The sequence below is a fragment of the Anomalospiza imberbis genome, chromosome 3 (genome assembly GCF_031753505.1).
Source record: "Anomalospiza imberbis isolate Cuckoo-Finch-1a 21T00152 chromosome 3, ASM3175350v1, whole genome shotgun sequence".
Lineage (NCBI taxonomy): Eukaryota > Metazoa > Chordata > Aves > Passeriformes > Viduidae > Anomalospiza > Anomalospiza imberbis.
Window position 1 is genome coordinate 110,242,791 of NC_089683.1, and position 66,704 is coordinate 110,309,494.

The 66,704-nt window shown below is 41.2% G+C and overlaps 1 protein-coding gene across 3 annotated transcripts; it reads right to left on the reverse strand.

Moving 5' to 3' along the window:
* Nucleotides 1-5,157: 5,157 nt before the first annotated feature.
* Nucleotides 5,158-48,249, reverse strand: AFTPH (aftiphilin). Of its 3 annotated transcripts, XM_068186382.1 has the most exons (10): nucleotides 48,028-48,248; nucleotides 37,343-39,128; nucleotides 26,956-27,107; nucleotides 26,337-26,463; nucleotides 25,968-26,024; nucleotides 24,271-24,393; nucleotides 17,796-17,856; nucleotides 16,048-16,131; nucleotides 12,138-12,261; nucleotides 5,158-6,377 (listed from the first exon to the last, which is right to left on the reverse strand). In XM_068186382.1, exons 2-10 carry the CDS (start codon nucleotides 39,116-39,118, stop codon nucleotides 6,233-6,235), a joined length of 2,649 nt encoding a protein of 882 aa, XP_068042483.1. In that variant the 5' UTR covers nucleotides 39,119-39,128; nucleotides 48,028-48,248; the 3' UTR covers nucleotides 5,158-6,232. The 3 variants fall into 3 exon arrangements, 2 of the variants coding, with proteins under 2 accessions (XP_068042483.1, XP_068042484.1); XM_068186383.1 differs by lacking the exon at nucleotides 16,048-16,131; XR_010997877.1 differs by lacking the exons at nucleotides 16,048-16,131; nucleotides 17,796-17,856 and having other exon boundaries at nucleotides 6,217-6,377; nucleotides 48,028-48,249.
* Between the last annotated feature and the right edge of the window lie 18,455 nt (nucleotides 48,250-66,704).

Genomic DNA, 66,704 nt, shown 5'->3' on the forward strand with positions numbered 1-66,704 from the left:
TGGAGTCTGTAACAGACAAACTCCCCAGTGTGGTACAAGGTGCTGCATCCATGCCACCAGATGTGCTTTGGGTGGGATGGGCTTTTCCCCCCAAGGTACAAATCCAAGGGCTCACCCCGGTGCAGAGCCAGGCCAGCTCAGCGTGGCTCACGAGGGTGGAGCTGAACACCACCGAGGTCTCTGGGGTTTGTACTGCAGCAAGGTTTGGGGTGCCCACAGCACCATGTGAGAGACCACAGCTCCCTGAGCTACCCCTGACAGCTGCTTTTCCTACGAGGCCGGGCAACACTGTAAGGCCTGAGCCAAAGAATCTTCTTTTCTCCCCTTGTGCAATGCCTCCTGAAGACCAGCTCAGGCAAAGCAACACTTTCTGCTGTTTGTAAGATGAATGGAGTCTTGAAAACTACACCTGGCCTCAGTAAACTGCTCTCACTGCAATTCTGTGCTGAGGGAATCGAACAGCCAGTGTTTAATCACTTAAAGCGTCTAAAAACAACTGAGACACATTTCATTGGAAAAGCAAAGCCAAAAGCACACACATGGCTGCTGAGCTGAACCTGCCCCTTGGCTTCCCCTCCCTCTCCATGTAACTTCATTGCTTTAAATATGGAAAGCAAGGCTCACACCATGGCAGCAATCCCAGCAGGGAACCTACTCGGATTTTGGGGGTTTGCTTGCTGGACCTGGTGTGAACCATGCAAACACCAGGACCTGCCCATGCACCAGCACTAACAAACCCTGATGAGCAAGGATCACTCACAACAGCTCCACTGACAGCAGGTGTAGCAAATGCCACCTGGGCACACAACCAGTGAGGGCACAGGTGGCAGCCCAGCAGAATCCCTCAGGGAATACAGCCCAATCTGATGCCTCAGATCAGTATATTGCACACATGGGGTACATATTCTAGACATACAAAACTATGCCAAAAGGATCATTAAGCATATGGAAAACCATGCCAGAAGACTCATTAAGGATGTTTAGGCAAACATTAAAAATATGTACAATACCCTAGTTTGACCCTCCTTTGAATTATTTTGTTTTCCACAGGACCCCAGTGTCTTTTAGTTCAAGGAGAAATATTTTTTTTGCCCCTTCATATTCTAGAAGTAGTCCCAAGCCTTACTTGAGGCACACAATCCAATTACTGTATGGTGTACAGCACTAGGAACCTCAGCAGATATGTGCCAGGTCAGCAGGGTCCTGACAGAATCAGTGGACCTGCAGAGGAAGACCCAGAGACCCTAGACTAGGAAAAATACTTTTCCTTGGTGAGCATATCCAGACATGAGACAGTCAGAATTCCCCTCTGCCTTTGAGATGTGCATGAGACCTGTGCCAGCTGAGTCCTCCTCAGATATTGCTGACAAAGAGTTGATCTTCGCAACCCGTCTGTAACACAGGGTTAACAACATATATTACATTTTTAAGTACAGGCTGACGTGGTGGAAACAAGAGCTCCATCAGTTTTGGATGCATCACATGTACACCTGACCCCCAGTGCCACAGAGCCATGACTGAGTATCAAACAAGCAAAGCTCCTAACTGCTTAAGCTACATCCCAGAGAAATTAGCATTTCTGCACATCCCAGTCAGGCAACTCATGCTGGGTACCAAAAGACAGAAGTGCACAAGTGACCTGCAAAAAAAAAGCTGGCATGGCCAGCTGCTTCCAGCCAGGAGAGCATCACACTCCACTGTGCCTTCTCTGCAATTTCCACACTGGGCCACCCCTTCCCTTCAGCCACAGGAAGCAGGGGCCCTTCAGAGAAGAGTTTCACTGCACTGCACTGATTCAGAGAATAAATCTGCACAGGGCACGAGGCAAGGATCAGGTGAAGACAGGAGGATATGTAAGCAACAACTGTCACATTGCAGACACATGACAGGACCGAAGCTGCAGATCCAAATCCATGGCAGAGCTTTGCTTTGGAGGATTTGATTTTATACCTACAGTGAGGAACTATAATGTACCTCCTTATCTAAAAATAATTTTTGAAAAAGGTCTTCTAACATCTGCACTTGTATCAATGCTACGACAGGCACCAGCAGCTGCATTTAAAGCCTCAGTCTGCAGTCCAGCTCTCTACCAGAAATAACTGACAGCAATAGGGGGGCTGTGGTGATGCAGCTCCCACGCACCCCATGGCTGCGACACATTTCCTCTGCAGAACAGGAACTCAGACCCTTGCAGCTCCAAGGCTCAGTTCCAGATTTTGGAGGAAAGCAGCCAGTGGGCACAGTGTGTGCACCTGTAATCCAGCCCAGGCTTTCCCTTCTCTCCAAATGCTCCTGCTCCTCATGCTTGTATCCCACTTTCTCCACCATCTGCTCTTCCTACAGCTATCCCAGCTGCCTATACTCTGAGTACTGCTTCACCTTCCTATTCCCCCTACTCAGAGCTTCTGCTGAGCTCTTGCTTTGTGTTTTCTTCCAGCTCCTCCTCCAATTGTTTTTAGCCCTCTGAATTTAAATGTGTTTCTTCCCATCTCCTCTGACATTCCAGGCTCTCTGGAGGGAGCAGACCAGGCTGCTTGCTGCCTTTAGTGGCTGTGCTCTTTGGCAGAGGCCAGAAGACAAAAAACTTCTCTGATTTTGTAGCAGACACTCCTAGCAGGTAGTATGTGCAATTATTAGATGACCTATGCTTTTATAAATTATATTCAAGTTTATTTTGCAACTATCCTGTATTTTCAAAATGCTCTGAAATTTAGAAGATAAATATGTAGAGTTGCAGAACTGGCACAAAAAGTAAATGGTTGGACCAAGGGTGATTCATCTTACATGCACTGAGCTACATCTCTCTCACATCCTAAAAGCCCACCAGATATTCAGCTCAAGTGCAGCAGTCCAACAACCAAACTTTCCACATGATGATTTCAATTACCAGGCAAAATTCTGTACAACAACTCAATGTGATGAAGAGTTAACTTCAATACACACTCACTGCATTTGAGGACATGTACACACATTTATTTGCGAGCTTTACTTCTGGCATCTCCAAATGAATTTGCTGAGCTAATGATATTCTGAGAAGGTGTCAACGTTGCAGGTGCTGTGGGCAGTCCAGCACTGCCAGCACCTGCAGCAGGTGGTGGTGCTCTGGGTAAGGCAGAGCTGAACCCCCAAGTCTCACAGCACAGTCTTTCAGATAACACAAGCAGAGCCCAGCCCTTCCTAGCAGTCATTCAGGAGCCTGCAGCTCGCTTCACAGTGGGATCTTTGGACTTTGCTTCATGGCCATGTGCCAACTCAGGGAATTGCATCTGAGCCAGGTGTCCTCGGCTGCTTGGGCTGGATGGGCACACAGGCACTCTCTCCTCAGTGACACCAGTGCTGGGGTGAAAGTGATGCACCCTGACGTGTGTGGTGACAAAGCACAGCATCACAAATGTGCACAAAGCATCAACTGCCATCCCGCCCATGAGGCCACTGGCAAGATTAAACTAGACACCGCGTGTTGTGTCAATGGGAACAGCATGGAAGGACAACCCCGCTGCAGCTGAATCTCTTAGCCAAAACTTCCTGCCTAGGAACAGAGCTGCCTGTGCAAGACAGAGGAGAGAGGCAAGAGGATGCTGTCTGTCCATCCCACCATCAACAACAAAAAAGGAGGCTTAAGCTAGGAGACAAAAAGCAGTCCTACATTTTAAGGCAGGCAGCATCTACCCCAAAAGGCTGAGTTTGGATATAAGCTTTACATCTTTCAGCAGTGTGAAGGTCTGTGGGATGCAGAAAGAACATAAAAACCCCATGAACACATTCAGGACAGTACCAGGTTTCACAAAATTTCAAATTGGCACATCAGTCACAACAGAAATCTCCTTTTTCCCCTCCCCCATCCACGGCAGGCCACCAGAACTGCACTCAGAGACTGGAAGACAAATGGGCAGCTGCCTCTGGAGGCAATTGTGAGGAGACTAAAGATCAACTTGCAGCTGGCACTTCCACCCCCACCTCTCCTTAATACTTCAGTCCACTCGCTGCCAGACAAGGATCATGAGTCAGCTCCTAAACATATTCTCCTTGAAACAATAGCTATAGCTCTGTGCTGCAGCTATCCCACTGCTCCAGCTCCAAGGGACAGGCCACAGTCACGGAAACAAAGGCACCAATTTTAACCTACAGCAGCCAGCACCAGAACTGAAGGGTACAATAAGCGTGCACTAAAGAACACTCTGCTAAACCTGGGAGATTAGCAAAGCTAATTCTGACATGTAACGGGCATGAAGTCAGTGCTGTAATGAAAATCTGCAGAAACAGCAAACAGAAGTGGGTTTGGGGCTACGTGGTAAAGCAGATGGCTTTTGCTTAAACCTTTTCTGCTACAACAGGGTGCAGTTTGATACCACATCATTGTACTAATTAGAGGGCAAAGGAGGCAATTTAGCCTTTACAGATTAACTTCACCATAGCCATAGGAGCTGCTCTTTCAATTCTGAGCAGCCAACACTCACTGAAACTCCTGCACTCACAAAGATGGAACACCAGCACTGGTCCCTCAAGGAGAGTAAAAAACTTCCTTTTGCAAGGAGAACCTTTCAGCTTACCCAGCCGATGACATCAAAACCCAGGTTTTTCTGACCCAAGTGCTGTCAGACAATAAAGAATTCAAACAGCAGATAAAAAACACACTAGAGATTTCTCAGAACAAGATGTCAGGTGATAAACTGGTGGTGACTACTGAGCACTTAAAGAGCTGTGCACATAATAAAGACATGGAAGAGTCTATGTCCATGCACCATCAAGAAACAGCAGTGCAAGCTAACATGAGAGGAGAAATCACTGACTGCTGTGTTTCTGGTTTTCTGTAGCTAAGAAATCAGCAAACCCAGTTGTCCTTTCTTGCCTCACTGTAGCTGGTGTTTCTTACAGCTGAGTATTGCCAATTGCTTTGAAGAAGTCTCAAACCCTAAATATCACGAGCCACATTGCCCTACGAAGCCAGAAGGGACATTGGAGACAGAAGGGAAAGACTGACTCCCAACATGATAACGAGACAGGAGAATTGAAGGAAAATCCCCAGGACCCTGCCAGGTGTGGTTTGTGGGACTGAGCAACACAAATGAAGTCCTACAGCGCATCCATTTTACCACTAACAGAGAAGTGAGCAATGCACACATTCTGTAAGAAAAGATAACAGCCTGTATACATATGTATCTTTTAAATTATTTTATTTTGTGTAAGCTAAAAGGAAATTTACACACTTAAATCTCAAAAGACCTTGGGCATGCATATTGACCTTTTTAGAGGTTCTTCGACATAGCTCTCTTTTTTCCATAGGAATTTCCCCAGACATTTACAACCCATAGTTTTTTACTGTATATACAGCCTAAAACCATAGCAATCTATGATTATGTCATTTTACACTGTGCAAAATCAAACAGGAATAGTGGTACAACAGAACATAAAAATTGTTAACAGGTAAATTTCATTGTAAGACATTCATATTGTTTTGGTCCTTCTTTTCCAAATCAAACTGATTAAGAGCAGACAACCTTCTAATGACCAAAAAAAAAAAAAAAATCAAGTGTTTAGACAGTAATCCATAACTGGAACAAGAAATTACTGACAGCATACCTTTCAAAAGGCTATACAGTGACAGAGCCATACTACTGAAGTTCAAGAACATAAAAACTGATCAGCCAACCAATCAAACAGGGGGAGGGGATGGGGGAAAAGAAAATGAAAAACACATCTTAAGCTTGTTAAAACACAAAAGAAATTATTGGGTTTTAAAGAAACAATAACTGAAAAACCCACAAAAGGGACAACATTACCTTTTGATTTTTTTTTTCCAGCAAGAAGTATTTTAATATATGCAGGAAAGAAAAAGTTGCTCAATGCAATCTGAAAGTCTTAAGGGGAAACTTCACAGATTGTGAAGATTGAAGTTGTCATTATGTGTTTATAGGATTTTTTTTTAACTTTTAAAAGTTTTTTAAGAAGGACACCACCAGTGTATTTCACAAAGACATAAATGTATACAGCCCAGCACAACAAAAAGAATAGATCTTCAAAAAGATTTACCCCCAATTATTTACATTTTTCTCTAATATAAATTTAGGACTCCAGTATGTAAATAAATATACATTACTATGTATACCTTTCTAGTGCTGCTTACCAACAAATCATCTGAACTTGATATTTTTTTAATTAAAGCAAGATTGCTTTTTACGACCCACAGAGGGAAGAAAAAAAAATCAATAGAAAACGTCCAATTCACATCACTTTAGTCTACCTTTTCTTGGCAGCTTGTTGAAGGTGTTAATGTGGCTGGGAACATCAACACCTTGGCATGCATGAAAGTTAAGTCAGGAAGGCTAGAAATCACCTTGGCAGCCTCTTCACTAAGATGTTCTTCCTTTTTAGGCTTCCTGTTGGGAAGAAGAGAACAAAGTGCATTAATCCAGTACCTGATAGCCCTGGGATCACTGAAACAATCACTGATTGAAGCAATGTTCTGTCAGCTTGTCTCCCACTGACAGGCACTTCTGTAAGCTACTTGAAGGTAGTCTAATGTTATAATACCTACCTGCCTACCAATAATGTGTTAACAGAGAGAGTCAGCAAAATGTTCCTGTGTATATTGTTGCAATAAGGGGGAAAAGTCCTATTCAAATGATAATTTTTACAGATTTTTCTTCTTTTTTTTAGCAGCTTCAAGAGTCAAGACACTCACTTGAAGAGACAACCATGCCCATATTCTAGAGATAAAACAGTTGGAGCATCAGTTCTAAACTACCTAAATCTGATACAATTCTTCAAAAATAAAATGGAAAAGATCTTAAAAGGACATTAAGAAACACCTAAGTTACTTCTCAACCATTTTAAAATAAAAAAGCACTTATGCTGTGTTTTCAACACAACTGTTCTCAGACTGCCCATCATGCTGCTCTACATTGTGATCCCAAAACCTTCTTTCCCCTCAGGATTCAGCAGCAGCAGAAGGTGCCTCACAAATAAGTGTATCTACTTGCTTTAAAGTGAAGGAGTATGAGTAGCCATGATGCACACAGCAGGTTGGGAATCACTAGGGTTTACTTTGCCTTTTGCATTATTCACAAGAATTACTGAGCACAAATGAATAAAGAAGTCTGAATCCCGTGTCGCTTGGTTCTCACTATTACACAAAAAATTCACACTTCCCAGGTAAAATGAAGCCTGGCTCAGACTGCTACAGACCCCCCCTCCTTTGCCCAAACATCCACACTTTACTCATATCTGGCTTATCTTTGAAGAACATAGCCTACTACTAGAAATACTCAGGTTTCCATCAAACATTATTCCAGTTTCAAAAAGGCACCTGCTAAATCCTGTAATGATGTAAGAAACTGCAACTGAATAAGCCCCCTCACCTTTGGGGGAGAAAAAAAAAAGTTGAGATAAAATGCTTGAACCAAAGAAACTGCTTTCCCTAGAACACTTCAGAAATCTCCTTTCTGTACCTGGTCTTATTTATAAACTTTAAACCAAGCCCATGAGAGGGCGATGTCCACTCCAATCATGAAGCAGCAGGTACTTTTTGTCAGCCTCCATGAGGATTGTTTCCTCAGCTGAGCAGAGACCAGTGGAAAGCAAGGGGCTACATGTTTGCTTCAACAGAAGCCTCAGAATTCCTTAGCTAGAAGAAAAAAAGAGCTGGACTCAAATGCATCCTTGACATCTGGTGATTGTGGTGACCATCACCACTGATCATTGTGCTGACACTGAACTCTCACTTTTGTTTGCTACTTGAAATCCCCACTCAGTGAAAGTTCTCTAGATGAGGCAGCCTAAATACTAAATCTGACTTACCTTCACAGAAGAGCAATATTTTTTTTCTCTGCTGCAGTGGAATTTCACGAGCTACTGACTAGGCAGATTACCAAATTCTGGAGGATAAACAAAGCTGTGTGCTGGTTTTACTGAAGGAAGAAGCAGAGAGCCAATATGTGCTTCCTCTAACAACTTCACAGTCAGCTCTGTTTGCACTCAAAGGACTATCTCTGAGCTGCTGAAATGTGGTTCTCACCCACCACTGTGCTATCAGTATCTGGTGCCACTATTAATAATCATTTACCACAAGCCTCTTAAAGGTACCAGCTCCTGATGGCCAAGGACTTAGAGCTAACAAAGAAGTGTTTGGCAGAAGAAGCCAAGGGAAGAGGGCTGCCTTGGAGATGTTCCTGTAATTGTTCATCAGGCTAGATGGAGCTCACACACTCCTTGCTATTTATATTCCTCTTCCTCCTCTGCTCAAGTACAGCGTGCTAAGAAATGGCACTGCTGGCTCCCAGAGGCAGTGCTGCCTTTCACTCCATGGTCACATGCAGCACCTTTGTCACAGGACAGTGCCATCACTCCTGCTGTGCCAGCTGCTCTCTCTGCAGAACAGGCACGCCAGTGAGGTGCCAACCTCACCCAGTTACCAACTGCTCCCCTTCTGGCTGGAATATCCCCCTTTGCAATAATTTATCTACTCCACTGCAAAGTAAAAGGTATCTCTAAAGTACGAAAAGCTAACACACTAATACAGCAACCACTGCTTAACTGTGACCAAGACAGAGCTATAGATAGAATCACTTGGTAATGAGACTCAAACCCTTTTTTGAAATCATCTCAGTGCAGAAAGGGGTGAGGTGGCCAAACTTCTCCATTCTTCAATGGAGATAGGCAGATTCCTCTGCAATACAATAAAACTGGACACTGCAAGTACCCTTTCTGGGTAACAATTAACACTTCTGGTAGCAAATATCACCAGGGCAACCCTTAAGAGCTACTCATTAACTCTCTAATTTTAAAACATAAAATAGCATCATTACTGCAGACAGGTTTTACCTTTAAAACTTAGCAAACTGACTACTAACTGTGAAGTCCTTTAACAGAGGCAAGAGAAGTAACTATGCATTAACTTCAGGCACCACTTTTGCTGAAGATGTTCCCGTTGCCAAGAGCTTCTTTTGCCCAGCCCTGATCAGTGGAGAGGAGTCTTGCAGACCTTCTCCTGCTCATGCACCCCTCATTTCTAGGTGCCATGGCTTAAAGAACAGACACCTGAGTGAGTGGACTGTCAGTGGCAGCTGTCCTGTTTCTGTCTGCTTTGGAATCAGAACTTTTGATTACAAAACCATGAAAGGACCCATCCCTAGATCAAAACAAGGTCTCTGCCTCATTCAATCCTCTACAGCACACTTTGTCCCCATCCATCTCTTCTCTTACACTAGGTTACATTCCCTCCCAAGAAGGACAGGAGGGCTACCCCTAACCAAGCATTTGTACCAGCCCCTCTATCTGTAGGCACTAAATTTCCTTTTCAAAGGCATGTTAACACTAAGCCACAAGAAATGAACCAGACTTAGAGGCAGGAAAGCTGTTGGAAGAAAATCTGGCAAGAAAGAGGGAATGCCTTGTCTATCCATCACTTGCATGTCACTGCTCTGTTTTGCATTCCAACCCCTTCCTGCAGCATTTAAGTCTTTCAGGGCTTCAGTCACCTCTCATGTTTGCAAAAGGTTTTTAAGATAGCACCAGCAAGGCCGGGTTTTATCAGCAACAATGAGCTGATTAGAGAAATGCACTTTAAAAATACTCTGTAATTAAGAGTTAGCCTGTTCCATCCAACACCATCCCTAAGGAGTATTTCCAGTTTAAATGAGGGTTTTGGCCATTTCTTGGAAAGGTATAAGTGCTCTGCTTTCCTTCAAAAAGACAGCAGATAAACTTTTGATCTCTGCCAATTCTATGGAACTAGGCAAGGCTGGAGACTCTGTGGAATGCTGCACTGGATCCCTGACCTTCAACACTAACTGCTGCTGTCAAGGTTTCAGGCTCAAGCTGAGAGGGAAGTTTCCCTCCTCTCCCAATACCTTCCTGCTGAGAAACTGACTTTCTGGTTCAAGAGATGGCTTTGCAACTAAAGACAGGGCTACTTTAGACAAAGTAGCTTTACACAGGGCATCTTTAGACAAAGATGACTCTTCACATGGCATCACAGCTGAACAGTGGTATTTTCACTCTAAACTTTACCCTAAAGATTCTGAGTTCAGCCAAGTTACAGACATGGGATAGCCTCAGCAAAATTGAAGTTGCCATCTAAGTGATCCTAATCCACTGGTTTTGTCTTCCTCAGTCAGTTATTATGGATAGTTAACATTTCCAGGCTGGTGCATGAACCTCATTCTCATTGACCTGGCTGTACCCAGCCACTCCTATTTTAAAGTCTCCAGTTCATTACAAAAGAATTAAAAAAACTGAAAAGAAAAACAAATTTATTACAAAAAGCTAACACTGTGCCACACTAGTTGGCATACTGCTGAGGCTATACCTTCTTATTTCTCAGAAGGCTTCTAGCCTGAAAAAACAAATTGCTTTTCTTCTGGGGAGCATGAAATCAAGAAGAAAAAGCACTTGATTTTTTTTTTTAATTCAGAGTTGATAAGAACATACAAAATGTATAAAACCGTGAAAACAGATAATCCTTGTGCGTGTCTGAACTTATTCTCCAAGTCTGAGATCCCAGCCCATCACAGATCTAGAACCAATTCCTGCTGGTATGCAATGCTCTCCAGAACAGGGGAAGAGCTCTGACATCTGGATAAAGAGCTTTAAGAGCACAAGTAAGAGCTTTCAAGTGCATTGTGGAAGTACTGGGAAAAAAACCAAACCCCACATATCAAAAAACCAGTACAGAAAAATGAGGGCTCAACACTCATTTAAGCAAAGTTCCTTCGTAAACAAAAAGCAAAGGCATCTTAAAGCAAGGTACAAATCTAAGAGTGCAGCTACAATGAAGATATATTTAGAGTTTGCATGTCCTGCTGTGGTTACTTTTAAATTAAGCTTAGAACGTAATAGAAAAGTATTTCAACTGCAACTATGTTTTCTAATTCCTGAAAGCCAAACTTCCACTACAGTCTCTCCAGGGAGAGTATGTGCACTCCATGGATAGAAAAAGAGGCAATCCAAAAGACCCAAAAATCAGCATCGAAGTGGGGAGTTCCCTCTACTGGTTCTCCCTTGAAATTTCACGGCTCCTTGATTTCATGTTCACTTTCAAAATGATCACCGCAGGAAAACGGGGAAGATAGTTTTCTCAGTAAAAGAGCATGTTTGAAAAGAACTCTTGAAAATTACAAATGAGTCATTTTAAGCAAGCCAGCTCCATCCCACCATTACTGTGCCTCCTCCTAAGGGCTGTTGCATGAAAACACATCTAGCTTAAGAGTGCTGAATAAACCCTAAAGCTCACTTGGGAGTGAAGATATGGTATCACCTACTTGTTGCACATTGAGGCACACACTTCCAAAAAACCTATGTTTTACTTGGTAAAGATTCCTCAGCATTTCTTTTAAAGGGCACAGATATTAATTCTATGTTAAGACAGTTTAGAATCCTGCTGCTAAGATGTACATAAAAAAATAAACCCAAAGAATACAAGCTTATAAATGGATAGATGATTCTGGACCCAATCAAAGCCAGACTTCAAGAAAGCCATTGATATCTAAAACCTTTCTATACATACTACCTATAAAAAAAGCACAAAACTACTTCATGTGGGCTCCACTGAGGCAGAAATAACATCCTTAACCAACCACACACTCAATCCTTTAACCTGCAACAGCAAAATTAAGCTGATGTTTGCTCATTGAAGTTTTGACAGGTGTTTTTATTTTTTTTTTATTTTAATTTTAATTTTATTTGTATTTTATTTGTGAAGGGACAAATATAGTCATAATTATTATTATTAGTCTGTTATCCTTTTACTTGTGGAACATTCTGTATTTATAAATTACAGAGAGTCCAAGGAGAGTCTTCTCTCTCCCTAGGTCACTGAGCTGATTCAGTTTACCCTGCCACTCTCAGGAATCAGCTCTGGTGTTCAGAAAGTTGCTTCCTCCAGTTCAGTCTTTGGCTCTACCTTTTCAACATAAGTCCTGGTGATCTTTTTCCTTCAGCTCATAAACTCTTATCTAGCTCATTTTAGACTTTTGAGATAATTTGAAATAAGAACTACAGTACAATGAACTTCAGATTTAAAATTTTTGATCATTTTGATCATTCAGGAACTTCCACCCTTAAACTGCACACACATTCACACCTCACATTTCACACCACCCTTAGAAACAGAAGAATAATGTGCAGTGAAGAGCATTTACCTTGTGGACGTGCTTGCCTTCTCCACTGTGGACATGAGCCTTGCAAAAGCATCAGTCACTCTGCTGCTTGTGTTGGAAGTTTCCAGTTTTGAGGTTGTCAATTCATACAACTCAGGATCCACACCTTATAGTATAAAATAATAATCAGTGATGGTTGGAGGCAAGTAGAGTCATAATTAGTCACAGACCAACTTGCTAGAGACTGTTTTCTGTAAACATCTGAATCATTTATAATTTCAAGGTTCATGAAAAGAACACGACAGAACATGTTTGCGTTTCTGAAGCATCATCCTCTCTCCCCATCCCTTTTCAGCAGCTTTTTTAGCTGTAGTACAAAACACACGCCTTGGATCAAGTCTGGCATACAAGGTCTCAGCCTGTGAGTAAACAAAACCAGTCTGATTGACTTTTCAGAGTGAAACCTCTATAAAAATGTCAGCTGTGTCCAAATGGATTGTTTCAATTGTTTCAACTCAACTGCCTGTATTAAAAGAACACTGCATGTTAACAGGGACCAATTCTTCACCTAGAGATTACAAACAACACTGGCATGCAATAGAGTGCATTTAGTAGCTGGCTTTTCACTAGGGGTTGTGTTGAAATTTGAAGCCAGGAAAAGAAGCTTTTATGAAACACAGAAGTGGAATGGCATTAAAAAAAAGTTACATACTAATATGCACAGGACCACCAAAACTTTTAGTCTGCGTTCCCTTTTCAACTTTCAAGTATTTCTAACACATTAAGAATCTAAATGTTTCAGCCTTGAATTCCTAGCTTCAGGTATGCTGAATTTTGACGTGACTTTTGTTGCAAATGGATTTCAAATTTTGGCAGCAGAGGTCATTCTGAAAACACTGCAAACAGTGGAGACCTGTATGCAAAAAATATACATGTATGAATTAAAGTCTATCTGTTTAGCATCAAGTGTCACATCTCTGTAGGAAGTAGCTCTAGGATTTTTAAATATTACATACTATTTCTTAAAAAACATTTCTAGGAATTAGAATTACCAAAATAAATCAAAAGGAAAGACTGTAACAAGTTTTGTTGCATTTGAATTTGCTGATACTTCCCTAGTTGCAGTTTCAGATATTTTATGCTTCACAGGTTTCACAAAGTGCGCAATGTGCCATTCACAAGGCGTTTTTCAAAGACAGCACAGAATTTTTGTTCATAAAGCACTGTGTTTATCCACAGACACCTCTGTGCTAAACAGGTGTCACACTTGTGCCTGTTGGTGTGGACAACACAAAAACATTTCATCCTACTGCAGAACAAACACTGCAAATACTGGGACCTGGTGGTCCTGTGTAGCTCCCTGATACAAAACCAGCATTTATTAATGTTTGCTGATGATTGTATCCAGCTCACTTCCCAGGATCAAGATGCTTTTAGAAGTATTCCTGAAACACCAAAAGATTACTAAAAATAAATGCCAGTGCTTATTGTCCTGCCTTTACCACCAGTATCTGCAGCTTTGCATGAGCTCTCCACAAGCAGTGTCTTGACCATTTATCCTTTTGGGACAAGTTAATTCTTCTTTTATTGCGAGGGAAACTAAGCTGACCAAAATGTGAAATAAAGAAAATCATCTGGTTAAGTTGCAGGATGTGGAAGATTTGTATTTTTTTTTTTTTTTTAGGTCTGGATTTTCACCGTTGATTTGATCCAGTTCCATGCAAAATATCAAAATACATATTGTCCTGAGACCGGTATACCAAGACTTCTAGAAATGTCAGATGTTTACAGAACTTAGAAATAGGAGAAAGCCCAAATATTCCATAAAATATCCACTTTCAATCAGGGAGAGGAAGCCTTGAAGAAATACACTTTGACTTGCAGAAGCCTGCGAAATCCCATTAAGGTACAAATTGGAAAGCTAATTGAAGGAAGGAGCCCTCTGACATGCAACTCTGCAACCAACATTAAATGCAACCTTGTAAGTTACATCATTTAGATATTCCCATTTACAGTCCTGTCTTGGGATGTCACTGCTCAATTTACTGCTCTTTAGGCACCTCTTAGCTGCATTTATGTTACACTATTAACAGGAAAAATAAAACAATACACTAAATCTGTGGGAAAATACTAGAAATTAGTAACTCCCTATTCATAATGTGGAATGAAAATTTTTGTTAAAAAGTTATTTTGAGTACTGATGAAATCAGACTGAGAAGAATTCAGTGTCAATCTATAGCAAGTAAAACTAAGTCTCCAAAGAAAGAATAAACTTCTACTGATAAAAGTATCTTCTTTAAGTAAAAAAAAAATCTAGCAATTTGTCTTTCAATTATTTTATGTATTTTTTAAGAGTTGCATATTCTCCATTTTATTCAGATGAGAGAGTATTTAAGGAAACTGCAAAACCTTAATGAGATATTGAAGGAAAGTTAGCCAACCAAACCCCACACAAAGCTCCTAAACACACACACAAACACACGAGCTGCAAGCCATGAAACAAATGACTTTCCCAGAAACAAGTCAGTAAGAAATAAAAACCAAAGCCAAACCAAAAGAAATAAAGAAAAAAAAAAAAAAAAGCACTATAGGGCATACCATAGAAGGTGATACCTGTAACTTGATGAAACAACAACATAAAAAATAAAATGCAATAAAAGACTAACAGAATATTCCTCAGTAACCCCTTTCAGTGTGCACACCTTCTGCACAAGCAATAATGCACATACCCAACTACACAAGCAATAATACATGTGCTGGGCACTGGTGACTTGTGTCAGTGGACTTAGCACACACTTAACTAAAGAATCTGTAGGACTCAAGCACCTTGACTTTGCTAGCTGTCACTTCCATGACAAATCTGCCCTCTTTCATCTGATAATGGTATTTCTCAAGGGTGGAATAAAAAAATCATTTAGATTGCCATGCCAAAAATTGCTTTCAGTGATTACATTTTAAAACTAAAAAAGCGTGTTTCTAAAAACAAAAAATACCATAATAATTATAATAATTTATTTGAAATGTGGGAGGACCCCAAGCATCTTATGAATGGGTTTTAAAAATTAAAATCACTAAGAGGAAAAATATCTTTCCTGTGAAGAAATTGATTATCATGGCTTCAGGCATTGTATTGAAGGAGTCCTTGCATTATCAATTTAACCTATGCACTGGAACAAATCCCCAAAGTGTTCCCTGAAATTCCTGCAGGATTTATTCAAAGGGTAGGTTTTCACAAGCTCATGCAAAATACTCAGAACATGTAAAAACCATGTGAAAAATAAATTCAATTTCTTTCACACATTATTCAATGAGAGAGTGGGGTTTTAATCTCCTTCTTAAGGGAGTAAATTGCAGATAGTGCTTTGGTTTCAAAATTAACATTCATGAACTTCTAATATCCCACAAACATGCAACTAGCCTTCTTTTCTATTATAAAGGCTGTTAAAACACCTTTTTCACTGTATTATTAGTAGTAGCTCATGACTTCCTGGGCTGTCATGTATCAAGGTTGATAAATTTATATTCACACATGGCTTCCAAACATCATCCCAATCCTGTAATTTGGACACACTCAGAGAAGAGAGCAAGCCTCTTCTTTTAGGAATTGCCACATCTACACCATTTTTCAATTTTTTTTAAGTGCTCAGAAGAGTTAACTTCTGGAATATCTCATTTGAAACAAGTGTTTTAACATCTTATTTGCAAGAGCATGGAAGCCATTCATTCCTTCAGCAGGTGACAAATACAGAGCTGACAGTACCTTTTAAATACTTCGTACTCGATACAAAACATCAGAAAACAGAACACAGATTAAAGGAAAAACGCAGTAGAGAGACATTTTAGAGAAAGGCAATGTAAAACTTCTCCTTGTTTGTAGGAAAGTCAAGTGATGTGCTCATGCTTTTAGTAAGTCGTTATATTCTTACAGTTGTGGTTTGAACACTCTGCTGACCTGGGATTGTGGTGGTGCTGCTAGAGCTACTGTCATCCACGGGCCCAAAGAAATCAAGGTTCAGAAGAGTGGAACCTCCACTAGCTTGAAATTCAGTGACCGTGTTGGTAGGCAGCCATATAGAAGGTAAGCCAAGGGAGGGGTTTATGTGTAAAAAGGGGTAAGACACACACTTGAACATGCAAGTTATAATTAGTACTCAGTACGCAATTTAAAAATCGACATGAAAACAATGCTTACAGTATTAGTTTGTACCTTCTAAAATGTTAACAACTTAATTCAGTGCACATTTCCTCATGTACAATGCAGCAAGGAAATCAACACTAGTAACTTTAAAATAGAAATATTTATTTCAATCTAAAAATGAAAGAGAGAACCAGCACGACCCAGAGAGAGAGATGTGACCAGTTAAAGGGAAACAATATATAGGTCAATTGATAGTTAAAATATAATGGGATTTTTTCTCCCCTCACTGAAATTGAAAGCCATTCTTTCATCAGGAAAACTTAGCAGATCCTCAAATAGCAAAGAACAAAAAGAAAAAAAAAATCATCATTTTATTCAGCAGCTTTAAGCTATTAATTATCATTATCTTAAAGCAGTGTGACCACTGGGTAACAAATGCCACTCTTATGTCCAGTTCCTCACTGGCAAATTATACTGTTCCCCTTTAGTACTAAAACAGAAATCAAACCAAGATACATTTTAAAGTTGTTTGTTAAAAAGAAAGCATGATGATTGACTGAAGTAGTAAGACACCAGACAACAGCAAAAGGGTCCATCCAGGCTTTCCTTCAGCACCATAATATTGCTATCCAAACTCTTACACCCCACACGTTCTGCAACAACACAGTGTGGCAACACCAGTGCAGTAAGAGATGCACTTGATCTGAGCCTGCCTCTGAACTTGTGTGTCATCAATCAGTTGCTGTCAGCAGGCTCCTTGTAAAGGAGTTTCTTGATAGGTTTCTAGTCTGTCAAGCAAACAAGTTTCCAGAACTTGTTTTATTTCCTTTGCATGCACTTATATTTCTGACACTGCAGGCTGTGGCACAACTCACTTTGCTATTAAAATAGACATAGGTGAAGGGTCTTCTAGGTGATAACTATATACATTTACAGATACAATTAAGTTCATAGCTACCTCTTTAATACATTAGCTATAATTAGCTCTTTAGTGTAAGCAAAAGTTATAATGAATGAAGTCACATTTTTGAAATATAAAATTATCTTTAAATCTGAAAACTTTCAGCTCAGGAAGTGTATACTTTGCAAACAGTTTGTGGTTAAAATATTGTGCTTTGAAGTAGCCACTTTACAGAAGTTTGTCATTCAGAGGATGTCTAAAGAGATAGCTGACTGGTGAAAAATACTTTTAGGAAGTAAAACTCATCGACCTAAAATGCTCATTTGTTCAGAGTTTCATTATAATCTGCAGTTATGCATAATGAAGTGTTTAATGAAGTGTTAATATTGCCACTGTGTCACTAGCATATGGCAGGAATCTAAAATAATACTTAACGTTGTAGTTTTCCAACTATGTAATATTTCTCATAGGGGAACTGTTAATCAGAAAGAAAGCCTGAATTTCCAAAGTTAGGAGTAAGAAATAAGTATTATATATATATTTATATATATGTGTGTGTGTGTATATATTTAAAAAAATAATCAGCAGATAGATGTTTGTCTGAACTTTGTAGCTTTCTTATCTCTAGCTCTGGTGCTAGAGGCTCTACGGAGAGACGTACCATCTAAAGGGTTAGTAAGGCCACTGCTACTCCAGTCAAACTGGACAGGTGGTAGAGATTCCTAGAGTTGAAAAGTCAGAAATCAGATTTTATAGTCAGTTCAGGTTACAACAATGCAAAGCAGTTCAAACAACAGATTCTTTAGCATCTAAACACTAAAAAAGACAACTAAATGATCCAGCCCCAACTTTTGGGAGGTGTGTCTTTTTATAATATGCACTAGAGATTCAAATTAGATTTGTTCTACCACAGGAAGTCCATTAAATTCTGATCAGCACAGATTAGGCAACTTCTAACTCAAACAGGATTTGCAAATTAACTAGAATATGAATTGAATAACAAACCTTAAGGCATCATGGAAGATGAGGCACTTAGCATAAAAAGTTATGTATACACAATTACAGGGCAAATTCAGAACAGTGAAAGCTGTCTCTGCATCCATTCTTTGTCTTGATCATATATATTATTTATCATCAAACAACCAATCATTCTTTTGGTTCGTTTTGCTCTTGAGAAACACAATTCCTCACACTTGAGGGACAAACTATCAACACCCTCTCCACTCCACCCCCTTTAAAAACAGAAGTTCTGTGACTTGTCCTTTCACAGTTAACTCACCCTGATCTATATACAAACCATTGGCAGCAATGCTTGAACAAGAGGAGTATGGAAACACTGACTCCTGGGAGCCCATCCTTGCCTTTTGATTTCCTCTTGTTAAGCTTTTTGGACACAAGCAAGCAGCGGGGACCGTGCTCTAAGGAAAGGTTTGTTCAGGTGCAGTGTGACTTGCAAGCACTGTCTTCCTGTACTCTCAGGACACAAACTGATGGGACAGTAGCAGAAATGTCTGAAAGAAGCTGAACCTTTCTACTTCTATGCATTACACTCTGCTCTCTGCCCAGTGAAGTCAACTGTTGTGAGGCACTGGGAAAGGACGTACCCTCGACTTCTAAAGAAACAATCCCAGTATGGAAGAAAAGCAATGGATGCTCTCAGCAGTATTTTTTAAAATGCATCAGTACTTGTTAAGCTTTCAGTGGCTGAGCCATACCTTCTCTTTGCTTTTGTAGAAAATCAGCCTTCATTTTTTAATTTTAAAACTTCTAACCATCTGACACTGAAGAAAAATGCAGATTCACTAATTGAGACTGTAGCAACCTGAGGTAGCTTTGTAGCACAATAAAGCCCACTGTAAAAGGCATTTCCTCAGTGCTAGATGTTTGCAGGAAGCAAAACAAAGGGAGCTGGAGATTTCTGTATTTACTTATATGAAAGATTTTTCTAAGCAAGACATTTACTATCTAATACTTTCAGTATTGAGCACAGCTTGAAGAATATTCTCTCCATGGAGGTTAATAAACTGATTCTTCACTTTTTACTTTGCTTTGGGAATGGTATTACTGGCATTGAAATGATTTGCATGTAGATATAATATCAGCAGTGTGGAAGTTCCACCTGATGAAGTAATGATCACTATCATCAGCAGCTTGTTTCAACTTTGTCACATGTAAAATATATTAACATTAAAAGGAGTTTGCAGGACAAGAAAAGGGTAGTGAGTGTGACAATTTAGTAGCTTTCTGCCCTGAGAAAAACGAACTCAAATTGAAATGAAGTGGCTTCCTATCAACTGTTACTGAGGAAAACACCCAGTAGATTTTGTGTCAAAGGCCTGAGTCAGGACTGATGACTTTGACAGAGCTGCATGGAAAAAGTGGCAGCAATGGCTTGCTAAGTGTTTGCCTTTAATGATGGCCTGACTCTCAGATTTGACAAGGAAAGGACAAAGGATGTCATGAATTCTTCCTAAAATGGGAAAAAAATGAGTCTGACTCCAAATCTTAAGAATATACCAAGTATATTAGTCTGCTCTGTGGGATGAGGCCACTCTGCTAACTTCAACTACTTTGCAAAAGAGAGGGTAAGTAAAGCAGCCCTCACCTATACAGCATGCTGGCAAGTCCCACTCTATACAGTAGCAAACCAAGTGAAAGGAGAAGGCAGAGGAAAAAGCAAAATTAAACAAAGTTTTCTGTTTCTTGTTACCTCAGCCCTAAGAAAACTACATTGGGACACCTGAACACAGGCACTGAAACCTCAGCCAGTGGGAACACAGCCAGCAAATGGGAACAAAATGTTCAGCCTTTCTGAAACCGTGAGGTTGTTGGGTTACTGCAAGTATTATATTAAGAACATGCTTTAAGGAAAAGTGCCCAATCTAGGAGAATACTGAGAAATGGAGCACACTGCTTTCACTCCTCCAGGCCTCCATCTTAGATTACAGGACACAGTACAGAAATGAAAATGTATACTCAGCTGTCAGAGTACTACTCTGAATGTTAAGGAAGTAAGAAAGAGGAAATTAAAATGCCTGCCTGTTTTACTGCATCATATTTCACTTTGATACAAGCGAGAGATGTTTTCACACAGTAATTTTAGAATGTATTATGTAAGAGCTCTCATAAACCAAAAGAGTAAAATGTAAATGTTTGTGTCTGTGCCAATAATTACCCAAGGAAAATTGAACAAAATGACAAAAAAAAAAAAAAAGGAAGCATTTTGCTGTCTTAAAGCTGGGCAAAAAGAATAAAAGTACTTGTAATACAAATATAATGTCAATATTCAGATGGATCCCAAAAATGAGCATCATATGCATTCCAGAAAAAGCTTTACATGCAAGTAATTCATACATTTCATTGTGTGTGTTCATTGGCAAAATTATATCAGTTCTGAAAAGTGCTTTTTTTCAGACAACCCCTTTACGCAGCTGTCACATCTGAGAGAACAGCAAGTTCTGTAGCATCTCTTACCTGCAAATTTTTCTTTCTTACTCTGTCAACAAAGCTACACACACTCTCACACTCTTGGATCTTTCTCACACGTATAACTGGAGAGCAGTTCCTGATGGAGCCTCTGGCTGGTGGCCAATAATATGGTAGTTTGCATCTGTCATTGTTAGAAGTCCTGATGGTCTCTTATGTAATTAAAAGTGTTTTTAGAGACTGTCACCCCACAGGGTTTAATTAAGGTTCAGTCCCTAATAGCCAGCAAGTGTAAGATGTATATTTCTATTATAACCTGATCCCTAATTCAGTGGCTTACATGCAGGCAGATGTGCTGTAATGGGCACCTGCAGAAAAGAAGCACTGGTAATTTTCTGCTAGAAAGGTCTGGGTCACTGCAGATTTTTATTCCAATATAAAACTTACTAAGTAAAACTTGGCAAGTAACCCTACAAAATAAACAGTCCCAAATGGAAAGAAGAGAATGCTTTGAAGCAATAGCAGAAGAGCAGAAATGTCTGGACAACTTTCTTCAAAAAATTCAAAGAGAAGCAGATAAATAAACTTTAAAACAACATTAACCAGAAAACAGTATCGAACCAAGAGAAAGTAGTCATCATTAAATCCAGACAGCAACCCTTCAGACAAACACTGGAATATATTTTGCATGCACTGCCTGAAGACCTGGCTGCGATTTAGAAGCCCACTAGAGCAGTACAGAACAGAAGAGAAAGGCACCTGTCCAGGGTCTCACAATCAAAGGGTGCCTGTTTCATCAGCCACTCCTTACACCTGATGTGCCTTGACAAAGCCTTTTACTTCAGCCCTGTGAAGTCTTTGAGAAACCATACTTAGATCAAGTCAACAGTAATCAGGGGATTATTTCATATTCTGTTTACTGCCTTACAGTTATGAGCACAGAGGAACAGAGAAATAAACCCCTCAATTGTCAAGATAAACAACAGATCAAAGAAGAATTTAGATTCTACCTTCAAATATAAAAGAGAATGACTCTACAGAACTCATACAATAAACTAATGTGACAATCCAGTCAGTGACTTGCTTGAGAACTCAACTTCAAAACCCTTGTCCTTATAGCTTAGATGGCACAGATGGAAATCTGTCCACTCTATTTCCACAGCCTAACTCAGTGAGACCCATTGGAGGGAATGAAGGCAAAACATTCAGAGTTTATATCACAACTAGGAAGAAACATTGCAGCTCATTTGCTGCTTTTTGCCTCATTCTATTAGTTCTAAAGTTCTCCATTTTAAATCTCTGCATGCTTTTGTCTGTTTGCCTACAACAAAAACATTTAGGAGGCATTCCTGTGTTTCTACAAATGTTCTTTCCTCTATTACTTGCACCTCACCAGTCTTTCAAAGTCTTATTCCCTTAGCAGGAAGTCATACAGATACAGATACTGATGTGTATGTAAGTGCCATTAATGCCAGCCCTCAGAGGAGAACTGTTCCCTGAGCAAATAACATGAATCTCTCAACCAAAGCCTCTCCTGCCAAAGAGAATGTCAATATTCTGAAGTTTCTGAAAATATGGATAAATCTTCATTCTGAAAATGGAGGAATTTAGAAGTTTAACTAAATAATTACACATTAAGCAGGTACACTAAAGAGATACTTCAATTGCTGCACCTAAATAACTTGCACTTAGAATAAGAAGTTTCAGAATAAGAATAATTTTAGAGTAAGAAGTTTCAGAGTCCACTAAAACTGCCTGTATTTCTACTGAATATTTTAACAGTGTTTGTAGCATAGCTCCTAATGAAATGTTTGGGCACATCATCTTATTACCAAGACAATCTGGAATATTCTGAAAGAGCCATTTGCACAATGTGACATGAAACTGCATTTTCCCCAAAGCAAACAGAAGCCACCAATCATTGACAGAAGATGAGACCAAGAAAGAAAGGAGGTCTCTGAGGTGGAGAATTGATGGTTCACACCCTGAAACTTTCAGGATATCATCTAGCTGTAGCCTCCTAGAGGTCTGAATGGTTACAATCTCTAACCCATCTATTCCCCAAAAGCTTATTTTAGTGTTTGTCTTTTTGGAAAAGCTAACCTAATGCCAACAGTGCAAACAGACAGCACAGAAGCTTCTCAGATGTATTCATGGACCACAACTATTGAACAAAGATGGCCTTGTCAGAACAAGCTATAGGTCAAGATGATCACACTGAGACAAGTAATGGGAAATTCTGTAGCAGGAATTCATAATTACAGAAAAAAACAGACTTTGGTAGAGGTTCTTATTTTCAGAACTATGGCTGTCAAGCCACTGAGAAAATGGCACTTGTCAGAGATGTTGTTACTTCAGGCTCTCACAGCTCTCTACACTGTTTAGTGCATGGCTTAATTTATGTTTCCTCCTCTGAAAAAAGGGTACTTTGAATGCAGCAAAAAGGCTGTGAAATTTTCCTACTTTCTTACCACACAGTAGATTTCTTCAGGTCAGACAGTTTGCAGTAACCACTGTTGTTACCTTTTCTTATATCCATTTCAGCTGCTCAGTTCCATTACATATGAGGAGCAGCACAGGAAGCACCAAATGTCTACTGCTGTATGAAGCAATGGGAGCTATGAGCCCTCTGACAAACTGCTGCTGAACAATGAAACAGAATTCTCTGCTACAGCCACGTCACACTTAGAGCTCTGCAAGAACATCACTATAGTCACAAGTACCTACTGTTAAGGTTAGGTGTAGCCCAGGAATAATTCTTTCTGGAATGCCTTCAATCAGAAGTCACGAGCATAGCAGGTAACTGAAGATGCTGAGTGGATTAAACAAGACCTGCACTAAGGAGGGACACAGCTGAGTCTCTGAACATGTACTGAGCATCACTGTAATGACACTGAAAATCAAATATCTGCACATCCCATTAGCTTGTTGACAACCACACACATTGCAGCATGCATGGCATTCAAGCGCTCTTCTAACATCCTTACATCAAAACAACAGCAACAAAGAACTCATGAAATTCAAAAGCTCACTCCTAAACTCCTCTGAATTCATTCTGTATCAGATTTTAAAGACAGGGAAGCCAGCAAAGCAACGGTGTGTAACAGATAATTCAATAAAATCTGCCACAAAGGGCCAAGATAATTCATATAATCAAAAAGTCAGATATGTATGCTTGTAATGACCACACCCAAAACCTCTCTCCAGGCATCTGGGCTGCTTTTCCTGACACTCTGAAGACGTTAAGAAACAGCAAAAGGCAATGAACATGAACAGTATAAACGTAAATAGGATCATTCAGAAAATGGAGTCCTAACCAACATGTAGAACAACCTCTAAGAATAAGCTCCAGAATAAGCAAAGATGAAGAACCTTAGCCAGAGGTCAGATGAGTCTAACATTACATATAAAATCTGTCTACCTGCGCACTGCCTTTGAGAGCAAACTGCTGTGTAACAGTAAGGATCATCAGGACTCTGAAATGGTGGCCACCAACTGCTACAGCCTCATCACAGGGACTCCCAGTCACACATGAAAAGCAGATCCAAGAGCAGGACTTCAATCTGACACAACCAACACCTGCCTTTTATGTACAGGTGTCTTTGAATACACCATCCACGTATTTTAAACATAAAGAAAGAGACAAGGCATCCCATTATTTCCCTCATTCTTTCTTTGCCTCTCCTCACCCTTCTCTCCCTGTTTTTTACCTGGAACTGATCAGATGCACATGTGCTCATCTCTGGTGATACAGGAGGTGTTTGTCCTATTGAAGCTATTTTTTCTGCTGCAGATATTGGTTTCAAAGGTTCCTTGGTAGGTTCTAACATACCCTGAATAAACAAACAATAAACAAGTAAATAAACAATCTAATTTTAAAAAATTACTTGCACACACAGACACATTTACAGACATTTCAAGAACTGCAGGTGCCAAAAACTAGAACACACTACTGGGCAGTACTACCCTCAACTAAGGGCTTGGGGGTAACCATGTATCTCTGGGACACTTTCACTGTACTGAGGGGCAGGAGTAGATGGAGCAGGGGAAAGTCATCCTGGGTCCTTAGGCCTAAGAAACATTTTAGAGCTAGTAACAAAAACCCAAGTGTTGAGCTGGAGCTTGCTTTCAACTTTCAGCAATGTAATTTAAGCTGGAGAAAACAGTTACTTGATAAGGTGTTGTCTTCTCCTTCCAACTGTGTGTAGACTATTCCAGAAATATCAAATGACCCGCCACAAAAGTACAACTGCATTCATTCCATTTCAACAATTGAGCAATCCAAAAGAAACAAACCAAATTATCCTTTTTCAGAATGATACCCGGAACGATAATTACTGAGATGGCAATAAATGCATTAAGAAGCATTAAGAAAATAAACTCACATTTGTAATTTTAAGCAAACATTTCAAATATAGATAGTATTATGGAAAAAGGTCTGAAATCTGATCTTGAAAAAAACTGAGGGCAAGAAGAGCTACAGAAAGCCCAAAGTTTGCACTGAGGCATGCCAACCACCTGAGAACAATGAGAAACCCCCAAATAAAAGCAGGGGATTTGCAACGACAGCATTTTAAACCATTTTCAGGAAGACAGATGCCAAGATCAGCTGTCCCACAGATGTTTCCACATCATATTAGGGGAGCTTTGAATTTACCTACCAGCTAAATAATTTCTTTTGGACAGCAGAGAAACAAAGAAAGCAATGTGGCAACAGACAGCAACAAGTCACTTTACTCCTACTATTGCTGCTATCCAGCTTATTGTGTGCAAAAGTATATGAAAATTTAGGAGACAATTAATCAGCAACAACAATCAGTTACAAAAAATAACTGCATGTGTTGCAAACATAGTCCTGCTCACAAACAGGAAGAAAACAGCAATGTCTCAGAGTTGTTTTAACTATCTGTATCAGAATACCATGTTAACATCCACAGAAGTACACAAGCTGACCTTCATGCATCAGAAAACTGTAGAAGTCACTCTATAAAATTAACCTACATAATTAAATCAGCCTAGTATAAACCAAAGAAAACTACTTTTTTACTGATCCATTTGTGGATGATTATATGAAAACATAGGTGTGTTTGTCTGTGTGTATACATATACATGCACTGTTTTTTGAGAAAAAAAGAACATTTATTCTGCTCAGACCAGTAAAAATCACAAACCTCATCTTCTCAATTTTTACTGAATACTTCTTTCACTTAAAATCAAGCATCTGCTTGCACACATAATGAAAATTATTTATTTGGTAAATCTTTTCTAGCATTTCTACTGATGCCTAAGCTGTAACTGTACTCACAAAAATACATTTCAGCACACTTGGTGTTTAATGTCATTTAACATCTTTCATTATATGATGTTGTTGGAACTATAATAAAAAATATTACTAAAAAAAGCTTACCAGTCCTGCTGCATACATGGGTACTATAACAGGCTGCTTCTTGTTGCCTGTAAAGAGCTGATAAAACAACAAAGAATTTACTTAAGACTTTCAATGTCAGTCATGGAAATATTTTTCAATGCTACATAACTTGAGTAAGGTTAGTATCACAGAATAAATATTATGTTAATTATAACACAATGGTTAAAAACTAATGCAACTTTTTATGTTAATAGGGCTTGTAAAAGGTTGCCAGGTGGTCTGTCACGAACAACCATGTTCTGTGCAACTATGCAGTTAGGGGAAGGCACTCACACAAAACACTTCCACCTGATTCTACAAATAAAGCAGCTTCCTTATTTAGAAAGGCAGTTTTACTGGCAGACTCACAATATTTCTTGTGTCAATTCCCAGGGAGCACAAAAGCTTTTTGTTGCTGTGGGAGCCACCCCACTGGTATCTCAGTCCGTAGGCATCGTGGATGTCCTGCAGCTCTGTCCACACGTCCATCAGTTCCCTGCACAACCCATCACAAATCAAGTTATCATTCAGAAAAACAGCATAGCAGCCTCGAATATTTATTCTGTTTTTTAATGCAAGTGACTTATTATACATTCCAATTACATTTATGCCCAAGCACAATACCCAGGGGAACTAAAACTGCACAGTGTTCTCAGAACAATTATAGTTCAGACTTCTTACTGGAAAATGATGTCCACAGCAGACAGGACAAGCCTACTTAGACTTCATCATCACATGAATAAATACAGTAATTTATAGCAAGTGTAAGTAACAAGACCTATTTGGTTAATTCAGAAACATAACTGAAAAGAAGATGATAGGCTGCTGAGTTGCTAAGTGAAGTACTCTTGGTGTATGCAGTCACTGAAAACAAGCATTCTGATAGCTGATTTTCACTTGATGGCTTCTCAAAATACTTGAAGCAAACACCTCATTTTAAATTACTGCCATATGTTCATTTGATATTTGTTGCACGGTGGTTTCTTACCCAGTACTTCCTAAGGTCTCCTCAGGTGTTGTCTGCTTTTCACCTGCTTCCAGCAAATGATTCAAGGAACTTATTTCTTCTTCAATTTCAGCAACAGGAATGGAAGGAAAACAGACTTCAAATATTTGTTCCAGACGACTTAGCAATGTTGTCTATACCAAAGAGAAAATATTTATGTCAAGTTTGGTAACTGCTATAAAGGTACGTCCAATATTATAGCAAGATGGAAAACAACTTATAGCTAACACAAGATTTCACTTACCACAAAATATTAACTGTCAGAGGACCACAAAACCCTTTAAACACCAAATACAGCCTACTAAGCTATTAAGAAACAGTAAGCACATTGCCCTCGGCAAAGTGAGCTCTTACAGAAGTATCCAAAGTCACTCTGTTAGAAATTAGCAGAAAATGTATGCAACAAGATTTATGCTATATAAGGATAATGTCTAAGCAATATAAACAGCATCTCTTGGAACTAATGGTTTCCAGACATTTTCATTCCAAAGCATGCACTGGGCCTTGGCAGATGGAACTAAAACAGAGAACAAAACAAAACAAAAAGTCAAACAGCCTCCTGCCCTCACAAAAAGAATAAAAATCCCCCCTTTTTTTCTGACAAGCATAGTATGCATTCTTCTTTTCAAGTTCTTCCCTTATGTTTCTCTTTTCTCTTTTGTATTTCCATAGACAGGATTTCAACTTCTTGTACCTCTGTTAACTGGTCTTGGACATCAGATGTATTAATGATACAAATTTTTTTTTCAACCCATTAAAAACAGTTAAGCATCAAGCTTTTATTATTTATTAAAATACCAATTTCAATGGTATTTTTTGCAAAGTATGCTTGTAAAAATTTAATTAAAGCCTTTTTTTAATATACTCCTTTTTGCCAGAAACACCTAAATCTCTTTTCTTGCTAAGGAAAGGAGGCACAAGCCTGGCTTTTAGTAGAACGTTTCCATCTTTCTAGTTTAGTGTTCCTCAACAACCACTTTCCCAGTGCTCTGCTGCAACACACACAGGGCAGCATCCAGCAGCTCCAGCACCTGCTTTCCTACTGGGGAAATAGAAAAGAAACAGAGTAGGTGGAAATCCCAGGAGCATCCCACAGCGTGTGCTGCTTTAGCTGTGCCAGCAGAGCCCTCCTGTGGAGATGCAGCATATTCCAGCAACAATGTTGAATTTAGACACATAAACCTAAAACCAGAGGTTTTTTGTTACAACTGAGATGATTTAAAGTTCAGAAAAGCAAGGCTGTAGGAGGAAGTTACCTATTTTAGTTAGGCCAATCAGTATGACTGGGACAAACCCTCATGCAGCAAAGTATCTGCTTCACAATTCCAAGAATTATCTGCAACACTTGTTATTTGAACTTTTAGCTGCAAATTTGCCTTGTGTCTCATCTCAACTAAGCACCTCATTGACCATGTACATCAGCAAACATAACAGAGGTAAACATGTGACCAGAATATCTGGATTCTGTATTGGAGTTGGGATGATGAGTCAGGAACCGAGTCTGTCCAGACTATTCTTTCTGTTCAGCCACTAACTGCAAAAAACAGGAAAATGAACTAGCTTAGAGCATCAGCTCTTCAGTTTTACTACCTGTGGAAGATATGCCTGAGAGAGACAGCCAGCAGGTACAGTCACTTGCAAACCATAATGTAAAAATGTGCAAAGATCTGAATTCAGAGCATACCTGACTCACCTTTTTTTTTTTTTTCTTTTTTAACTTTTCCTCTTCATTACCTGTCTGGTAAATTCTGACCATCATGAGCCATGTTCTACAATAAATAATTTTCCTTTTAATAATCTCTCAATGCTCAGTCATTCTGGCCACACTAAGTTGCAATACAGTTGCAATACTTGTAGGCTGTTTGCTGACCAGAACTAAGACACTAAACAGTATTCCAGATTCCAGCCTAATGCTTCAACACATTAAAGCATACTCTGCTTCAGTTTTAAACCTTAACTTTGCCTACAATATATCACTTCCCCTTATCTTACACTAACAGGTGATGCTTACTTCATTTCTGTAATACAGCAAGAGTACAAATCCCCAGGGAAAAGCAAGAGGCAGATGAATGGCACTGGTTCATGGAAACAGCAAGGCATCACATTTCTTGAAAAGGATCAACATTTGAGAACATGCTAGTGACTAAAAATATGCTTGTTTAGGTAATGAAAGAATTAACAGAACATCTCTAAGAACCAAGCAGAATCTCAGTCAGTGTCACATTTCAAATCTGAGTTTAAGAATTGTGCCAAAATTTCAGGAACAGTTTAACTATAGCATTCTTTACACTTCCTGTCATCTTTTCTAAATTCCCAGTGATGCTTAGCCCTTATTTCTATATGGCAAAGAATGGTTTCCATAGCAAACCAGAATAATTAATTCTGTATGTGCAAATGGACAAAGGGATGAGTGCACAAACACACATCTCTACACAGTGGTAATGGAAGCAGCTGAACTTGTTTTTCTAACTGGTAATGAAATCCTGGGGTCACAGCTTCCAGGTATTAAGAGCAACATCAAGATTTTAAATCTGGTGTAAATGTCCACCTCCTACAAACTTTAATCTATGGTTGCATAAATCAGACTGCAAAAAAATACTGTATATGACCAGAAGTAATGCCATGTCTGTCTTTCTGGAGAAAAAAAAGGCAGAAAACAAGAATTTTTATCCACTTTTCATGTCAATAAAAGTATTTGATACATTATTGTTCTCCACAGCCACTCGAGAAGAATAATTCTTGAAGGCACTTACAGAAGATGTGAAAAGGCTACAGCTGCCATTAAACATTAGCTGAGATTCTCCAAACAGTTGATAAATAAATAAATTTATGAATAAATTTAAAGCCCTATAGTTTCTGTAAATGCATAGAAGATTTTGATAGGCACTTAAGACACGTGGTAATCACCACCAGAACCAAAGTATCAAAGATACTTTTCTGAAATAAGCATAACCACACGACTAGAATTTATCTCTGTGGCAATTAAAAAGGGGCAAGATCCCTCCCTCAGAGCTGAAAGCCCAAAGTACTTGGTTTACACAATTTGTTTTTTCTTCTTCTCCACAAGGTCACAGAACCCATGAACTCCTTCAACACAGCAATTCTTCACTGACCACCCAGCACACCAAATCCTCCCCAGCTGCCCCCACATGAACCCAACAGTGCCAGGTCACTGCCCTTCCTCAGAGCTATGAAAAGAGGAGATAATAAAATCTGCCATAAAAACAACACATTTGAGCCCCACTACACAAAGAGTGGACACAAATGTTTTCACCATGTAACTGCTGGAATGCTTCTGTGGGTGAAGTTTTGGGGAACTCTGTGTGCAAGAGTGCAAAAAAAACTAGTCTTGCTTCTCTGCACCGTTCTGATCACATATAAGCTGTGGAGCAGACACAAGAACTCATCCAGCTCAACTCCCCCTCAAAGAGTGGAGTGGCATTTTGTCCCTCCACCTTCTACCCTTTCCCCTGGAGCCCCATTTTTTTAACACAACCCCCTATTTTCCCTTAGGAAATCTCTTACATCCCACAGCATCTCTGCTCTGGCAGCCTCCAGAGGTGCTTTAAGAAGGGGAGAGTCAAGGGGAGAGCATGCCTTCAGCCCTCACCCTGCTGCCAAGAAAAGAGGCCATGGAGGAAGCAACACAAACTCTGGGCTGATTGCATCTACCAAACACAAAACTGGAAAACCTAAGATTAAATAAAAGCAGTTTAATAGTTAAATTGTTGAGCATGTTTAGATATTCAAGCTTATGTGAAAAGTAATAAAAGAAAAAACATTAAAGGAGATGGAAATGAGCCTATGAAAGGTCCAAGATGCTAAACATATAAAGTGGGAAAGGAATAAAGTCCATATGGACATGACTGGCTTCTAGTTGTAACTCAGAAGCTGAATGAAAGCTCTCAAAAAATGACAGAACAAAGCTCAGGGGCCAAGAAAAGAAAATGATTAACCACTGAGATTTTATTTAACTTAAATCATGAACTCGCTGTTCTGCATAGTGCCTAGCACAACGTTTTAAGACTATGTTAATAAAATATAGTAGAGGTTAAATGAGAAGCTCTCTTTGCTGGGTTTTTTAACGACCAAACCACATTTTCCAGCAACACATTTGCCTGTGAAGAGCTAAGTCACCATTTACTCTTCTACCTTCACCATGTGTGTGCATGGGATGGGTGTATTTGGGGTTTTTGTTTGGTTAGTTTTATTGATGTTCTTAGAGTATTTCTGGGGGGTGGGTTTGGGGATTTTTAAGAGCTAAACTTCATGACCATGTAGCTAACACAAGGGAGCTGAAGAACCAATTTCACTGGATTTAACTCACCATGGAGAGCACACCAATCAACTTCCTCAAAATTTTCTGGACTCAAGCATTAAACAAAGCTAAATGGTTAACTAAAACCACACAAGCAAACAAGCAAACCCCGAAGTTATCAATTACATGAGGACAGTTTTTTCTTTGAAACAGCTTATGGACTGTTTAAACTATGAATCCATTTCCTTTTCACATAGCAACAATTTGTTTCTTTGAAGCACAGGCAGCAACTCTTCAGCTCTTCAGAAGCAATGGGAGAACAGCTGCAGGCAGAAAAACTCCTGAGTAAAGAAGACAAGCAAAGCTTATAAAGAATACTAGTTTAACTTCTCGTGCTTCAAATGTGATGGCTCGTCTCCATCCCCACTTCAAAAGCAGGTTAATATAAGGTCGTGCCATATATTTCTTAGATGTAAAAAACTGGAGATATGTGTTTTTATTTACACGGGAAGTTTATAATGAAAACACTCGTCCAAAACTGAGATCTGCAAGCCAGGAAGAGGATGCCACAAGAGCTAAAAAATCCCTTCATCAACATAAAATGAGGAATCAGATTTTTTTTTTACAGTATTTTAAAGAATTAAAGAAGACGATGTTAGTCCTAAATATCCGAAGCCCATTTTTAAAGAGTAACTGTAAAAGTTTTGAGCTCAGCTGCAAAGCAAATCTGAAAATGTAGTGGCTTAAGGAAAAAAGAAAAAAAAGGTTAAGACTTCTCTGCTGCTTTTACTGCTTGACTCTCGGAACTCGCCCCTGGTTGGGGTGAGCCCGGGATGGTGGCAAAGTCTCTCCCCCAACCTGTGTCTCCAAAGAAAGACTCAGTAGTCTTCAGTTGTCCGGTGTCAAGGTAGTTTATTGTGTGTTATCTAAAAGATTTTCTCCCTGAGCTGCTGCGGTCCGTTCAGCAGTCAGGCAAAGGCACACACTGACTCCCAGGGGGCTGGTGCCCTCTTTTATATCATACATTGCATGTTAAATGTTTATGGCTTTTCCCCAATGCCCATCACCTATACTGAATAGTGACTTTCTACTCTAAACCAATCTGTGAGTGCCAACATCACCAAGAACATGGAAGTTAGGAAGAAGAAGGAAAGAGGACAGGGCACACCCAAGTCCCTCCATCTTAGAACTTCTGACCCCCATGTACAAAACTCAGACCCCTCTGTACAAGGCCTAAAACCCCCCTGTACAGCACTCAAAAACTCTTCCTCTCACTTTGTGACTACTTCTACTATAATATCTAAACTTTTGTGATTTCTTATTCTTCCTGCAAAGTTGGTAAATTGTTCCATGGATCAGGTTCAAAGCCACAGGGGTCTGTGGCTGCATTCCAGTGTCTCAAATGCTTATGACCTGGGCCCGGAACATCCAAGAGTGTCCAAAGGACATTCTGGGTTCCGACACTTGACCTGAGAGGGAAATTCAGGCTAGAAATGTGAAGCTTTCTCTCATTCCTGCTGGAAGTTTCACCATTTATTTTCCCTCAGCTGAAGAATGCATCAAATATTGCATCTTCCATGCAGGCAAAGTACAGTTTAACAGTTATTTATTGTGACTACATAAAACTCGCTGACCATTTCAGTTTGTCACATTGTTATTACCTACTGGGGTTGTACTAACTTTTCAGTCAGACTCTGAGAGGAAGTATAGCAGATGACACTTACGTGTACAAAATGGAAAATCATTTTGTCCATAAATAGTAATGCTTAAACAACCCCCTCTCAAACTATTTTCTTTTGTAAGATTCCCCTCAGCCATTCTGTTCTGAAGAACAGCAATTATTGGCTACTTTTAATAGTCTGATTTTTACTGTTGTTAGCTACAAATACTTCAGAACTGTGCTATGGACTTAAAACCCCCAAACCTTTCCAGAAAGTTATATTTACATCAGCAGCCAATACTATTTTAATTTACCTTACTCAACTGAGGGGCTGAAGTCTTTATGGCCACAATTACTTTTTTCCAAAAGGATGCTCATTGCCCAAGACAGTGTACACTCCAAATGACAGTGATCCAGGGTTTTCTTTGTCTTGGTGCCTATTCATGGCTCAGTAACTGTGCCTCGCCCACACTGATTAATCTGAAGAGGCAGAGCCTGCAAGCACAGGCTCTCTAATAAGTGGAGAACCTTAAAGCCCACTTGAAGGACTGTTCACCTTTTCCTTCAGCCCTTTTCAGGATTTGCTAACTCTCGGGTAAATAGGTAAGATTTGGCCTTCCAACCAAGCCCTTCATTAGCTCCTATTGCTCTGGAGATGCTCATGCTCCTTGCACACAAGCAGGCACTGCCATATTCCCCACCCACACCACTACCATGGATTATTACTGCTCTTGTGCCTCACTGCTGAATCCTATATATATATATATATATATATGTATCTATTCTTAATGCAGCAGAGTAACCCCCTCAGCTGACTAATGTTCAGCATTATCTCATGGAAAAAGCTGCACTACAAGCCTTATATTCATCACAAACATAACTTGGTAGCATGCAATGAGATTTCACAGAAGGGGCTAATGCATGTGCAGGTTTGCTCAAGACTTGTTGGATCAACCAGTTCACCCACAACTATATCCTAAATCTGTTAATGAACACAAAGGCACATCTCTAATGCAAAGAGCAGCCACACTGAAAGCAAACATTAGATCTTTTCAGCTGCAGACAGAAACTAAATGGATTAAGGTAAATGTAGCATTAATACGGGGTCAGATGGTAGCCTGTGTGCACACCATGCCCTTCCTCCTCTCCCCTCTACACAGAAGTACTGAACAGAAGAGGTCGGCATGTTACAAATCCTGCACTGCAATTTGTGTGCCGGATTCAGAGAGCCTGAGACCAAAGGCAAGGAAGAAAAGACCATAATATTTTTGCCACTACATGTCACCATATAAGGTCATTTTTGTGAACGCCCCTCCTCTTAGTTTCATCCTTTATATTGTATATTTTCTAATAAAAACTTGATTAAATAGTTGAATTGAAGCAAACCCTATTTTTAATTAAAGATTATACCAAATCCACAGTCTTTAAACAGTTTGCCCATTGTACATACATCATGCAATCAAGACTGCATTCAGAAAGCACAATATTTTACTGCCATCTCCACATTCAGAATCTACAAACTAAGAAACAAAGAAAAATACACAGAGACCTTTTCAATGGAAACTTGAGCTACTGATAAATAACTTTGCTTTCATGCTGCATTCTGATGGATGAAAATTGCTGTATACATTATTTCCACATTTAAACAGCAGTGCTGCCGGCTAAGTATCCTTTCCAATTTTCTGCTTTTGCAAAGAATTCCATTAGGGTCATTCTGTTTATAAACCATTCAGGATTCTTTCATTACCACATTGCAGTGACTCTCTCAGCCTCACCATCACTGATCAAGTGTATTCAGTGTCTTGTAAACGATCCCAGCTCACCTTTAGCGTAAGCTGAGATCTCAATTTTCCCATCTATCTCAAATGTCTAACACATGCAGTATTTGTACACAGCCTGCTCCCTTTGGGTTGCTACAGCAAGTGCTTTTTAGATCTGCCAACAACACAAGGATGCAAGTGATCCCCTCCTCCCTATCCTTCTTTAGGCTGGGTAATAAAAAACTTTGTTCTCTTCCCTCTCACCAGATTTATTTGCCTGCCAGTATTTCTGCTTTTGCATCAAAGAGCTGCAGAACTAAGTTTAATACACGGCAAACAGAAGATTGGCAACAACTTTAAAATGCCGTATTTTGTGATTTGACCTCAGTGACAACCTCTTAAATGACAGCAAGGAAGCTGATCAAAATCTGAGTTTAATTTTACTAAGATTTTGCACTCAGAGTACCAGGACTGTCTTCTGGCTCGTGCTGACTCATTAATCTCTCTTTCTAACAGCAATTTAGCAAACTGTGGCTCAATGGATCATAAACAGAATTACTATTTAATCTTAAACCAGGTATTTTTTAATATAAAAAAAGTTTTAATAGATCCTTCCAAAACTTACAAAATACCTACTGTTTTAAAGAGTTAACTGGAAAAAAAAATGTAGCAATTGACATTGCAAGTCTAAGGAAACTATTGCAACAGAGAAAACATGTCCAGCTCAACTTCCTCTCCAGTTTATTTGTGTAAAACATTCTCTCAGTTGTACTTCCTCCCTGGCAGAGGAGGGAGAACATCACTTTAGATCCAAACAGTCACAAGTGACTGTAGCATAAAGAGAAAGAAGGAAAGAACTTGACGTCTTAAATTTTGCTTTAAAATCTAATCAAACTACCATATAACTTCATGGCAGAATTTAAGTAAGGAACTTCCAATTTAACTTGATTTTTATCTTTTGTAAAGGCAGGCTTGGGGAGGGAAAACTTAATTACAGAGCCTCTGAGGGTTCTGTTTTTATAAACATCTACATTCAGAAGTGTTTTCTACTGAAAACCTATCATAAAATTACAGAAAACTTTAAGTGAAAATAAATATTTGAAACCTTCCCGCTATCCCTTAATATTAGTTAACTACTAGAAAAAATGATGATTTACTAGAATCATCTCCCCACCCCATTTCTTTCTCAGATTCTGGACAGTCTTTCAAGTGGCAAGAGAAACAACTGAGATTAATTGCAATAATCTTAGTACTCTCCAATTTTATGGGTGAATAGGTAACAATAGATTTGTGCTTTCAACTTAAGAAATGGACCAACACCTTCAGGTGATAAGCAAGGTCTTGCACAGACACAAAAATCTGCCTGCAGGTTTACTCAGGAGCCTTTTTTTTGGCTTGTGAAATCTCTTTGAGGTTTGGAGTGTTAGTCACTGCACGGAACAGCAAGCAGGAAGAGTAAGGACCTGAGGCTCACAGCTTTTAACGTGACAAGAAATCAGTGCTAAGTCCCAAAAGCTCCATTCCATTTGCTGATGCTGGCAGAGCTCCAGCTGGCACAACCTTCTGAAAAGCCATTTCACCTGTCACTGGTAGGAAATGGGAAGAGGCAGGGCTGTCACCAAGCAAGGTCCTGAAAGAAAGGACTTACCTCATTTCCTTTTATTGCCAGAGAAGATACAAACCTTTCAGACACATATTACCACTAACACCCTTTACTGCTGGTGCTGCTGCACACTTCAAAAAGACAGAACATACTCTAAACTACTCACACGGAATGACGTGAATAAAAAAGAAGCTTTGAAGAAAATTCTAAACTGAAATTGTTGTTCTGAATTTTGTAATAGTATTATTAAATGGTTAACAAAAAAGTCTCTGTATGAATAGCCACGGATCTCAAAATGACTGTTAAAAAGGCTTAGGAAGTAATAAATTAGGAATTAATGAATTTTTAGCAATGAAAGCATAAAACATAGGAGAGGTGGTAAGAAATAAACCTATTTACTTCCCCCTCCTGGAAACTTCTAATTAGAAATAGCAGCAGCTTTAACAAATCACCAGTCCTCTGTTTGTGATGTTGCTATAATGTGCAGCTTCCCACAATTAATACCTAACAGAGACTTATTTTTAAAGAACTTCTAAAGAGCTAACTTCCCAGGAGTTTGAATACTTGAGACAGAATTCCACAGCTTGTGTTTTATCATGCTGTCTGCTCTAAGTGAATTAGTGAAGCTATTTACAAATCAAATAATCATTTTTAATCAGGTTTTGAAAACATTGATAGAGAATGGTGATGGAAAATTTTTGGAACCAGTAATCCCAGCTTCTGGTCGCACTACTGTTCTACAAAAAGGCAACAGAGTGCCTCCCCAAAAGGCAGTAAACAATGAAGCAAAAGGAAAAACTATCACAGGCTCTTTACATAAAGGATCACATGTAATCATCAAAACACATTCCTACAAGTTCCAGCACACCCTGCTCGTTCGTCTGTGGGAAGCAACAGTGCTGCAAAGATCTGCAATATTCAAACACAGCATAATGTTTCTTATCAGCCCGTCTCACAGAGCACATTAAATCTCTCCTAAAAGGCAAACAAGGAATATTCAAATATTTGCTGTACGCAGAAGCAGGAACCAGGAAGAACTGTATGCATAAGAGCAGAACAAGACTGAGGAAAACAAAGCAGACCCTTACCTGAACTGAAGGTGATAGCTCTTGGGATTGCTTACTGATAGTCCCTTGGGAAGATGCTAAAGCAGCACTGTCAGTCTTGCGTAACACTGGGCCACCACTCCTGGCAGACGCGTCTGTCCTATGTGACTGCCACGTCTCTTTTCTGTGATGAGATTCACCAGCCTGCTCATCCCCAAAGGCAGCCCAAGAACAGCTGTCTTTTTGTTCATCTTCAAAAGCATTCCAGTCTGTAGCCTGGTCACAACCTGCTGAACTGAAGTCTGCAAAGTCATCTGAGTCCTGGAAAGCAACACTCTCATCTTGAGGTTTTGGCACTGAATCGAAGTCTCCAAATTCAGTATCATCACCATTTTCTACCTCAGTAGTATGCTGGAAGTCTACCCCAGAAGTTTTACTGGTAGTATCACATTCAAAAGTGTCAGCAGCCTGATTTAGTTCAGCTTGGTCCAAACTTGCTGGCTGCTGACAAACAGTACTCGTGTCCCTGAATTCACCAAATTCCTCGTTAGGTTCACTAATATGTGCGGGCTGTTCAGAAGTTCGTTCTGAATCGAGAGCGTTTATTGAATCTTGAGCATTCCTGAAGGTGGGAGATGCACTGCTGACTGAACCAAAGTCACCAAACACATCATCATGTTTGTCACTGCAGGCTAAAACTTCAGTGCTACTGCCACCATTTTTGAGATCTTCACCACCACCCAGTTTGTCTCCTGCAGGATCACAGCTTAGGCTTTGGATCTTATCAGCCTTGATGTCTGCTGCTTTTGAAGAATCCTCAGGCCTAGTAAAATCTTTGCCATTCTCTGTGTGATGTTGTCTTCTCCTCCCACTGTGCTCTCCATTCTCTGTAGTGCATACTGAATTTCCAGTTGCTTGAGACGTACTAGAAATTGCAAATTCCAGTGCTGAGGGACCCTGTTCACAACTAATTTCTGAAATGCAAACCTCTTCTTCACTATGAGTTACTCTGTTTATTCTGTTGTTCTCCTGAATGCTCACTGAGTCTCTTTCATTAAGAACGCTGCATATTGTAGGCCCTGTTCCCTCTAAATGGATTGGGGTTTTGTTTGAGAAGGTAGCAAAATCTGCAACATCTTCACCTGAGCTAGGCATTGAGTTCAAATTTTGCTCAGTACTATGGGTGTTAACAGTTTTCAGTCCCTTTGAGTCACCAATACTGTCTAGATCTTCTGTTCCCTGAGGATTTACAGGGTCTGATGCTGCAAATCCATTTGTTAGAATCTCTAGACATGGAAGTTTCTCACCATTACAAGCATCTATTTGCTCATCCTGCCTCTCAACTGTTACACCAGTTCTAACCACACGAGAAGAAAAACCCTCTGATTTTCCAGTGTTGTCTCTTTGTTCCTCCCTTCTGTTTACATCTTCTAAAGCTGTACCTGAAGTTCTAAACTTAGATTTTTCTTTGATAGTACTAGTAGCTGACATATCAGAAAGCTCCTTAGCATGAGTAGGAAGCTCTGCAATGCAGTCTTTATCTTTACCATTTTTAACAGATGTGAAAGTTGCAATGCTAGCTACATTGTCAGAATAATCATGGAGTGGGATGAAATGATTTGTGGGTATAAACTCTTCCTTTGGATGACTGTAGTCCGCTGTATCAAAATCAGCAAAAGCTACACCAGCAGTGCTCACACCAGAAAATCCTCCAAACTCATCTTCATCATCATCATCAGCTCCATTGTCAAGTGGTGGAGGGGATGAGGAGTACATTCGAATAATGTCTGGTTCCATTGTTTGGTTCTGCTTCAACATTAATGTATTTCTGCGTGAGGGAAAAACAGAGCTATGTCAGAACTTGGCTAGCTTTTGTGTTCTTACGCATTTAATTTTTACAGTTTCATGTCTCATTTTTAAAGTCTGCATATAGGTCAATATCTGTATTAGATATCAGAAAGAAACATTCCCCAAACCCATGTGTTTTACAAGTCACAAAGAATCTACTGGGACAGTTCAAGTCTCTTCTAAAGCACTACATGATCAAATTGTCAGCAGACAGTGCTGAAATTATCATCTTGAGCTGTTGTGCAACACGCTGGCACAACTAAATTCAGTTTTAACTCATCAGTTCTCTACCTCCCATCACCAGCAGTTCACAAAGTGCTAGTGACCTGGTCCATGCTTTGCCACACTCCTTTGTGTGCTCAGGTGTGAGACAGGAGTTAAGCCACTCCATGGGCTATGCCACATGGAGCGCCATACACATAAGGGACCTTCATCACTGTCAAAGACTTCAAAGAGTGTTTCCATAAGCTCTGAAATTGTGAAGGAGTGGAGGAAGGAACTGCTCTTAGAACCACGAGCTATGACCTGCTGCCCTACTGTTTAAGTCTCTTTCTACCAGTCCATGGGGTTCAGTTTGGTTGCCCTGTTCTCTGGATTTCCTAGCCACAAGCCAACACACTGCCTCCACAGCTGCTGCCACCAGCTTGCTTCCATCTTAAGAACCAGCTGAGAAATGCCATCATGATGCCACCAGTAAAGCCTAGAACCAAACACACTTCATCAAAACTTATTCTCAAAAAGAGAGCTGAGCACAATTATTCATAAAATATTTAACCACAAATCACTAAACCACAGGGGGAAAAGAAAAAAGAAGAAAGTATTCCTATGGCCTAGATAGAAACAGATTAAAGACTTTCTGTCTTAACATTGCAAACCATTACAGGAACAAGCCAGGTATGGAGGGAAAATTTTCTTTCCTAAAGAATGATCTTGACTTTTTCAATGCTGTGTGCAATTAATGAAACAATAACTACTAGTACAGTTGTACTAGTAATTGTACGCATCACTGAACTAGTTCATACCTTAAAACCCTTCAAAGAAGAGCTCACACCAAGCTCTCTCCATTTCAAGCAACACTTCACATGAATGAACTGTAATAACACTAAGCCTCACCTACAGAAAAAGAGTGGAAACAACCTATAGATATTTGTAAATATTTGAACTTCTAACCACCAGAATAAGCGCAGACTTTACAACACTAGTTAGGCAACACAGATAAAATGCGGTCCTTATATCCCAGTGCCTTTAGTAAACAACTTTGTAAAAACACCTTAAGAGCAGCACACAAAGGGTAAAAAAGCCACAAATGAAGCTCTGCAGTTCTTCTCAAGCACAACACACCAAGCACTTGATATCTGCCAGGCAACCTTGAGGTGACTAACATAATTAAAATTTCTTTTTGAAAGGGTAGTTTGCAGTTACAAAAGTACATCATGCTTATCAGATGAAACCGTGAAGTAATTTGTAACATAACATGCAAACTGAAGAGAACTGCAAAGGAATTTTGTTTAGAATAAAGCCTAAGTTGTCAACAAGCTCCCACATAGGCTTACTCAGCACCAGCTGCTTAACAAGGTATTTGAGAGCAGAGCTTCACTTGCTCTAAACTTCTGAACTTTCTCATTAAAAGAAAAATTTATCTGTGTGGTTCATCAAAAAACCATGTGTTTTAAGTCTTTTCAGATTTATATGCTTGCATAGGGGGGTTTTCATCTCAGTCATCTGAAATATCACATTCAGGTCTGTACTACAGACCTGCTGTAGTAACTACACCAACTTACATTAGTGGATCTCATTTTGGGAAGACATGCCAAGAAAAATTCATATACTACCCATCATAACAACTCTACCCATTTTTTGGTTGACCATTTACTGTTATGACTATTTTAACCTCAGCCAAAAATAAATCACAATAGCGTTGAGAACATCCTTGGAGGCAAGGATGATCTAAAATAATCCAAATACGCAGTTTCACAAAACAAACTGAATAATGTGAGAGGAGCAAGCATCACAATCACAGGGAGTTTACCCACAAGGCTCCTTTTCTTTCCAGTTAACATAAAAAACGGGGAGACAAGGAACAAGAACAATAGGGATAAGCACAGGACAAAGATAACTGCATGGGAGCTGAAACAAACAGCCAAAACCCAACTGGACATGTAGGAAGATGCCTGACCATTTAAAAATTTTCTCTCCTGCGACTTCTAACATAGAGCAGAAGAAACTTCCTTCAATTTTTCATTTCAAAGCACTTTTAGAACATCACAGGGATCATTTACAAAGCAGCAGTCAGGCAGCACAATGCTCCAGCTACACTTCAGTAACAGTTGCCAAAACAGGATTTGCAAGGAACATTAACTGTACATTTAAAAATTTGATCACAAGTTTGATAGTCTACTATGTGTTTAATCAGTTTAACCCACAAGAACCCACTGCATAACCAACTGTATGGGCTTCTGTATAATTATTTTTTAAATGTCAGGTATTTCCAGTTATGCTACTGCTGCATTTTAAAAGCCAAACACTGAGAACTCCACAATGTATGAATCTGCATTATAAATGAGTGTAAGGTTACAACTGACACAATTTAATTGTTGTTGACAGATCTCAAACTGTAGGAAAAGAACAAAAGTCATAATAGTATTCCCCCTCCTCTTGACTAATCAGTGATAAATTTTTAAACTGGGCATAATTCCAATTCTCCTCACAATATAAAGCAGCATAGGTATTTTATAGTCTTAATCTAGTTTTCTTCAGAAAGAAATTCAACATGGTCCTCTTTCATGACTTCCAAAAGTGTTCTATCTGCCAGCTAGAAACCAAATTAGTTATTGTCCATTGAAACCTGTGGTGAAAACCCACAAGTCTGACAGAACAACTACATTGTTCCTTATTTCATTTAGTTAATCCCTGCTTTGTCTGGCATTTCACATACAGCTGGAACCGTGGCTTCATCTTCTGTAGTCCTTTTACCCAACTCAGACATATCTTTGGTCAAGACATTCTGCTACATTATTTTGTAAAGCTGGTATTTCAAGTGATGTTTACAATGTGATTTAACACGAAGTAGAGTTTGTACAAGTTATATGACCAATAATATGGATTATTTATCACCTTATTTTTGAGCCAATTGGTGACTAAATTTGTAAGTCAAGTATAACGCTACCATGCTCTGTTCACTTATAGATTCTTTAAACGTGTATTTCTTAAAAGAAACCACCAATTTTTCAGTACACTAAATAATAAGGACTGTGATTTGAAGGAAATTATAACAGTCTTGTGTAACAGAGCATAATTTGCCTAACTCCTGTGCTTTGTAATATGCAACAACCCAGGTTTCTGGCATCAGACCTTACACCTCGAGGTGAGGAATTTGACACAGTTAAAGTGTTCATGTTTAGTGGATTGCTTTAGTCACAAACACAGATTTATGTTGACAAATGCCAGTAACTTCTGCAGATCTCAACAGTTTAAGATTAGACTGAAGACAGATTTCTATCAATTGTTCATGGCATGCAGTTGTACCATTTTCTAGGAAAAAAAAAAAAGAATTGTATTCCCTCTCAGATGTAATTTTCTGCATTTCTTTTACATGTTTGCTTGTTGGGTTTTTATTAACTGGAAATGCTAGTTCTTACTTCCATGTGTTTCTTTATATTCACATTCTAACATTCACTATCAAGGAGTTTCTCAAAAAGTTTCAGTACCACAAACAGGAGACCATTGTGGAAGTCATACTATAAATGCAATTCACCAATACACTCACAAGTACATATTGACATTGTACTCTAAAGAAGAAAAATGCTGATTAATTAATTAAGATTCGAGGTTCAAATCTTTTTTCTCAAGTCACATGCATTTATTTAAGAATGCAATTCAAGTTAATTTGAAACATTAAAAGAAGTGAGAAAACAGAAAATGCTAGAAAAATTTTGATAGGCAAGTAACTGGAGAGAGAAAATGCATATCCTTCTTTTCTGATCACTAACTAGGTTTTCAAAACATTTACAACAAAACCAGGCTATTAGTGGTTTGCAGTAAATAGGGAACAATATGTGCTTTCCTCACACACAGATCACATCCTTGCTCACTACCTTTTTGTAGAGTAAGAGCCTAACAAAGACTAGGCAGCATAAACAACAATGCAATTACACTACACAAAAGCAGGTATAAACAGTTCCTTCTCTGTGAATCTTCTAAGGCAAAACCTGAAACGGCATGTTTGGCTCTTACATAAGACCTCAAAAATCAGGAGGTCACAAAGAGTATCTCTAAAGAAATACCTGAGGCATGTAAATTCAAAAGAAACCCCTTGTAGAGCAGAATGTTTCCTTTAATTTGAGAGGAAGCAATGAATAACCTCTCAGCTGCGGGTTATTCTGAAGAAAAGCTGAGTTAAGCAAAGCACCTCCTTAAAGCACACAGGAAACACAATAATCAGAAATGGCACAATCAAGATCTCCATGACAGAAATTACAACGTTACTGAAATACTCTACAGTAAAAGCCTTGCAATGACAAGGAGATGGATTCAAGTCATTAGCTGCTAGCATCTGATCTTTCCAAGAACATTTAACTCTTACTGCAAGGGAATTCCTCTAGCAAATGCCAAAAATACCACAGTAAGGACCAGATTTAGACTTCTTATTACAGCACAGTGTTGGCTTCCAGTAGGAAAAGCTGTCCTCTTCCATTATCTCTTTGCCTTTTCTTTGGCTTATGAACCATGGAAACCAGATTCCCAGTCTTTCTTCACCTGAGAACCTATTTCTAGAATGGCAGCTGTAAATGAGGAGAGCCTGCCTGTTAGAACAGCATTTCTGCATCCCAAATTCACTCTAGAGAGAGAGTGTCTGACCAGGCTGAAGTCAATATGTTCTCAAATTGGTTTAATAAGCTTACTTTTATTTTTGGAAATAGTTACCAGCAACCAAAATACAGCAAGAAAATGTTTACTTCATAAAGCCTCCAAGAAATCAATGTTTTCGATTTTGAACTTAATGCTGTTACAGCCAGGAGGTCCATTACCCAAAACAGGAGTTTCAGAGCACCTTTTCTTGGACGTGTATGAGTTGAGGAAAACAATGTTCTCCAGTTCCAGTAAGGCAAACACATCTAAGCCTTATTTCTCACAACCAAACATTTGGAATTAATCAATTCTATTGTACATTACTGTGGTTTCAAACACTGAATTTGCTGGACACTTTCTATTACAAAGTGTTGTATGTATAATGAAGATTAAAGTAACAGAACTCAGGACAGCTTTACCAAGAATCTGGCACTAACCTCAGGCAGCTCATTTATCCTGTTCTCCTGAGCTCCTCAGGCTGGCATTAAACACCAGGCACCCCTAGACAATCCAGCCCATTCAATATTCAAACCTCTTTGACAATGCTGCTCTTCCTCTCACCACTGACAATGCAGGAATACCAAGTTAGGTGGCACAAATGTCAAATTTAAACAGATCTTGGGTATAAGCATTTTCATTTTAAATGTTGTTAAACTATATAAAGAAGCAAACATGTATTTTCAGTATTTGTGCTGCTTCACTTCTCCCTGTTTCATTTTGGCTTAGCTGTGGAATCAGAGGAGCTGTTGGAAAATATGAATCTAAATGTTCTGTTGGTTCATTAAACTCCTTTTTTAACCAAGAATAGCATTACTCCCCAAACCTAAAAGACAAGGTTATCCTCAAAGTTACTATAAGCAAAAAAAAGTTTCAACTCAAAGTCTACTGATGTGCTTTAACAGCTGCAGATCAAGATGCTGCCTGTACATAAATCTATAAACAGAAAGTGGGGAAAACATTGTAAGAACAAGCACATCTTAAATTCATATGGGCAAACACAGCTGGCTGGGACAGTCAGGTTACAATCTGGCTCTGTGGAATGCAGTATTTGTGTCCAACATACAGCACACAGCCACACAACACGTAAAGACACACGTCGTAACTAACACATAACTCAGATGTTTTCATTCTTAGGATTTCTTAAATTCCTTTTAAAACAGTGCTCAACTCAGCGAGAAATCTATTTCTGGATGTTACCCTCAAGCATACTAGCTGGGAATGTGTTCTAAATTAGGATAAAAAGGTGTTAGATTATAAAGTATTAGAACTAGATTACCTAGGGTCAAGTGTTCTCAGAGACTTCCTCACAGAGCAGTATGATCTCCATCACACAGAAACCCTCCAAACTTCACCCAGGCTGCAGCACAGAGCAGATCAGAACTGCCCAGGGCTGCACTCTGCTGTGACAGCTTCTCTCACAGCCAGGCAGAGGAAATACAGGTGCACAACGAAAACAACCATGGGTCTTCTTCCCAATACTGCAAATGTACTTACTGCTTGTTTTTCAGTGAGCAGGCTTACTTATTCACCATTTATCCCACCTACAGACATTAACTCATATTAAAAACACAATACAGGAGGGACACCTAATACTCCAAAGAATAAAATCTATGTTCCATCTCTTATCAATAGACAAATGAACTTGAGGTTTCCCGTTTCCTTCACCCTACTTCCAAACATTCTAAAGTGAAGAGAGGATTTGCCCTTCCCTGTGGTTCTCCCAGCACAGGACTCTTTGATTTGAAAAACCCAAATTATTTGCTTTACAGCAGATTTCTTAGATCACCTTGCAAGTGGCACCAATACAGAAATATTCCTTGCAATTGAAAACTTTAATTGCCAAAGACATTAGCCGGAAAGAAAGTCTACTGAAAATGAGTCTGTCAGTTTTCAAACAAGGCATATTTCAAGGCTTTTTTCCTGTGTGTGTGTGCCATAGCAGCAGCTTACTCAGTGTGTTTTTTTTGCACAAAGGAGAAAATCTAACAGACAAAATTTCTAACACCTAGGAATGAGTAGGATCTAAGGCACTTCTCTGACTATCCAGAAAAATTATGAGTATTTTGAATCCCCGTGAAAGGGTTAGCATGTCATTGCGCTGAAATGTTCACAAAGAAGCAGTTTAAGTTGTCAAACAGCACAATAGCACAGAGAGGAATGAACATTCTGTCGAGGTAGATAATGGTATCTGCAAGAAAATTATGCTGCTGAGTGTAGTGAAAACAACTCGATCGAGCATCAGTTTCTTTACTGCTGGATTTCCAACTGATACCACCACAGATCTGCAAGGACAGCTCGATGAATATTTCAAGAGGAAAAGGCAGAGTTGACTGAGGTCCATCTAGGCTGCTCTATTATTTCCACTGTGAAAGACAAGTCTTTTCAAAGTATTGAAAGGTTCAGGCTATTACTTTGGGTAATTAAGGTGTTAAGAGGCTTGTGTTAGCTTAGTGAGCTACTGGAGTTTTTAAGTAGAAATGCAGAGATCACACAGAGCCCTCGTCACCAGCAATATGTAACACAAATATGATTCACTGTGTGAACTCCAGATTTTATAGTCTTTTAAATCCTTTACTAAACAAAACCATGATCTGAACAGAAACAAAGTACATTAAAAAAAACAAAACAAAACAATTGAGGTCGAGATCCTTCAACTGCTTACTTATAAACAAATTAAGGAAATAAAAACAAGAGGTCATACTTTCACATGACCTTAAAAGGTCACACAATGTGTACTTTATGCAACTATTAATGCAGAATGAAAACACCAGAGCTCTATTAGCTTTTCTACATATTTTTATGTCTCATTCTCACATTCACACTATTTTTTCTCACTGACATGACTGTTTAAAATAAACAAAACAAGCCCTCAGTAGTCACAGGTACTCCAACTCTTCCCCAGGCTCTCACAATTAATGTTACACTCCTCCAGGTATAACTCCAACTTCAGGAGGAGAAACTGCTACCTGTGCCTTGCATGTGCAAACCTCTGCCTGTGCTGACAACACAACAGACCATTTTTATTTTTAAAGTAGGCTAATTGCCTTTCCAAGTCTCGTTCATATGCTCAGAGAATAAAACAAGGAGGAAATACTTTTAATTTTGTTCAATCTCCAAGGACCAATCCAGCTAAAAAGCAGCATCCATCAAACGCACTTTACCATGGGCTCAACAGCTGAAAAATGAGTTCTAATGAAGCACGTTGGGCTCTAAACCATGCATGGAAACAAAACTTGTAAAACCAACCCAGCGCAGCTCCTGTCAACAGTGTTTCTCTCTGTCACTCCAGTCATTTATGAACAGATGTTTGCTTAAGGAGCATTAAGCTGCCGACGGTTTCCATTTCTGTGCTGAAGATGGAAGGAAGGGGCTGTCACCATTAAGAGGCCAATTTACTGACACTTTAAAGGAATCCCACTTTAATCGTTGCTTTTTAAGGCACTGTCTTCTCTAAAGGAAAAACTATATTTTGGTTCATCCAGCAGACACTTTTCATAGCAAACTGAACTGTCAGGACCTAACAACATTTAAGCAATTTCGCCCCATTTTAGAATGACATTACCTCCTTCACAAAAAGAAAAATACCACGCTTAAATTACCGTAACCCTGTTCAGCCTGCCATGTCCAGATGCATTTAGCAACCAACCGACACGCTTTACGCCCCTCGACAGAGAAAGCTTGTCAGGAAAAGCCAACCGCACAGGACAGCTTAACTTCTTGCACCACATCCTTGAGCCCTCTCGCAGCTGCGGCGCCGCTGAACCCCAGGAAAACGCGGGCCGCGCCGCAGGACAAAGCCGAACCCCCCCGCTCCGGCTGCGGCGGGACGAGCCCGGGGAGCCGCGGGGCTTCTTCCCCCCTGCCCTGCCCCGCCCGGGCCCCGCCGCCCTCCCCCGCGGGCCAACGGGAAGGACGGCGCTGCCCCGACAGGCCCCGGCCGCCGCCGTCCCCCGGGGGCAGCGCCGAGGGGTCCCCGGCGCCCTTCCGCGGCCAGGCCCCGCGGCAGCGAGCCGCCCGCCGCCGTCTCTTACCTGCGGGCTGCGCGGGGGGCGGCGGGGCCCGGGCGGGCATGGCGGCGGGCGGGGAGGGGGAGGGAAGGAGGGAGGGAGGGAGGAAGGGGAGAGGGGCCGCGGCCGGTTATCTGCGGCCTCCCGCGGCAACCGCCATGGAGGGGAGCCCCTGTGGGCGACAGGAACCGCGTCGCTGCGGCCCGGCCCCCTCCGGCCGCCGCCTCCCGCCCGCCGCCGCCCACCGCGCTCCCGGCGCGCACCGCGCCGCCGCCGCCGCCGCCCGCGTCACGTCCGGCCCGGCCCGGCCCCGCCGTGCGCAGCCCTGCGGATAAATGGCTGAGGGGGCAGCGCAGCGCTCCTGTGGGTCCTGCCGTGCCGGCGGGACGCGGAGCCCTGGAGCGGCTTGGGGTTGGGAGGGGCCCTGAACGCCAGCTAGTTCTGAGCCCAAGGGATTGTGTGTTAAAACTGTAAAGAGTAACGTTTAAGAGAGTGGCATTTAAGTAGCGCGCAAAGCCTGCCGTTCGTCCTGGGGCCGTGCTTATCTGAGCTCCGTGCAGCGGTCGCAGCGCGGAGGAGGATTGCGTTAATAAAATAGCGAGCGAAGCGTAGCGCTGGGGCTTGGTTACAGAGTCTCGGGATGGATCCGGTTGGGAAAGACCTCTGCGGTCACCGGGCCCAGCCCCGCGGGGTCAGCCGGGCCGCGGCACCGAGTGCCGCCTCCGTCCTTCCCTGGAGCGCCTCCAGGGACCGTGACTCCGCCACCTCCCCGGGCGGCCCATTGCGAGGCTCAGTGACCTTTTCTGTGAAGAAATTCCTCCCGATGTCCAACCCAAGCCTTCTCTTGCCTAGTTAGGCCTGTGGCCTCTTGTCCTGTCGCTGGTGGCCTGGGGGGAGAGGCCGACCCCACCTGGCCACAGCCTCGTCTGGGAGCGATAAGGTCACCCCAGAGCCTGTGTTCCTCCAGAGGCTCTAGATACGCGCACACCCCATGTTTAAACACGCGGTGGTTTGGCTGAGAAAGGCTTACAACACAGAACGTTTCACGTTTCAGATAGGTTCATGGAATAAAGATACCTCAAACGCGTTTAAGGGTAATTATAATGAATCTGCTAATTTAGTCAGCAATAGAAGGTTTTGTGAAGCAGGGGGGAATTATATTGTTAATGCAACGTTTCTCTGACGTTCTGAATCCTGTTACAATAGCTGAAGATAATCGTGGATGACTATTAATGAGTCTGTGTTACTATTAATGAGGCTCTATTACTTCGCCTCCTGGTGGCTGCTCTCTTTTTTCAGCTTAGTGTCAGAAGCGCAGAGTGAAGCTTGTGCTGACCCGGCAGGACAGGAGAAGCCGGAGGGAACAGGGGACAGGGTAATTTAGCGCTCAGTGCTCTTTGACCTTCACCCAGTGTACAACAATGTGATTAACAAGATCTTCTCCCCCCCCCTCCATGCTACCCCCATGTCTGGCAGTAGCCCTTAACTTCCAGGGGCCCGAGGTGTCCCTTACTGTGTGGTACTGCTTCGTGAAGAATCATTTTCCATTCCAGATGTGTTTAATTGGTGGTCATTGGCTATGACTGTAAACCATCCTGTTGTAAATAATACAATTGGAGAAGGTAAAATAATAACCTTCTCTTTTACATCTGCCTTACCAACCATTTGAATGATACATGAAATAAACATGCTGCCTGTAAATTCTCCAGACAGCAACATAAGCCCCAGTGTTGTCCAGAAAAATCAGTTTTTTTACCAAGTGCAACAAGCCAATAATTACACACTCCAGAGAGACATTGGTTATTTTTCTTAGAGTTGCACAAGCCTGAGTCCTCTGTGGTATTCCACAAATCAAGCACACCAACTATGAACACTTTTTACTACTTATACATTCTAGCAAACAAAGGAATTAGTGTTTATTGGCTACAAGTTACACAGTTCTCTTACTAACTGGTATTCTCTCCTCTGTTTTTTAATGACTCTCTCTCTTCTCATGCTCACCAGTCCGCATGCTCAGGCTCTCTCCTGCTCTGCGGTGGGCTCTCAGCTGGTGGTTGTGATCTGTCCCTGCTGGAATTACCTTTTACCCAGGCAGAGCTGATTCAGCACAGTCGCTGAGCTGTCTTTATTGGTTTCTTCCTCATCTTGGGAGTTCTGCTCAATGTCCTCGGGGCCCATAAATTCCGCATTCTTTGTGTCCACTCTCTGTGGTACATCCTTCTCCCCATGCCTGATTAACCTCCCCCTGGGTCTGAGATCATTGAAGCAAGTCCAGCCCCAAACCTTAAGAAGGCAATTCTACCCACAAGAAATTTGTTTTTCTAACACCTGTGTGTCACTTAGAGCTTGTTAGCTGCTCGCTGTTTAAATCTCCCTTCTTGCTGATTTGGCTTGAAAGTATAAAAAGACAAAACATTAAAGAACATCCTTTCTTAAGAAAATTTTACATGTTGCACATTTTGCAACACTGGCACCCTAAAGAAAAACATAATGGTAAAGCCCTTCTTGTGCAAAAGCCCACAGTTGCAGAACAATCACGTATCTCAGAAGAAAATCCAGGAAGATAAATGGTGTCAGTAATCAGGTTCTAGATTCAAAGGAAATTTGTTAAGTAAAATTTCAGATGCTTTGAAGAAGTGACTCATATCCTAAGCTATAAAAAAAGGCAAAAAATTCCTCCAAATAGTCCTTGCCAGTCTGATGTGGTGAAAATGTCCTTCTCTTTCTTGGTGGCGTTCAGAAGTTTCCAGGACCAGAAGCGTTAATCAGTATGCAGTTGTGAGTCCACAAAATTCACTTAACTTGAATGCAAGATCAGATGAGAGGTAAGCATGTCACACAAAACAATGAAGTTAATATTCACTTAGGCATAGTGTGAATGACTGACAAGATGTGTGGGATTTCTTCAAGTCGTTCCTGCATAAGCTTTGCTGGTTGAAGGAGATTACATTTGCATGTGAAGGCAGACTGACTCTTTATAATAGCATTAGCCATATCATGTATTAGCTCTGTGGAATAGAATTCATGGGTTACAACAGTAATTTCAAGGTTATATTTTTAACATATGAAAGTTTCCTTTACAGAGTTGCTTGGATTGTAAACACTGTATCTTATTTGGAGATGATTCTAGCACGGTGTTCTATCCATTTTCAAATAAATGGTGAGGTGTTTTTAAAGCATATACTTTCAAGCCGTTTGTTTTCTTAAAGCATGGTGAAAAAAATTATAATTTTGATATATCCATCTCAACGTGAAGCCCTTCTGCACCGTGCAATAAAGGTTTTAAGTCGAGCTGGTCTGGTCTTGGTGGGTCTGAGGCTGAGCCTTGGCTTGTTGACTGCAGCAAAGTGGCTTTATCAGTCACTGCTACTGAATCCTGAACTGTCAGGAGAGGGCGCAGCCTTCCCAGAAGTCTCAGATGGAAAAGGGTACTCTGGTGTGTCAGGGTGATTCAGAAAGGTTCTCCCAAAACCCTGCGTGGTCTAGAGGCTCAGACTCTCCTCCTGGCTTGGGAATTGAGGACGGTGGGAAGAACCTGCTATGGTCTACATCCATGTCCTTCATAAAACTAGTCACTTATAATTGTCAAAAAAATGAGTATGTAGTGTTTATAGAGAAGAAATTTAGGTTTTATTTCTCATTTTGAAGGCTTCAACATGGCTCCTGAATGTAAATTTTAGTTTTATATAAGCTGTACCATATATTGTGTAGTGTGATGCAGAAAATCTTCTGAAAGATGTTGTACTGCTGGTAGTGGGTAGTGCACTTTCTTCTTTTTAATTTCAAAAATACATACAGTGCAACATGGCTCCTGCCACTGCAAACTTTTTTGGCTTCTCCACTGAGTGAGGAAGAAATTTGCTATAATCAAAGGCTAGATAAAGTCTCCAAAATTCAGGCAGTGTGCTTCCCTCTCTGCCAAGTCTGGCAATGCTGCTGATCAGAAACTAGATAGTCAGCGTCCTGAGAAATTATCATCCTTGGTTTTCCTTTCTATTTATTTATTTATTTATTTTAAATTCACAATCAAATCAGACATTTAAAGATTTTATATTATCCATAGAATTATTTTTAAATGGTCTTTTAACCTACCAAATAGTTTAATTTCATTAATGCCTTATGCTTTTTATTTCTGCTATTGGCTCCATCCTTGGCCACGTGCTCTTCAACATCTTTTTTAACACCTTGGTTGCAGGACTCAAAGGAATACCAAGTTTGCTGATGTCACTAAATTGGGATGAGCTGTTCACTCCTTCGAGGCCAGAGAGGCCCTGCAGAGAGACCTTGATGAATTAGAGAGCTGGGCAGTCACCAACCATGTGAACTTCGGCAAGGGCAAATACCAGGTTCTGCACCTGGGATGGTGCAGCCCTGGATGTACAGACTGGGGAACGAGAGGCTGGAGAGCAGTGCCATGGAAAGGGACCTGGGGATCCTGGTCCATGGCAAGTTGAACATGAGCCAGCAGTGCCTGGCAGCCAGGAGGGCCACCTGTGTCCTGGGGGGCATCAGGGACAGCATCCCCAGCCGGGCAAGGGAGGGGATTGTCCTGCTCTGCTCTGCACTGGGGCGGCCTCCCCTCGAGTGCTGGGGGCAGCTTTGGACACCACAATATAAAAAAGACATAAAGCTGTTAGAGAGTGTCCAAGGGAGGCCACAAGGAAGGTGAAAGGTCTGGAGGGGAAGCTGTGTGAGGAGTGGCTGAGGTCACTTGCTCTGTCCAGCCTGGACAAGAAGAGGCTGAGGGGAAACCTCAGTGGGGTCTTCTACATCCTCACTGGGGGCAGCACAAATCTCTGCCGGTGACTAGTGACAGGAGTTGAGGAAACAGCCTGAAGCTCAATTGGAGGAGGTTTAGGTTGGATATTAGGAAAGAGGTCTTCACCCAGAGAGGGTGAAGAGGCACAGGGTGTGATTGTTGGGATGCTATGTGCAGGACCAGAAGCTGGAACTCAATGGTCCTGAAGTGTCCCTTCCAACTCAGCATATTCTATGTTTCTAATATTCTGTGAAATCATTGCATTTCATCTTCACAGAGTGTTTTGACTTTTTCTGACATGAAACTGAATTGGCACATTTGTTCAAAATGTTTTAAATTCAGTAAAACTGCGTTTATCTTATGCCCTTATAGCTGAAATAACCCCTACAACTGCATTATCAAGCAGAAAGGTCTTTTCTGACTGAATTCACCAATCAGCCTCAAAAGCTTTATATGAAAGTTTTTTGTGGCTGTGGTTTCATAAGTTGAGCATTATGAAAGCTAGTTGAATGAATAATATGTGCTTTCTTCTGGCTTCTAAATGGGCATCAATCAATAAAAGAAAAATTCTGCAGTCACTGCTAGCTGAGTTAAACAAAGCTGCAGCTGAGCAGAGAATGAACTGTTGCTGAAGCAGCCTGTTGCTGAACCCCGCTGTCCTTTGGCATGGAAAGGTGGTAAAACAGATCAAAGAGCAGTGGATACTTGTTTCTTTGGGGTGTGGTTCGTGCCTTCAGCTCCACCCCGAGTCAGTGCGCACTGCTTGGCTCCTCCCCAGGGCAGTGCTGGGCTCTCACCTCTGTTAGAGTGAAGAAGCCAGGAGTGCCTGTCTTGGCCCCAGGGCATCGCCCAGCCGCATCAGAGACCCCTTGTGAAGAGCCCATCCGGGTCTGCAAACTTCCCCACATCTTCTTATTCACTGCTGCTCCCTTTAGCACTGACCTCCGGGCATGCAGAATGACCAGGCACTGGTTTCTCTGGTTTTGGGGATCCAGCAAAGGTGGTTTAGCTTTTCCCAGCTCCCCAAGCAAGGGTCTGTCTCCATTCTGTTCTAGTTGCAATGGCATAAAATATAAAACATTGTAACATATGTTTCAGATGCAGCACATAGGTATTCTGTTTGGTGGAGTGCAAGTTTGTTGGAACTTTCCACAAGTCGCTCTGGATATCTTTGCTGGAGTCCTAGTAAAAAAGTGAGAAGGCATTGCTATGTCAGCAGCTCATTCTCTTGTGATTACCAAGCCATTAAAAAATTCAGAATTGCCCTTAAACAGGCCTGAATGTCTTAACTACAAAGAGCCCAGTGTAGTTACAGAGAACAGAAATAACAGTTATTTTAGAGGTTTTCTACATCTGAATGTAGGTTCTTTGGGGTTTGGCTCAGGCTTATTTGGGCAAGAATGTGATTGTTGACACTCAACAGTGTTTGTGGGGAGGGTTGGGGTTTTTTTGGGGGTGGTTTCTGGGGTGGCACTTTTGTATGTGTGTGTGTTTTGTTTTGGATTGGCTCACTGGTTTGGTTTGGTCATATGTTTATTTTAAAGAGGTTCTTTCTGAGTCTTGACCACGTATGCAGCTGATTTGGAGCATCTAATGAAGATGAAGACTCACATTCTTGCCATGTAAGGGCTTACCCAGTGGATTAACCAGATCATGAATGTCTAAAGAGCCCCATTTTTCCTGCTGTGGCCTAGACCACATCCTCCAAGTGGCACAAGTTAATGACTTCAGTGTGGCAATGCTACGTGTGCACCTGGCCTCAACCTATTTGCATACATAACTCATCAGCAAGGTGTGCAAAGTGTATTTTAGTGTATGTACATATTAATGGTGACAAGGCTTGTCAGCAGAGTCCATAACCAAACCCAGGTCTGACAATACTTCCTTCTCCTAGAAGATTGTATTGAGTACCTCAGCTGTCAGCAGGAAAGCCAAGATTTCTCATGCCCACAGCAGCAAAGCTTTCCAGTGTAACTAATTGTTTTGGTTTGGCTCTTGTTGGTTTTTGTTTGGTTTTTTTCTTTTTTTTTTTTTTTTTTTTAGTGCAGGCTCTAAATGCAGAAAGCCCATAAGAAAAGAAATCAAAACTATTAATTTCATGACAGTCCCTTGCCTTTAAGAGGCATGGCTTGAGAACTTTTTACATTTAAGATGAAAAGTGCTTAAAAGTGGTCAAGACCATTATTCTGTTTTAATGGTCTCATTCATTTATTGGGCAAAGGCGAGCTGATTTCCAAAGTCATCCTCCTCCCTGGTGCAGCAGTTCCTTTCTGTGAGGCTCTTGAGCCTCCAACACCCTTGAAGATCAGCTGATAGGAAATTCCAAGGTACAAACTATTCACTCAATGTGTGTAATAAATATGTGTGTAATAGGCACTGTGAAAGCAGTCTCTTGCATACCAACCTATGCAGGGTAGTAGTATACATTCCTGTATTCTCCATTAACATCTATTTGAAGACATTTTCATTTCTAAGGCATTTTGGAGTTTGGGGATATTTCATTTGGTTGGGGTTTTTTGAGGTTTAGGATCACTGAAACTTGCCTCAACCACTGGGGTTTTTTTACATATATTTAAGAAGACCTGCAATATCCCGTTTTAATCACACAAATTCATTTCACTTCTGTTTGTCAACACAGTCATTGAAATTCAGGTGTCAGGTTCAGATGTTTTGATTAAGTTTTCCTAATAAACTAATGTTGTGTAACTGCTTATAAATAAAAATCATTTGAGGGTTTTTTTTTGCAAAGGGAATTTCTTTCATTTCTACAGTGAATGACAAAATGTCCATTAAACACAAGTGATAGCAGCATTCAGTTCCAGGTTTTAAAATGGAAATGGGAGAGGTTTTTCTGGGTTAATGACAACTTATGTCTCAAATGCAACTGCTATGCAAGGAAGGTACTTTCTTTCATAGGTATTTGTCAAAATCCTTCTCATTGTCTTTCAGACTCATATCTGATGCCTTGTTTCAGAGCCATACATTCCAATTTTATCCTCCATCATATTTTTCTGTAATAGGTTTGCTTTCTTGATCTACATTCATTGAGATGCAAAGCATCTGGGATGTAGGCACACGAGAAGGCTAGCTCTCAGAAAAAAGAGCATTGCTTCCTTGAAGGCTCTTACACGAGAAATGTGTGAGATGGCTTGTACCTGACCCTAAACTACCTGACGAGGCTGTTGTCATAAGACAGAATCAGGAGAGGAAATACCATGCTCCAAGTAGATAAAATGTGTTTGAATGCTAACAGAATGTCAGCCCCAGCTGCCAGAGTCCTGCATGCAACAACCTTTGTCTGCAGCAGCAGTCAGGATGAGACCTTCAGATGGAGGAATCTGTTGGTCTCTGTGTCATCCCATTGTTGTCTCACAAGCAGAAAGAAGAGAGAGTGAACACCTGACATTTGTACCAAGAACAGGCTGAGTGGGGGAAGGAGCAGGCAAAGAGGAGTGTGGAGAACAGGGAACTGTTTCCCTCAAACAGCAGGGTGGCAAAGACAAGCACAGACAGTGGGGCAGATAAGGAGATGAAAAATCCAACCTCCACCCCTTCTATATCCAGGATCAGTCAGAGATCTCTGGAGAGCAGCTGAACCAGCTCTGTTTCCATGAAATGAGCTAGGAAAGATGAGATTAGGTAAATCCAAGTACCTGAGCAATCTGTTTAAGGCCCCTCTTTCTAAATCATGGCTAACGGGGTTTCAGCAGTGGGAAAAGGATGCCGTCTCTGAGTCAGCTTCTGGGTCCTGGGAAGCAAATATGATCCCATCACGCTTACGTGGAGTCACTGATGTGGTCTGCAGGAGCCCTTGCCAGGATGTGTCTCCTCACCATTCTCTGCAACTCTGCACCAAACATGCAATCTAAGGGCAGCCTGTGGCACTTCAAGGGAGCAGCGAGCTGCAGGCAGCCCATCTCTAAAGTTACTGAGTCAATGGATGTGCATCAGCAGTGAATTGGGCTCACAGTTTTCTGTTTTTAACTACTGAGCTGATAAAAAGTGTTAATACACATAATAAATCAATTTATAGGGTTTGGTGCTTCTTGCAAGGAGCCTCGATTCCCAGCACAAGCTGATCACCAAGCCGATGTTCTGAGGGAGAATATTTTGTCCCAATTTCCCTGCATTTATCGAATTGTTTATAATGTAGGCCACAGGGTCTTTTCTGTCTGTTTGGTCAGATGTAGGTCAGCAGTTCAGTGGATTCAAATGAATGACTGATGGCAACCTCCAATTGGTTTGCATGGAAATGGCATTGGGCCAATTGCCCAGTTGTGGAATGTTGTAGGAGCAAAGGAGACATAATTATTTCCAAATTTGGCCACAATCCATATTATATCCATATTTATCCATATTTTGCTGCAAATGGCCTTGTCTTCTTTGGCAAGACATCCCATGGGCAGAGAACATCTCCTTAGTAACTCACTGTTCTTATACTGGGTATATACCACTTCCATTCTGGGTGGAGTTTCCAACAAGTTCTCCTCTGTGGAGAGGCCAAGACTCACGACCCTTGCTAGGCATGCAGCTCTCTCCCAGAATCAGGCCTCTGGCTCCTTGGCAGCCTGTCTGTAATGTTGCTGTTTTTGGGATCACTCACAGATCTTTGAGCAGCAATTAAATCTTGGTACAAAACCTGTTGGCAATAGCCTGGGTTTTTCGAGGAGCAAAGACTCCAGTGCATATCCTCATGTGGAGCAGGAAGGAGTTTCAAGAGCACTGCAGAGATCTCCCACCAGTCAAAATCTTGTTCCTCTTATTCAAAGAGGTGGTGGGATGTGAACCAGCTTTTGTTCAAAAACAACGTCAGCATTTTAGCAGATGACTGCCCCCAACATGTCCTCTTGTACCTTCTGGGGACATTTTGATGGAACCCAATTGCTATCAGATGGCCCTTTGCAGAATTGCTTCAGGGGTGAGTATGATGTAGACTGGACATGCTGGGGTAGCTGTCACAAACTAACCTATTCTTCTCGTGCTTCTGGCCAGCCCATCAGGGATGGTTGGTGTATCCACTTTGTGGCTGCTGAGCCATGAGTCTTTCATCTTTTTTCTGTATAAATGTCTTCAGATGCAACTTGACAGCAGGTTGCACTCAGAAGATTTTTCCACTCTGTAGTTCTACGCTATCAAGACATGCTTAAATTATCCTACAGGCCATGCCTTCAGAGAGGCCTGGGTTAGTTACACATCTCTGGTTTTGAGTGACAATTTATACACTGTCACTAGCTAGGCCACTTCTCTGGAGAGTCCCCCTTTCTCGATCTGACAGATGCAGGCAGACAGAGCTACAACCCTGATCTATATAGAAGAAAACCAGGGTGATAACCCCTACAAAACCTGACAGAGTCACTGCATGCTCGGCTTTGCCTTGGAGCTGGTTTGCTTTTACAGAGCCAGACCAGTTTCTTCTGAGTCAGGTCCTGTTATAGGCACACTATTGTGGTGCCTGTAATTCATTTTTAGAGTGGAACAGATAGGTTTCTTCCTCTTTCACAATTATTACCTTGTTATTGCTCTGCTTATAAAGCGTTCTGGTTGCATCGCACAGCTGCAAGCATGCCCCAGGGCCTGGTGCAGTTAAATGTCTGTGGTGTGTTTTGCTCTCTTGGTTGTATGGAAGGAGTCATCTCTGCATTATAAACTCTTCTCTTTAGCTTTTCAAAGCTCATTCTTGCCTATGGGAAAGCTTCATGTGTGAAAAGTGTCAGGTTCCTTGTGGGATGGGGTGGACTGTTACACACCGAGCTGCATCTTGCCATTTCTTTTTCTGCACTAGAATTGGGAAGAGGGAGCAGATAGGAGTAGGTCAGAGCTGTATTGGACCCCAGGCTAATGCTGGGCCTGGGTGAGCCTCTGCAGGGGTCTCCAAGTTTCTCTTGGAAGTCAAAAATTATGATATTGACTGAGTGAGTTTCATGAAGAACAGGAAATAATCTCTGCAGTTGTGTCAGGTAGCATGTGGGAAACATGCAGCATTTGTGTGCACTACTGAGTACCAGTTGTATTCCTGTGAATTCTTTTAGGCTGATCTAACGCCTTGATGCTGAATTCAACCATCTCACCTCCCAGGAAGCAAGCATGACCACCATAGGACTTTCACTGGGGCACAAAGATGCTCATTGTGCTTCCCATTGCACTGGTATTGCTCAGCTCAGAAAAACCATAATCACTGTTTTTAACAAGAAATAGGTTGCTAGATGAGAGGGGTCTTCCAAGGGATTGTAGGTGGTAAGCTGCTCTATTGATAGAGAGCAACAAGCTGTGTTGATATCTACCTAACACACCTATAGGCTTTGGACTTTTTGGTGCTAAAATAATTTTGAAGGTCAGGAATAACTCTGTGTGTGACTGCCTGTATGTATTTACACTTTTCTTGCAAAGGACAAAAAGAAAAGAGATGCCTCTTTTTTTGATGATTAAAATTGTTTGTCTGCATGAAGATTGTTTTCTCTGAGGCTTTGATGCATGATCTTTTACAGCTACTGGGCTGCTCCCCTGTAAGATTCTTCCAGAGGATACTGCAGAGCAGCCAGCTGCAATTAAAACAGAGAAGATGGTGTCCAAGTCCTTTGACTTCCAATTCTTTGACTTCCATTATCTTTAAATTACATCTTTAGTGCTGTCACTCTGTCAGAGTTGGATCACCCTTGCCTAGATCTTTGCCCATGTTTTAGTATAGCCCTAACCTGATTAGGAATCTGAGGGTTTTCTCTTCATTTCACTAGGGAGTATTAAAACAAATTATTCTGATATGGAGACTATAAAACAGGTTAAAAAATTTTAAAACATCAAGAAACTGATTCTCTATGCGGCAAAGACCTCACCATCCTGAACCCAAATAAATGGGAATAGCAATTAAAAATGTTTGAAGATGCAAAGTGCTGTATGTTTGAAGTCTTCAGGTTTAACAAATGTCATTGTCCCTCTGTTGAGAGTCCATCATCCTAAATCTTTGCTTAGTCTTTAGGTGGACAAAGTGGACAAAGAACTTAGAGTGGGTTAGAATACATCAGGACTTCTGAGTCTAGCTAAGACTGCCTATAAAAATAATACTGTCTTAGAAAGTAAAAAGGCTGTGTCCTGCCTCTGCTGAGCAAGGGGTTTCAATCTCATGGTTTTTTTCTGTGTGCTGGCAGGTTCACAAAATAGGATGCATTCTGACTGTAGCTAAACAAACAGCTGGAGAGTGCTGTCTCTGCAGAGCCACAGGCCTGTCCTTTTCTGTTTGTAGGCACTCTGCCCATTCCCCATCCTTTGTAAAGGCTCCGGCCTTACAGGGGGGGTGAGCACGCTCACACACAACATTGGTGTGACCTGAGACTGAGCCCAACAAGTGCTTTCTGTCCCACTCCCCCAGAGCTCCCCACTTAATCTCTGCCATAGGCAGATTCTGGCAAAGCACTCTGCAGCACCCATCAGGCTGGATCAGGCTTTGTGTAGGTAGTGATCATTCACCCATCCCTGGCATTCCACCCTTTTGGAATCAAGGGAGGGGATTGTCCAGCTCTACCCTGCAGTGGTGTGGCCTCACCTCGAGCCCTTTGTGCAATTGGGGGCACCACAATAAAAAAAAAAGGCATGAATCTGTTACAGTGTGTCCAAAGGAGGGCTATGAAGGTGATGAAGGGCCTGAAGCCATATGAGGAGTGGCTGAGGTCATTTGGTCTGTTCAGCCTGGAGGAGACTGAGGGGAGACCTCACTGGGTCTTCCACATCCTCACAAGGGGTAGAGGAGGGGCAAGCACTGATCTTTTCACTCTTGTGACCAGTGACAGGACTTGAGGAAATGGCATGAAGCGGGGTTTGGAGAGGTATAAGTTGGATACCAGGAAAGGGTTCTTCTTCCAGAGAGTGGTTGGGCACTGAACAGGCTCCCCAGGGCAGTGCTCACAGCACCAAGCCTGACGGAGTCCAGGAAGTATTTGTACAATGCTTTCAAGCACAGGATGTGACTCTTGGGGTGACCTGTCCAGGCCAGGAGCTGGACTCAATGATCCTGACATCTCCCTTCCAACTCAGCATATCTATCATCCTATGGTTCAATGAAAAAATGGTTAGCTACACACAAAACTGGCAACCCAGAGCAGCTCAGATCAGATTTGTTTGCTGCTGTAACCTCCTCAATATCTGTGGAATACCAGCATTGTTTCCTCTACATTCAAGTGTAGGAGACCACCAAGGAATGAAGGCTCAATACTGAGACATTTGTCATTTCTGGTGCTGTTTGTAAATAAACTCCTCGGCCTAGAGCTATTGCATATTTTGAATTCCAAGAAGGCAATGTTCTGTGTCTTCCTACATGTGCCAGTGCTGAACAGTTCAAAAAGGACAGTGAAAAGAAAAATTACCCTGTTCAGTCTAAGGAAAGTGATAAATCTATTCTCTTGAAGCACAGTTCTGCTTTATCTGGCTTTACTTTCAGTGGAAGGGGAGACACGCAGTGCTTTCCTATTGCCACTTGTTTCTGGCAATGCAGGTCCTGCTTCTAAGCCACCCAAAGTTCCCGTAACCAATACTTCCTTTGGATCTTGCTAATAAGAAACTGCTCTCAGCAATATGGAAAAGAATTAAGAATAAATAAAGGTCACATGTCTACAGAGCCCTTCCCACATCATTAGCATTTCTAGTTGATAGAGTGTATTGTTTCTTACTCCTGTGTATAGAAGATGCTTGCACTGCCTGTGGAATGTTGTGCAGGCACTCCTTAAGTGCCTTGGCTTCTTCAAGAGCCTTTTATTCAGATCTTTTTCCAAGCCTGGCAGGACAGGTGAACCTCTGTGGAAGCAAAACTGCAAGTGTCTTCTTTATTTTGTTAGTTATGCATAACCTTCCCCCTGCCTTCAGCACTGAAAGCTTTTGCTGATTTTTGCTTTCTTAGGGTTGCAGTTTCTTTCCTAATAGGTACTTAAGGAAACACCTGGAGTCACCTATCTCTGGTCTACTGTTTCCATATCTGGTTTATTTATTTTTTAACTTCAAACACAGGATGTGTATGTGTGTGAAAAGGAGATCAGGCATTTACATTTAGGTGTTTGGTAGGAAGTGAGTGTCTTCAAGGTTCTTTTATAATCACTGGAGCTAAGGCCTCTGGAAAACCATTCAGGACATCAAAATCATCCCTGCTAAATCATCCTCTGGAGAAGCATCTCTGTTTTCACTGCCTGTATAGGGAACCCACAGAGACCAGACTGAATTACCATAGCTGAAATAAGATGCTGCAGAAGGTGGCATAAATACCCCTGCAGTCTGAGCTACTATTCACCCACTGAAAAGCTTGAGAGGCATAAAAGGCTTCCAGTTTTCCCATTAATGTAGTCACTCTGCTCACCTAAGCAAAAAAAAAAAATTTAAAGCGCATCTTTGCAGAAAATTGAGTATTAAGCACCAGTTTTTATTGCACCAAACAGCACTTTTAAATCCTCTCCCTAGGAAGCTGTTGACACATGTTGGAGTCAGTCTACCACCTTCTCCCAAGAAATGCGTCTGTAATTGTATTTGTGTCTATGGTTACACGTTGCTGTGGAGGTGTTGGCATGCTGATCTAGACCTGCAAGCCAACCAGCACAGCCTGTGGCTTCATGGCCCTATATGGCATTTCACCTGTGAAGGTAACCAGCATCTCCCTCTGAATCTCTTTGAGGTCTAAACGAAGCAGCTTAGAAGATGGCAAATGGAGCTGCTCCGTGCCCAAGATGGGTGGCAGTCTCTGGCAGTGAAAGCTGTGACCTCCTGTTTGAAACCTGGCTCCCATCACCCCGAATGTTATGCAGGATGTTTCTTCCTGCCATGCCCTCTCCAGAACAAGGTGTTCTCAGTGGAGCAGTATGCTCTGAAAGGCCAGGTCTGCTCCCTCCCAGCACTGCAGGTAGAAGAAGATGGCTTTAACATAGAGGAAGACACAACAATTATCTGGAGGCTGGCCAGAGGCAGGTGGGAACAGGCTGAGGAGGTGGAGGTCTGTTTGGTCTGGTGACATGGCTATGTAGATTCACTACAATCCCTAAAGTCTAAAATCCCTTGTGGGGAGAGAAAGACATGCAAGGAGTCATTGGCTGCAGTCAGTTTGGGGTGGAGGGAGTTTTCTTAAGGCCAGGCATAGGAAAGCTTGAAAGCACACATTTCAGCATAATTAGAGACTTTTCTGACATGAAGATAAAACTTGATATGCAAAGTCTGTACATTTGGATTTTGTGTTGCTCACACCCCCAGATTTGGCCTTTATCTTACCTTTACATCAGGGTGTTAGGCAATTCACCACCACCTGCAATTTACTTTGACTCTGGTGACTGTTAATTCTTGCAGTGTGGATTGAAGACTTCTTTTAGAAAAGCTTCCAGTTTGTTATTTGGTCATTAATTTGAAAAGGTCTGTGTACCTTTAAAAAGGTGATAATAAACATGATGAAAGTGTAAAGAAAGTTAAGTGATACTAAGATGTTAGGTTATGGTCTTCTCTTTATTCATCCACCTATTAGAGGATGAAAAGGCATATAATGAGACAGAAGAGTGGTACATTGAAGGAAGACAGGGATTTTTTTGCATGTAGTATGTTGCCATTCCTGAACAATATCCACATGCATAAACGTAACAGGATCCTGCAAAAAGTCAGGCATTAAATAGCCTCCAACACCAATTGCAATAGCAGTGATAAAAACCTAAATTTCAAGATTATTGAATGGACTTCTGAGGTCAGCTATGCTGTAGCTGTCTGTCACAGCATTCCTTGTGCTGTCCTCCAAAACACATTCCAGTTAACACACCCAAAGCCTGGGAACTATTTGCTCTGCCAGTTTTATCAAATGTAATAGTCACCGTGCTCCTGTGATGGTCTGTGACCATCAGTTTATTTATATTGGATACAATAACAATCTGCTGGGATTCTGGCATTCTGACACTACCTGAGTGACTGCTGAATGCTTTAAGTGTACTTCAGTTATTTCTTCCACAAATGAAGTCATATTCTGCTCTACTTTCAGATGCTCTTAGTGGAAAGTTGGCTCTTAGTGGAAAGTTTCAGACCTCTTCTGGTCCTGTACAGGTCCTGTCTAAACCAGCACAATGGCAGTACTGTTAACCTGGCTGATATAATTCCCAGAGAGTCTGGAACAGCTTCTCTGACATGAGACATATAAATGCTTTATGAGACCTGGAAGTTGCTGACAGATGCTGCTACACTTTGGCCCTGCACAGGCAGCTCCTGCTTGCCTCTCAACCAACTTTGCCCTCCTCAGTCAACTTGGCCCTCCCAGCTGTCTGCCCACATCTGTACAGTTTTCTTCCCAGGAAAAAGCCTTGCACTTCTGCAGTCCTGGTGAGGTTTAGAGAGCCCGGGACCTCTGCACCATGCTTGGCTGTGCAACATGGGCACCCCAAACACTGCCCATTGGTAGCTGAGACCCAGGACTGAGCCCTTGAAAGATGCCTAGGGATGGCCATCAGTTCTCTGTACTGGTACAGAGATAATTTCATGTATGATGGGATCAGGTAAGACAGGAGACATATAGGCCCTCTGATCTCAAATTTCTTCATCCTAGAAAGGAAAGGGAAAAGATTCAGCTTTTCACAGCTTCCCTCAGAGGACACTCTCAGAGGTAAAACCCCTGTGCTTGCAGTTGTTGAATTTCTGAGCTGTGCATTCTCGCCCTTTCTTCCTACCCCAAACAGTGAAATGTTTGTTGGTACTGTCCAGGAATTCATCTGTTGGTATTTTAATATGCATGTGTATGATCATCCACTCGCTACAATTACACTGTGGGAATCTTGTTTCTAATAATACACCAATCTCTGCTGCTCTCCAACACAAGCATGAGGTAATGGATCATGTTCCCCAGTTGACAGTCACACACAGGAAGAAGGAAATCAATACAGCTGGCAATACAGAAAGCCTACAAAAATTATAATTACAACTAATTTCCCTTTCACTTAAAAGCATCATCTTCTAGCCTGCATTATCACAGCTTCAGCTTTACAATGTGTTAAAACAATCATGGGTTTCCCTTTGCTAGATAAAATCCTGTCATTTTGCTTGAGAGCATCTTTGGAGTAGCTCAAAGTGGTAAGGTTTATTATGGGAACCTTAAACCAGCTCCTACTCCAGCAGGTACTCTGTTGCTATCAGTGTACTTCCACCAAAACTGAGAGAGATTTTGCATCACTCAGGTTGTGATTGCTGTATTTTGTCTAGGGAAACACGTGTGCACACCATCTTCTAAATTTAAGGTGCAGCAAACTCCCTGATCTTGTTCTATCTCCTCTTCTGCATTATTTAAATGGCAGTTGAAAGCACTGTGAGTCAGTGGAGGCTGTGAAAAAAATTGACAGAATGCCATTCATTTTACTATTATAAAAAGCTGTATTTTGGAAGGATTTTGCATTACAAATAGTGCCTCTGATTCCAGAGGAGCTACTCAGTGTATAGCCTTACTCAACCTTACCATTATATATTTTGTCCAAATAATGTCTGCCTGGTGAGCAAAGGAGGGGGGGCTTGGGAGCCTGAACTTCAATGTTGTAGCCAAAAGTCACAGTGATGAGACATTGTGTGGAAATCAGTGTATTCCAAATTACAGTACTGACTGCTGAGTATGGCTGCATCTCTGTTCTTCCCTCTCCCTGCCCATAGAATAAGAGCAATAATGTTAGAAATAGCAAGGGGCATTCATTAATTGATGCTAGTTTTAGATTTTGTCAGTGTTTTGAAGTTATTTACAGTGGTTATTAAACAGGTTCTGAGGGGCAAAACTGGCAGCAGCTTTGGATTATTGTGTGAGTGCTTTATGTAGCTCACTGAACAATTGTGCTACATAAAATCCACCTTGGTTAGTGTCTGCTAGAAGACACATAAAGGTCTGAAGCCACAGAAGAGTTCCTCTGGCAGTGGGGTTTTCAGCCATGGTTCTCCCACAGGGAGAGGACTGGCCATCCCTGAGAAAAGGCAATGGAAATAGAGGGGAATGCATGTGGAAGCTGTGTTCTGCACTCACACAATAATCCAAAGCTGCTGCCAGTTTTGCCCCTCAGAACCTGTTTAATAACCACTGTAGCTCATTGTATCTTTCTTCCAAAAATGAGGTGTAAAAGGAACCCCTCTATCCTTGCTGCAGGCTTTTTACTTTTAAATTGAAATACTTTGTTTTCCCCTAGAGGTTGTAGCTGATCTGTTACTTTCCCGAGAGTGTTTTTTTGTACCTAGAACCATATTCTGTCCTTAGTTCTGGTCTGGATCTCTCTTAGGCAGCCATTTATCTTTCCCACTGAACAGAAAACTTCTTAGAGAGCAGCCAGGAAAGAATCCTCTCTGCCTCTTGGAGCATGCAGTGCTGGAGCTGCTACTGGAGCTGGTCATACATCACAACACTGTCAGCACTGGCTTTTCGCCCATCAGAGGGGTTTTTGGAGCCAGGCAAAGGCAGAGCCACTGAGCACTGTCAGAAACCTCCAGCATCTCCATCCATGCTTGGCAAGAGGCTGCTCCACAAGAACAGAGCTTTACTTCTCTGCTCCATCGAAGCAGCTCCGGTCCGTGGCTCTGCAGTTAGTATCAGATTGCTTAGTCCTGAAATCCTGCTTTTCTCTGCTGCTTAAATCTACTGTTCAGCTTCAGCGGAGCTTTTCTGATTAACCAGGCTTTTGTTCCTGCCTTTCAGAGTCACAAGGAAGCCCTGCTCTGCCAACCAGGAGTCAGCATGGCTCTGGTTTGCTGTTGCTTCTTACCCCTGAGAAAGAGAGCAGCAGGTCTCCTCCTGCCTGCTGGCAAGAGACCTGCTGAAAAGACACCTCCTTCTCGGGGTCTGTCACAGAATGACCCCTCCTGGCATCACAGCCCTGGTCTAGCAAGGCACCAGAGAGGAAACTGAAGCCTCAAAACCTCAGCAGAATAAGAAATGTGTAACTTCTGAAGAATGCTGGAGCCGACGTGATGTTTCAGAGCCAGCCTC

Bases quoted from the DNA above. Each gene is read 5' to 3' on its own strand.
- AFTPH (XM_068186382.1), bottom strand. From the start codon at position 39,118: ATGTTGAAGCAGAACCAAACAATGGAACCAGACATTATTCGAATGTAC. The intron at 26,025-26,336 runs GTGAGTCTGCCA...TTGTTTTATCAG, and splicing joins GAATTGACACAAGAAATATT to CTCTTTACAGGCAACAAGAA. The intron at 24,394-25,967 runs GTAAGCTTTTTT...TTGTTTATTCAG, and splicing joins CCATGTATGCAGCAGGACTG to GGTATGTTAGAACCTACCAA.